Genomic DNA, 72,089 nt, shown 5'->3' with positions numbered 1-72,089 from the left:
ATCAAAACCCAGAGACGTCTGAGAAATGTCACAGCCCAGAGGAGACTGGGACAGAAAAAGGATGTTAGGGGAAAACTAGGGAAAGTCTAATAAAGTGTGGACTTTAGTTAATAACAATGTATCCATCTTGGTTCCTTAGTTGGATAAACATGTCGTACTAACGTACTAACGTGTTGGAAATAGGGGTACTGGGTCAGGGTCCACGGCACTCTGTACACTCTGTACAGATCTTTGCAACTTTTTTGTAACTCCAAGCTATTCTAAAATTAAGCGAGTACTGAACAGAGATAAGAATGTTATTTCCCTGATTTGAACATGCCTGAGTTTCTTTTCATGGTCACATTTTTGCTATCTGGATGTGTCTTGGAATCAGTAGCAAAGGAGAGTTGCCAGCCCCTGGGAAGATGTGGGTGGTTTGCAGGTGGCTTGCTCTGGAGCTGAAGACCACGCTGGGAAGTCTGCAGCTTCGGGCTGCACTTAGAACCATGGGAGGGGATGGGCCAGCTCAGTTAGGGATGGAACCTATAAATAAAACTTTTTTCTTTTCCATTATGGCTTATCACAGGATATTGAATATAGTTCCCTGTGCTAGACAGTAGGACGTTGTAGTTTATCCATCCTATATTTAATAGTTTGCATCTGCTAACCCCAAACTCCCAATCCAACCCTCCCTCACTGTTTCTCCCCCTTGGCAACCACAAGTCTGTTCTCTATGTCTGTGAGTCTGTTTTTGTTTCGTAGACGAGTTCATTTGTGTCGTATTTTAGATTTCACATAGAAGTGAGATCATATGATATTTGTCTTTCTCTTCTGACTTACTTCACTTAGTATGATAATCTCTAGGTCCATCCACGTTGCTGCAAATAGCATTATTTCATTCTTTTTATGGCTGAATAATATTCCATTGTATATATGTACCACATCTTCTTTATCCATTCATCCATCAGTGGACATTTAGGTAGCTTCCATGTCTTGACTATTGTAAATAGTGCTGCAATGAACATTGGGGTGCATGTATCTTTTCTTTCTTTCTTTCTTCTTTCTTTCTTTCTTTCTTCCTTTCTTTCTTTCTTTCTTTCTTTTTCTTTCTTTCTTTTTTTCTTTCTATCTTTCTTTCTTTCTTTCTTTCTTTCTTTCTTTCTTTCTTTCTTTCTTTCTTTCTTTCTTTCTTTCTTTCTTTCTTTCTTTCTTTCTTTCTCTCTTTCTCTCTCTCTTTCTCTCTCTCTCTCTTTCTCTCTTTCTCTCTTTCTCTCTTTCTCTCTTTCTTTCTTTCTTTTTTCTTTCTTTCTTCTTTTATTGTCACACGGCATGTGAGATCTTAGTTCCCTGACCAGAGATGGAACCCATGCCCCCTGCACTGGAAGTGCGGATTCTTAACCACTGGCCCACCAGGGAAATCCCAGGGGTGTATGTATAGTTTTGAATTAGAGTTTTCTCTGGATCTATGCCCAGGAGTGGAATTGCGGGACCCTATGGCAGCTGTATCTGTTCCTGCACATCTCACATCAACCACCTGCACTCCAATCCTTGCTCTCAACGTCATCTTCGGGGAACCCAACCTGCGACAGGGACCTTGACAAGAAGAAATGGCTCAGGGAAAAGCTACCTGCACAGGGAGGAGATAGAGACCATCGCCCCTGGGGTGCGGCGGGGAGAGTGGGCACAGAGATTTGTCATTTCACTCCCGATACTTATCTCAGCCCTCCTGGCTGCCCCACTCTAGGTCACCTCGGGATACAGAGGTGACCCGGTTAGAGTCCCTGCCTGTGCAGGAATCTGGGGGCACCAGCGGGTCTGAATAATATTAGTGCAGGGTCTCCCCCATGGCACTGGGGTTATTTGGGGCAGGTCATCCTCTGCTGAGGGCCCCTCCTGGGCACTGTGTGGGGTTTAGCAGCATCCCTGGCCGCACCCATTTGATTCCAGGGGCCCCTCCCCCCCAGTTGTGACAACCACAGATTTTCCCCACACATCACGGAAGAACTGGGTGAGGCGGGGGCAGGATGGCCCTGGGTGAGGACAGCTGTGTTGAAGCAACCAGCCTGGCCCAGGGCAAGGTCTGCCCCAATCCCGTCAGTGCCTGCATTTAGAACTGCCCCTTTCCTCTCCCACCTCCCCTGCCCTGCAGTGGTCTCCGAGACATCATCCCCATGTAATAAATCACACCTTCTCAGTTTACTGTTTGCTGCCCTCGCTAGAATGTGAGCTCTTTGAGGACAGGGATTCTGTTATGTCCCCAGCACCTAGAAGAGTGTCTGCTGTGTAGTAGATGCTTCATAAATACTTGCTGAATAAAGGAGTTTAATAAAGGGATGAGTGGATGAATGAATGAAGGTTACAATGGAAGGAGGGGGGAGATTCCCTTTCTGGCTCTCGGTGGTTGGGAGATCAAGTGAAAGATCCATCCTAAATAGGCTGACCAGCCTTCTGGTGTTCCCCGGGACTGAGGGTTTCCCCAGAGTTCCAGCGCTGAAACCTGAGCGGTCTTGGGCAAACTTGGGGTGGGTGTTGGTCACCCTATCTAAACACAGTAACAATTCCAGCTGCAATAGCAATGGCCAATGACCTCTACGGTCTTATTGACCATGCACAGTTCTTTACCTGGCGGGGAAGGGTGGGCCAGGATCGGAATTCTGGTGATCCAGGGCGGGTGAGGGCACACCCCGGGCTTGTGTAGGGGAGTCCAGGAAGGTTCTGGAGGAAGGTTCTGGAGGAAGTGACAGTGACACAGGAAGGAGGGAGGAGTCTAAGGAAGAACGTCCCACATGACAACGTGTGCCAATGGCCCTGGGCCCAAGGTCACACCTGACCAGGGCTTGCTTTTTTTTTTTCTAATTTACTTTTTCCCACATGGATATGCAATTGTCCTAATGCCATTTATTGAAAACTCCTTAATTTCCCCACTTTCTATCATATCAAGTTCTCATATATCTGTTTCTGGACCTTTATTCTATACCATAGAGCTATACGTCCCATCCTTGCACCACTAGGGCTGTTTCATCACTATAACTTTATTTTTTATTCATTTATTTTTTTTGGCCGTGCTGTGCGGCATGTGAGATCTTATTTCCCTGACCAGGGATCAAACCCGCGCCCCCTGCAGTGGAAGCTCGGAGTCTTAATCACTGGATCTCCAGGGAAGTCCCTAGGGCTTGCTTTGACATCCATCGAATGGTGGCAGGTGGGCACGGGGAGCAGCTGTCTGTGAGCCATCCTGTGTAGAAATGCATTGTGGAGGGGAGGACAGATGGAGCGGGAGGGGAAGAAGCGGAGGAGGGAGGGAGGGAGGGAGGGCGGGCGAGAGACAGGCAGAGAGTTTCCAGAGACAATAGCTCTGGCCGTGTGCTAGGGCATGAAAGCTGAAAATAGCTCCTAGTGCCGGGAGCCTTGGAGCCAGAGCCTGGGAGCCAGGGTGACTGGCTCTCCTCCCTGGTGTGTGTGTGTTGGTGGGGGGGGGGTGGCTCTGGGTTTCTCAGGCTGGGAATGGGGTGCACAGAGCAGGGACGGAGCAGGGACCCTTCTCTCGGGGACCTCGTGGGCCATCCTCAGCTCACAAAGCTGAGCCACTCCTGGCCCTACGAGTGGGGGTCTTATCCTCCCTGTCCCCTGGATCATACCCCCTCACACACAACTTCCCTGTGTGTGTTCCCAGCAACCAAGAGAATCTGTTTTTAAAAGATTTGGGGGAGGGGGTAAACATACAAACAAGAGCAGAATGGATACTTTTTCAGAATGTGAATGGCTCTGTGTAAGCCCACCCCCAGGGTAACCACAGTCCTGACCTCTAACACCCTTGACGAGTCAGCCTTGGTCTGGGCTTGCGGACCCACGAAAGCTTCCTCATCCGCTCCTTCAGATCCCATCTCTCCCTCGACGTCTTTGTGAGAAGCACGCGGGGAAGTGGGACTGCTAGGCTGTACTGCTGCTAGAACTCCACCTGGGTTCCACCAGGCTCCAGCCCCCCGCCCTGTGCACCTCTCTGATCCTGAGGCACCTCAACTGGTAGGAGCCACATCACCTTCCCTCCTGGGATTTGTGACACTTAAGGGAGACACCGAAAGGACAAGCCTTTGGCTCCCTGGCTGGCGAAGAGCAGGTACTCAATTGTCATAAGTGTCCGTATCAGTGAGGGTTCTCCAGACAAACAGAATCCATAGGGTGTGTGTGTGTATATACACACACACATACATATGTACACGCATAAAAAAATATACAGCTGTGTATATATGCAGTATGCATACACACATATACACATATAGTATATACAATACACACATACATATATACACACATATAAAATGCAGTTTGTATATATACAGTATGTATACACACATATACACATAATATATACAATACACACATACATATACACTATACATACACACATATAAAATGCATAGTTTGTATATATACAGTATGTACACATACGTATAACATATGCAATATACACACCTAGGTACATATATATCATACATATATACACACATACAAAGATATCTAGGTGTGTATTAGACAGTATACGTACATACACATATAATATATGCAATACATACACGTACATACATATAGACACACATATACACCTACATATAAAAGCATATAGCATAAAAATATATATGTACTGTATATATAGATTCATCGTATATATACATACATATATCATATATATAAGATATATACACATACATATATACAATGTATACACACACATACACACCTATATGTAAATATGCGCATGTACATACACATATAAATACATACGCAAGTGTGTATATAATAGTATATACATATATACATATAATACCTAGAAACATATACACATACAGGTATACAACATATATACACACCTATATATAAATATACACTGTATACATACATACAGTGTACATATACTGTATATATACAGACACCCATATATCAATATATGGGTGTCTGTATATATACAGCATGTTCACATTTATAATATGTATACTATATATATACACATACATACATGTATACAATATATACACACAAATATATAAGCTTGTATGTATACTGTATATAGTACTTACACATATACTACAAACGCACGCACATATAAACATGTGTATACATATATATAATACGTATACACACGTATACAAATTAATAGGCTTGTATATATTCAGTATTTTTACATATACAGTTTTGTTTTAAGGAGTTGACTCATGTGACCGTGAGGCAGGCAAGTCAGGGCAGGACTCTGGGCTGGAGACACAGGGAAGAGCTGATGTCCCAAGGCCATTGGAGGAACAGTTCCCTCTTTCTACGGAACCTCATTTTTCTCTCCAGTCCTTCAACTAATGGACGAGGCCCACCCACGCCGTGGCATTGACAATCTCCTTTACGCAAAGTGGACCAATTTCAGTGTTCATCTCTTCTGAAAAATACCTTCCTGGCCACATCTGGAATAATGTTGGTGGTTGCCGGGGCCCCACGCAGTGCACACATGAGATTAACCATCCCCGTGGCGATGATGACACTTTATTTTCTCCCTTGACCATTGTCACTACTATTCCAATTAAAATGGCAGCGCCATGAGGACAGGGCATTTCCTTTTTTGCCAGTACTGAGCGTCCAGGGTCTGGTGCCTAGCATAGGCTAAATACACAGCATTTTTGTGAACAGAAGCCGGGATTCCAGCTGTCATATTTAATGAGGAATTATAGTCTTATTATTCGGGGGGAGGTGTCATGGTACGTCAAGGGCGGGAGTCGAACCCGCCACCCCAGGCCCCGAGGGATCTCCCCGGGTCCCCACTTCGGGCCGGTGGGTGTGGCCGGGGGCAGCCGAACACGTGCTTGCGTGCGTGCGTACGTGCGTGCGTGAGAGGGGGCGTGTCCACGGGGCGGGCGGTGCTCGCCGCGAGTGAGTGGTTCAGTCCGGCCCTGGCCCATTGTGCTTGCTTCACGCCGGCCCCAGTTGGCAGCAGCGCTGGAGGCCCCGGGCCTGTGACCACAAAGAGGGAGCCGGGGGCCTGACGGGAGCGCGGCGGCGGCGGCTGAGGCCCAGGCCAGGCCCCCTCCCCTCAGCCTCCCGCCCGCCTGCCCCGCCCCCGCCGGCGGCGCCCCGCCCCTCCCCCAATCGCCAGACTAGCCTGGTGCGGGGGCCGCACGCGAAGACATGGGGGAGAAACTGAGGCTGCAGTCGCCCGTGGGGGCCGAGCCCGCCATCTACCCGTGGCTGCTGCCGGTCTACGTGAGTGCCGCCCGTCCCCTCTTCCCGGACCCCTGCCTCTCTTCCCCCACGGCGCGCGCTGAGCCCACCAAGAAACGGAGCGACTCGAGTCGCCAGACCCTCTTTGGAGACCCCTTTCCCACCCCGCTGTGGTTCTCCACGGCCGTTTCCAGCCCCCGCGCACAGGGTGGGCAGAGGGGAGCCGGGGCCGGCCGGGGGCGCAGACTCGGCCGCGGGGACCCCGCGCTTCCGAGGGGCACCTGAGCTGGTCTGCCGTTGGCTCTGTAGGTCTGAGGACCCCGGTCCCCCCCGGCCTGGACTGCTGGCAGGCTTGCCCTTCCGTACTTTATGATCTGACACGTCGGGTTTCTTTTTCCTGACCAGCTTTACCAGACTTTACCTGACCAGCTTTACCCACGTCCCCTGATAATGTGTTAGATATTCAAGTTTTAGGGCCCGGTCCCAGCCCTATGGAATCAGCAACTCTGGTGGGGCTCAGTGATCTCTGTTATAACAGGCCCTCCAGATGATTTTTATTCACCTTAAAGTTTGAAAATATCTGCATCGTCAGCTGGCCAAAGCGTCCACCAGCAGGTGAAGGGGAGTGGCGCCTGGAAAAGATAGGGACTAGCCAAGGCAAGTACAGCAGCATTTGCCATGGTAGTAATGGAGAATGCCTTTTCTCCACTGGTTGGCACAGACTAGTATCTGGGAGCAGTGGCAGGGTTATTTAGGATGCTTTACATTTCAATGTAGAGTGACCGCTGTCCTGGTTTGCCAGGGACTTCCCCTGTGTGAGCACTTAAAATCTCATCCTGGCAAACCCCTTAGCCCTGGGTTTGAAAAACTTAGGGAATAACATGAAATTTAGGGGAAACATGATCTAGGTTTTGGGCAAGTCACAAGTGCTAATTAAAGCTAAGCAAGTATGGACAACATCTAGCCTTCTTTACCCCCTTGCGGGGAGGTAAATCTGATTGGGTGAAAGGACTTATTGTTAAGAGATCTTTGTAGAAACATCCCCTTCTGCTTAGTCCGCTGGTTCTCAGTTCTGGCTAGACATTGGCATTGTCTGAGGAGATTTAAAATGATTTTATTGGTCTAGGATGACCAACTGTCGGTGTGAGGGTTTTTAAAAAGTGCTTCAGATGATTCTAATGTGCAACCAAATTTAGGTGTCACTGCTTAAGCTTTTGAACCGCTGCTACATATTTTCACCTCATCTTCCTATGAGAATATCCAACTGTAGTTGAGGTTTGTTTTTTTCTTTTTCTTTTTTTAACTGTCTTATTATAAGATTTATTGTCTTAAATAAGATTGAATGTACAGAAAATCCTGCTAGTCCATCTGGTATAGCTGGATACCCAGAATAATATCGTTAAGATATATACCATTTAAGTATTGTGACTGGCCTTTTAAAAATTAACATATGCATTAAATTAGTATTGATAGTATAGATCTCTCTCGAAGTTGTCATGTTGGGGAGCTATACCTCTAATCTGCTGCCATTGCTAAATATCTGGACACCTCTTATTAGGAATTGCTTTTAAAAATCTTTAGGGATTAAAACCAAGATTGCTGTATTATTTGTACTGGGACCACAAAAACCTCACAAAGTTCCCCCGCTGTACCTTCTACCTCCATCTCTAACCCTTGGCAACTTCTAATCTGTTCTCCATCTCCACAGTTTTGTTATTTTAAGAATAATATGTAAACATAATCATGAATTACTTAATCTTCGGAGATTGGCTTTTTAAAATTTTTCCCTCGGCATCATTCCCTTGAAGTTCATTTCAATTTTTGCATATATTAATAATTTGTTCCTTTTTGTTGCTCGGTAGTATTCTATCATAAGATTTTATCACAATTTGTTTCAACATTCACCCATTGAAAGACATTTGGGTAGTTGCCAGTTTTTGGCTATTATAAATAAAACTGCTATGAACATTTATGTGTAAGTTTCTGTGGGAACTTCGTTAAGTTTTTGTTTCTTTTGGATAAATGCTCAAGAGTACAATTACTGCATTGTAGGGTGAATCTACTTTTAGGATTAAAAGAGACTGTCAAGCTGTTTCTCAGAGTGGCTAAACCATTTTATTTTCCCACCAGTGATGTGATATAATTTTTCTACGTACTCGCCAGCATTTGATGTTGTCACTATACTTTAATTTTAGTTATTCTCTGATATCTCATTATGGTCTTAATTTGCATTTCCCTGATGGCTAACGATGTTGAACATCTTTTCATGTGCTTCTTTGCCATGTGTATATTCTCTTCCATGAAATGTCTGTTCCTGTCTTCTGCCTATTTTCTAGTTGGATTTTTTTAAGTTGTTTGGAGAGTTCTTTGTATATTATAGATACAAGTCATTTGTCTCATATGGGATTTTCAAATATGTTTTCCCATTGTGTAATTTGAGTTTTCATCCACTTAAAAGGATCTTCTATGAAGCATTTTTAACTCATTTTGATGAGATCCAATTTATCAGTTTTTGCTTTTATTGATCATACTTTCGGTGTCAAGTCTAAGAATTATTCACCTAGTTCTAGATGCCAAAGATTTTCTCCTATTTTTTTTTCTAAAAATGTCCTGCTTTTACATTTAAGATTATGATCCACTTTGATTTAATTTTTGTGTAAGGTGTGTAAGGTTTAGGTTAAGGTTCATTTTTTGTTTGTTTGTTTTTGTCGAGGGATGTCCAACTGTTTCAGTACCATTTTTTGAAAAGTCTATTCTTCCTTGATAGCTTTTGCACTGCTGTCAAAAACAAGTTAAATGTATTTATGTCAGTCTATTTCTGGGTTCTCTGTTCCATTCCATTGATCTATGTATCTACCCTCCATCATTACTGCAAAATCTTGAAATTGGGTGGATTAATTCCTCCCATTTTAATCTTCCTTTACAAATTGTTTTAGCTATTCTTCAGCCTCTTCTTACCATATAAATCTTAGAATAAGCTTGTCTATATCCACAAAAACCTTGAGGTCATTTTAAGAGTAATTGTGTTAAGCCTCTTAACTTGGGGAGAATTGACATCTTTATTATGTTGTGTTTTCTAATCCATGAACAAGGTATATCTCCCTATTTGTTTGGGACTTTTAAAATTTTCTTCATCAGCATTTTGTAATTTTCAGTATAGAGGTCCTATAAATGTCTTATTGGGCTTATATTTAAGTATTTATTTAAGTCAGTTGTAAATGGCATCACATATTTTTATTTAAGCTTCTACACATTTGTTATTAATATATAATTTGATAAAATTGTGTTGATCTTGTACTCTAAAACATTTACAAACTAGTATTATTTCTCAAGCTTTTTGTGGATTCCTTGGTATTTTCTCCATTTAGATTATCATCTCATCTTCAGATATAGACAGTTTTAGTTTTCCTTATTCAATATAATAGGATATATTACTATTCAACATTCAGTAGGATATATTCCTTCCTATTCAACATAGTAGGAATAGTCCTTTTATCTTTTAAATACATTTTTAAAAAATTTCACTTTTCAATTTATGTATTTATTTATTTTTGCTTTATTTTCTTACTAGAACCTCCAGTAATATATTTAATAAAAGTGGTGAGAGCAGATATCGGTGCCTTGTTTCTGATCTTACAGAGAAAGCATTCAGTCTTTCACAGTTAAATATAATGTCGGTATAGGTTGTTTGTAGATCATCTTTATGAGTTTCAGGATGTTCCTTTTCTATTCCTAGTTTGCTTGGAGTTTTTTTTCTTCTTTTTTTAAAATCATGAATGGGATTGGATTTTGTCAAATGCTTTCTCTGCATTAATGGATAGGATCACATGACTTTTCCCCCTTAATCTATTGGATATGGTGGATTACATTGTTTGATTTTCAAATATTTAACCAACTTTGCATAACTGGAATAAATACCACTTGGTCATGGTATATTATTCTTTTTATATATTTCTGGATTTAATTTGCTAATATTTGGCTGAGGATTTTTACAGCCAATTTCATAAAAAATATTGGTCTGTAGTTTTCTTCTTTCTATACTACCCCTGTCTGGTTTTGGTATCAAGGTAATACTGGCTTCATAAAATTAATTAGGAACTGTTCCCTCTACTTCTATTTCTTATCAAGTCATGTAAAATTGGTGTTAATTCTTTAAGTCTTGGGTGAAAGTGAAACATCTAAGCCTGAATATTTCTTTTGGGAGTTTTTAAATGAAAAATCAGTGTTTCTAATGGTTACAGGAAAATTGAGATTATCTATTTCATCTTGGCTGAGTTTTAGTAGTTTTGGGTGTAGAAGCATTGGTCCATTTCATCCACATTTTTGAATTTATAGTGTAGACTTGTTCATAATAGCTTGTCCCTTATTAACCTGCAGGATATGTCATGGTATCCCTGGTTGCATTTCTGATATCTGTGATTTGTGCCATCTCTCTTTTTATCTTTATCAGTCTTGCTACATCTTTATTGATTAGATTGTTTATTTCAAAGAACCAGCCTTTTGTTTCATTGATTTTTCCCCCCTATTTTCCTGTTTTCAGTTTCATGGATTTTTGTTTCATCCTTATTATTTCCTTCTTTCTGCTTGTTTAGTGTTTTTTCCTCTTCCATTTTTACTATTTTAATATAGAAAATTAGATTATTGCTTTGAAATATTTTCTTTCCCAATTTAGTCCTATAAACTTCCCTTTCAGCATTGCTTTCACTTCATTCCACAAACTTTGATCCGTTATATCTCCATTTTCTTTTATTCTATGCATTTAAAAATTTTTCCTTGACTTTTTACCCATGAGTTATTGGGAATTGTGATGTTTAGTTTTCATGTGATTGAAGATTTTCCTGTTGTCTTTCTGTTATTGATTTCTAGTCTGATTCCATTATGGCTAGAGAACATACTCTCTATGATTTTAATTCTTTTAAATCTGCTAATTTTTTTATCACCCAGTATATGGTATATGAGTGAATGGTCCATGGACACTTGAATATGTATTCTGCTTTTATTGAGTGTGTTCTTTAAATGTCAGTTATATCCTGTTGATTGATGATGTTTTCAGTTCTTCCATATCCTTGCTGATTTTTCTCTCTGGTAGTTCTATAAATTGCTGTGTTGAAGTCTCAAATAATAATTGTGGATTTAAAATTTTCTCCTTTTACCTTTTTCAGTGTTTGCTTCATGTGTTTTGAAGTTCTGTTGTTTGGTGCACACACATTTAGTATCACTAGGTCATCTAGGTGGATTATTCCTGTTATCTTTATGTAATGACCCTCTTTGCCCCTATTAATTTCCTTTGCTCTGAAATCTACTTTATCTGATATTAATATAGCTATTCCTGCTTTTTCTGATTAATGTTCATATGATATATCTTTTTCATCCTTTTACTTTGAACTACCTATATCATGATGTTTAAAGTAAGCTTCTTATAGACAGTATATAGTTGGATCATGCTTGTGATTTTTTCATCTACTCTTCCAATCTCTGTCTTTGACTTGGTTATTTAGATCATTTACAGTTAATATAATTATTGCTATGTTAAAGATTAGGTCTACCATTTTATTTTTTGTTTTGTCTTTTACCTTAGTTTCTCAATCCTGTGTTTCTCTTATTTTGCCTTCTTGTGCGTTACTTAAACATTTTTTAATAAGTGCATTTTAATCTAATTTATTTATAATCATTTGTGTATACTGTTTGTATAGTTTTCTTAGTGGTTGCTTTTGGCATTACACTATACATATGTAACTTATCATAGCCTACTGGAATCAGTGTTTTATTACTTCAAGTGAAGTTTCAAAATTTTACTTCCGGGCCTCCCTGGTGGCGCAGTGGTTGAGAGTCTGCCTGCCAATGCAGGGTACACGGGTTTGAGCCCTGGTCTGGGAAGATCCCACATACCGCGGAGCAACTGGGCCCGTGAGCCACAACTACTGAGCCTGCGCGTCTGGAGCCTGTGCTCCGCAACGGGACAGGCCGCGACAGTGAGAGGCCCGCGCACCGCGATGAAGAGTGGCCCCCGCTTGCCACAACTGGAGAAAGCCCTCGCACAGAAATGAAGACCCAACACAGCTAAAACAAATAAATAAATAAATTTATAAAAAAAAAAAAAAAAATTTTACTTCCATTTAGGTCTCTTAATATTCCCCAGTTTTAAAGTATGATTTTCTGTAGTATTTCCTTTATGTACATTGAGAACCACATCAGATGGTGTCATAATTTTTGCTTTGACCATCATATAGAATTTAAGAAACTCATGAGGCTAATGATAGTCTCTTATATTTACCCCATTTGTTTTCACCCATTCCATTGTTCCCCTTTTCTTTCTGAAGTTCCCAGTCTTCTGTTATTGTTTTTTTATGTTTTCATAACAGTAGGTGATATCTGGGCTTTCCAGTGCCATTGGATATGAGTTTCAGGAAACACTGAGCCTGGCTCACTTGATGCTACTGAGTTGGAGGGTTTGTATATGTTGGGCCTGTTGGCACAGCAGATGCTAGCAGATTAGACTAATGTTGATGGGACTAGTGCCACAGGAGAATGCATTCCCACTCAGGCTATGCTGCTGCTACAGTAGATCAAATCCCCCTCTACCCCAAGTGTGGGGCAGTGACCTGCTGCTGTCACTGTTTCTTTATTAGGCTGCTTTTGCCTCAAGTGTGTGGTGGGATCCCTTGGAAGCTGCTGCTGCTGTCAATCACAAGGTTAAATTCATTTTAGAAATACTTAAATATAAATATATAGCCTGGCTCTTGTAGGACCTCTGTATTTGTTTTTTATTGCTTTCATACGAATTACCACAAATTGAGTGACTCAAAACAACATAAATTTATTACCTTACAAGTCTGACATTGGTCTCAATTGAGTAAAGTAAAAGTGTTGGCAGGATCGACAGATGAATGGATAAAGATGTGGCACATATATACAATGGAATATTACTCAGCCATAAAAAGAAATGAAATTGAGTTATTTGTAGTGAGGTGGATTGACCTAGAGACTGTCATACAGAGTGAAGTAAGTCAGAAAGAGAAAAACAAATACCGTATGCTAACACATATATATGGAATCTAAAAAAAAAAGAAAAAATTGTTATGAAGAACCTAGGGGCAGGACAGGAATAAAGACTCAGCCATAGAGAATGGACTTGAGGACACAGGGAGGGGGAAGGGTAATCTGGGATGAAGTGAGAGAGTGGCATGGACATATATATACTACCAAATGTAAAATAGCTAGCTAGTGGGAAGCAACCACAAAGCACAGGGAGTGGAATCCTGCAGTGTTTGCTGATGGGTCATTTTGGAAGAGCTGACTTTCAGTCTGAAGCTCTGCCTGTTTGCATCTGAAGAATCTGCATTTAAGGAGAGGGTGTATGAGGAAGGGGGTGTAGGAGGGACAAAGGTGTCCGCGGTGCAGATGAGCCAGGACCTGACCAGCTGCCTTTTGGGTCCTTTGGTCCCATCTCTTGGTGTGTGCTTCATCTGCATCTTCACTGTCCCCGCTGGCACCCCTGGGGTGTTGTTGTCTGAGTGAGATTCCCCTGGTGCCCCTGCTCTCCTCCCCTCCTCCTGCTGGTTGGGGAGGGAACTGCTTGCTGTGTGTCTCTACTCCTGAGGCACGAAGGACCCTGTAGCATGGACCTGCAGAGTGTGGGGTGTGGTCCCAAGAGCATGGGGCCCACATAGGACACAACATTGGGGAGTGACAAGTATTAGGGCTGCCTCATCACTGACAGGGAATGTTGCCCAGATCCTGCTCGGGAGGGTGTGGTGGGTGGCCTGGGACCCTAGAGGCCCCATTCCTATCCTGGAGCTTGGAGAGTGCATCCCCATGGGCTCCAGATTCACCCCATATCTCAGCCATTTCCCTCTGTCCTGTCTTTGAACTCAGGAAAACGAGCTCTCTTGTCCACAACATAGGCCTGGTCCTGTTGGTATTAGGATTCTTTAAGTTAGGCGTCCTGGGATAGCTCTTTTTAGGCCTGAGAAGGAACAACTCAGGAGTGTACAACAATTTCAGATGAAACTAATATTCAATGACTATCTCCAACTACTCGGTTGTTGACTTCTATTAGTCATTATTCTCCTGGTTTTAGCTCTGATGTGGGAATTACAGAGGAGTCAACATTTAAATCTTCATAATCTGTGTATTTGTAGCTTCAGTATCATTACTGACCCATAGTTTTTATGGTTTGGGAAGAGTTATTGATTTCATGTATCATGTAAAGGATTCACAATGATGATAGGGCAATTAAGATTACAATAATGGCTAGTAAATTGTTCACATTTTCTCTACCTGTGCATCTATTGTATGCATATGAGTTAGTTTAGATGTCAATATTAGTGAAATGATATAGATGACTAGAGAACTTATTTTAAAAATCACTATTCATGTGTGATGATGAAAATGTAAACGTTCTTCCATTATCGGTGATGTTATATCTTGAGAGCGTAGATGAAATTGATATGCCTTAGTGATATACAGGATTTTAGCCTATGATTTAACTTTGACAAAGCTACATCACTTTTTACTTTTATCTCATTTATTGAGAAAGACATAATTGTTATGGTGTTGGCTTGAAACTGGTTGAGAAGGACTTGAGTCCTTCCTTATTTTACATTTACATAGGTAGGATCTTGAAACATAGGATATGGTGGAGGGCATTCGTGTAACCTTTCTAGGTTAGGAGTAGCAATTTCCACTGCTAAGACTTCTTGTTTAGACACAAATGCTTTTCAAAGTATGAAGATTATTAGCATTACTGCTGCTACTGAGATGAATGAGCCTAAAGACAAAATATTTCATGTGGTGTGTGCCTCAGGGTACTCAGACTAACGTAGTGACATCCCTGAGAGGCCAAGAAAGTGCTGCAGGAAGTCATATTTACTACTACAAATATACTTGTGAAGTGAATTTTTGCTCATGCTGAGTTAACTGTATAACCTGAGAATAGTGGGAATCAGTGTAGGAAGCCTCCTATAATAGTGAAGACTGCTCCCATGGACATTAGGTCATGGAAGTGTGCTACTACATAGTATGTATGCTGGAGGACAATGCCTGGGGGTGAGTTGGCTAAGATGATTCCTGTCAAACCACCTACTGTAAAAAGAAAAACTAAAGCCTAAAACTCATAGTATAGTGGGAAGTCATATAATATTACCTCCGTGAACAGTTGCTAACCAGGGACTTCCCTGGTGACGCAGTGGTTAAGAATTCGCCTGCCAATGCAGGGGACATGGGTTCGAGCCCTCGTCTGGGAAGATTCCACATGCCGTGGAGCAAAAAGCCCGTGCGCCACAACTACTGAGCTGCCCTCTAGAGCCCACAAGCCACAACTACTGAAGCCCACGCGCCTAGAGGCTGTGCTCTGCAACAAGAGAAGCCACTGCAATGAAAAGGCCGTGCACCACAACCAGAGAAAGCCCACGTGCAGCAACCAAGACCCAACGCAGCCAAAAAAAAAAAGAAAAGAGAAAAAAAATTAAATAAAGAGTTGTTAATCAGCTAGATACTTTTACTCCTGTAGGGATAGAAGTAATTATGGTAGCTGATGCAAAGTATGCTCCTGAGTCGACAGCTATCCCTATGGTAAACATATGATGGGCCCACGAGAGAAATCCTAAAAAGCCAGTGGACATGACTCATACTAGTCCCAAATAGCTGAAAGGCACTTTTTGTCCTAAATAGTATGTAATGATATGTGAGATTATAACAAATCCTGGTAGGCCATGAATACAGACTTCAGGGTGACCAAAGAGTCAAAATAGGTGTTGGTATAGGATTCGGTCTCCTCCTGCAGGGTCAAAGAAAGTAGTGTTTAGATTTCTGTCTCTTAACAGTATGGCAATTCTGGCTGCTCAGACTGAGAGTGGTAATGATAGTAATACGGCTATAGTTGGGAAAGATTAAACAAATACTGGTGTTTGGTATTGGGATATGACTGATGTTTTGTATTAAAGACTATAGTAATAAAAGTAATAGCACCAAGAATTGAAGAGACACCTGCTAAATGTAAGCAGAAAATGGTTAGGTCGACAGAGGCTCCTTCATGGGCCAGATTGCAGGCTAGAGCTGAATATACGGTTCCACTTGTACCAGAACCAGCTTCTACTATTGGTGATATGAGTAGGAGTAAGAATGATGGGGGAAGTAGTCAAAAGTTTATATGATTTATTTGGAGAAATGCTACTTTTGGTGTCCGAGTTATTAGTGGCCCAAGTCAGTTTTCAAAGCCTGCAATCATAATGGGTACAACTATAAAGAAAATTATTACAAGTGCAGGGACTGTTATGACTACCTTACAGATTTGGGCATCTCCAAGTAGCGCTCCAGGTTAGCATAGCTCAGCCAGGATTAATATACTTAAGGCGCTGCCTGCTACTCCAGCTCAAGCACCAAATAGTAAAGATAAAATGCCGATATCTTTGTGATTTGTTGAAAATAATCAGCAGTGTATGAACAGAGGTAAAATGACTGAGTTAGCATTAGACTCTAAATCTAAAGACAGAGATTGAGCCCTCTTTCTGGCAAACCCTGTGGTGAATCAACAAATTGAATTGTAACTGGAGAGAAGCAGCTTCAATTCTGCCGGTGATTTTCCTGCCTTTTTTTTTTCTTCTTTTTTCTTTCTCAAAGGCAGGAGAAGTAGATTGAAGCCAGTTGACTAGATGATTTGCCTGTTAACTAAAATTTCCTGGGGTTAAAACTCATCAATCTCGTAAGGATTTGGCTTAGTTACAATGTTTGCTTTGCATTCAGTTGATGTAGGATAAAGTCCTGCAGTCCTTATTTTTAGAAATTAAGTAAATTGTACTTTTTTAGGGTTTTGAAAGCTCTTGGTCTAAACTAACCTAAATTCCTAGTCCAGCACTGATAGGACGGGTGTTATGGGTAGTAATCGTGTGGCTATTATGATGAGTAATGATAGGAAAGTTATTTGTTTTGTATGTTCAAATTGTTGTACTTTTGTGTTGTTTAATGAAGGGAATATAGTTAGTGATGTGGATTATGTTAGCTTCAAGTAGAAATATATGCTGAGGACTGCTGTGATGGCTATTAGTGTTGGTAGAATGATGTTATCATTTTTGTTATCTCTTGGATAATTATTCATTTGGGTCAAAACCCTGATAATGGTGGGCGACCTCCTAATGACACTATAATGCTGAGGATAAGGATCCTGATGGGAGGTGTTTTATCTCATGTGTGTGATAATGATACTCTTGTAGTACATGATCTGGGTATAAATAGGAAGAAGATAGTGTTGTTATGATATAAATTAGTATGTTTAGGATTGTTATACTTGGAATATACATGATAATAGCTGTTATTCATCCTATATGGGCAATTGATGAGGAGGCTGTAATTTTTTCCAGGTGAGTATGGCTAAGTCTGCCTCAGCGTCCAACTATGGTTTATAATATCACTATGATTAACAGTATGTTTAGGTTGATGGATGGTGACATGTGGTATAAAACTGATAGGGGTGCAATTTTGTCATGTTGATAGCATCAGGCCTGCTGTTCATGGAATGCCTTGAGTTACTTTGGGCACTCAGAAGTGAAATGGGGAAAGTCCTACTTTAGTGACAAGGACGATTGTCATGATAGTGGATGCTGCTGGATTAAAGATTTTTGTAATTCATTGTGTTCTTTGACCAGAGTATATTAGATTAATGATAATAGCCATTATAAGTAGTATTGATGTGGTGGATTGTTTTAGAAAATATTTGTGGGATGCTTCTGTAGCTTATGGGTTCATGTTTTTTATTAGAATGGGGATACCATTAACCAGTGTGAGCTTGTTACTACAATTATATTTCCTGAAATAATGGTCAGTAGAATGATAGTAAAAACAATGAGAGTTTATTAGTACAGGAAGGATATACAACAATATTTTGGGGGTATGGGCCTTGAAGCTTTCTTAGAGAACCTTACTATATAGCATTGTGGTGTAATGTGGTAGCATGGAGAATGTAAAATTCTTAGAAATAAGTTCAATTCCAGGAATAAGCGCATTTAAACCTCTATCATTTACTTTATCAAAGTAACTCTTTAGTGAAACATATTTCTTAAGTTTGCTGTGGGTTGCCTGGTATGATGACAGGTAGTGAAAACTCTCATATACATAGGGCTAATGTTAGTAGTAAAAAAATTTTATGAGAGATGTATACGTTGATCATATCAAAATTGTGGGTAGGATGCTCGAATTCATAGAAAGGAGATTGTTAGATGTGTTTTAATGATGACTTGGGCTGTATATAATTCTGGCACGTAGGGATTGTTGAATGCTCCTAAAAATAGAATGTTGTGGAAATGTTTATTATAAGGAAATTGACATATTCTCTAGGAAGGACGGGGTGAATGGGCCTGCTACAGTTTCTACATTGAAGACATATACAGGTTTTGATTCTACTTCTGTTAAATCAAGTGGGGTTCATTGGATTTCTGCTACTGCGGAGATAATCAAATTCTGGGTAGGGGTCAGGAGAAAATTAGTCATAGGTGTTCTTGTGTAATAAATACTGTTGAAATTGTAAATGATCCATTTAGCAGTAGGACTGAGAATAGAATAACTGCTAACAAGACTTCATATGAGATTGTCTGTGCTACTGTCTGTAGAGCTCCAGTGAGTAAGTATTTTGAATCTGAAGCTCATCCAGATCAGAGGATGGAATAAATGGCTAGGCTTGATATGGCTAATATAAACAGTATGCCTACATTTATATTAATTAGTGGATAAGATATGGGAAGAGGAATTCATGTTGTGAGAGCCACGGTTAAGGCTAGCATTGAGGCAATAATATATAAATTGATGATGTTGATGGTCATGGTGGTTCTTTAATAAATAATTTGAATGTCTCAGTAATGGGTTGTAATAATCCATAGGGGCTGCTGACTTTTGGCCCTTTCTGGATTTGTATATAGCCTAGGATTCTCCATTTAGTTAATATGAGGAATGTTATGGTGAATTAAATTGGGTACTTTGTGAAAGCATGTTGATTATAAACATATTCTTAGGAAGAGAACTTGAACCACTGCAGATAAATGTTTCAGTCTTACTTAATTACCGGGCTCTGCCACCGTAACAAACCCTGTTCTACAGTAGGGTATGTATAAATTAATTGAATGTAGATTATATCATCATTTAGTTTGAAGACATTTTGTAAAGTAAGCCGTGTTGCTCTTGTCCTTTCATACTGGAAGAAATCTGCAATAGACAGAAACCAACCAGGATGACTCCAGTCTGAACTCAGATCACGTAAGACTTTAATCGTTGAACAAACAGACAATTCATAGCAGTTATACCATTGAAATGTCGTGATCCAGCATCAAGGTCATAAACCATATTGCCCATATGAACTCCAGAATACAATCACACTGTTATCCCTAGTAAAACTTGTTCCGTTGATCAGTGTTTTAGAAGAACAGGTGATAAAGCATTTTGACCAGCTGGTCTAAATTTTAATCACTCAGAGGCGGTTTTATTCTCCAAAAAATAAATGGCGCACGGGCTCAAGGCGCACCGGCTTCAGTAGTTGTGGTGCGCAGGCTCAGTAGTTGTGGCCCACTGGCTTAGTTGCTCCGTGGCACATGGGATCTTCCCGGACCAGGGATCGAACCCCTGTCCCCTGCATTGGCAGGTGAATTCCTAACCACTGCATCACCAGGGAAGTCCCAGAATCGCAGTCTCCCTTTTAATATACCTTAAGCCCAAAGAATCCATGGAATATTGTTACTGAAAATAAGACAATAAAATATTGTAAGGACTATAACAGAAGCATATAGTACACAGTTCATATAGACATATCCCAAGCAGTTACAAAGTATATTAAAAGGGAGGCTGCAATTTTAAAAGAATAAGATAAATTATACCCACAAACTCCCAATCTTTCCTGAAACGTTGCAATCTGAAACCCTATTGTAGGAAGCAGAAGATTCCAGGAGACATTCTACAAATGAAGGACTCTAAACCCTGTGGTTGGATAAGGAATTCTGGAAGGAAGGTATCCTCACCCAAGGAGAGCAGGTTCGTATACTTCTCTAACATCACATCCCTGTACAATTCCCATTGATCTTGGTCCAGTCATTCTCACTCCTCTTGAGAGAAATCTATGGCCACATCCTGGAATGTCAGCAGTCCCTGAAATTAAAAGTACACATGCCATGTGGCCACGGGAAGAGTTCATAATGTGACCCAAGAAGAAAACAGCAAGTTAAGAGAACTGGTTTTAATTTAGAAGACTGTCTTCAATTATCCACTAATATATATATATATATATATATTTACAAAGTAACTTTCTCTACCTTATTTCTAACTACAAGAAAAGAGTATGGCATGTGATCCACAAAACCAGTGTAGAGACTATACTTATCTGGAAAAGAAATGATAAAATGATGGTTTCAACACAGGCATATGCATTTTTGAGTGTTTTATTTATATCAAACTGGATAAAATGTGTGTATTTCTCAGACAGAAAAGACATGTCGAGGTAGAAATGTACCTTTCAACTATTCATGGGTACACAAGTACACTGGGGAGATTGTAAAAGTGCAGCTCGTGATTCAGTAGGTCTGGTGGGCCTGAGTTCTATTTTTTTCTCAAGCTCATTTTTAACTAGTGATGCCACAGTCCCTGATTCATTAACCACAGTTGGGAATAGCAGAGAGATAATTAGAAAGGTAAAAATTCATATTTAACTTTGAACTTAAAGTGTTTTATGGATTTTTCACCTTTAATAGAATAGTAAGCACAGCAGCAACAATCATTTGTGAATATTTACTATAGACTGTGTATCTTTCTTTTTCGTGTAGGATTCCAGGGAAAAGGCCTGGGCTGCGGCCACAGTGGGCGGGGCCCCCAGGCCAGGCCGCCCCTCCAGGACCCCCAGAAGGGCTCCTGGCCGCTCCAGGCGGCTCCTCCCCTGGCGCCGCCCTCCCTCCCGGAAGGCCTCGGGGCAGAGCGGTCCCACCTCCTCGCCCAGAATGGAGCCCGCGTTTCCGCAGAGCTGGAACTCCCGGCTCGGGGTCTCTTCCCTCCGCCGTCACTGAAGTGCCCCGGAGCCCGAGGGGAGGGCGTCCTCACTGAGGCTGCCAGCTCTGGAGGGGCCCCGGCGGCCGAAGCCTTGACAGTCCTGGGGACCGCGGGCCGGGTAAGTGGGTGCCGACCCTCCTCCTGGTCCGGTGCCCGGGCGTCAGTGCAAGACCAGCTTCTGAGGGGCAGGGGTTCGCTGCCACCCGCCGCTGCTGTGCAGAAAGAGTGGCCCCCAGCGTTCTGGTCCCGGGGAACTTCGGTCCCTCCTCTCGCCCCTGCCCTCGGCCTGGCTCGCGGGGCCTGGTGGGCGTGGGGAGTGGGTCGGCCTGAGCGTCCTGAGGGGAAACGGGGAAAGGGAGGTGCAGGGCCCGGTTGGAGCGTCAGCGCCCCTCCTCCTGACTGCGGGGAAAGCGGCTGAAAACGCATCCCCAGTCTCACAGCCCCCTTGTTCAGCCGATTCTCTCTGCGCTCCTTCCTCCCTGAGCTAAAGTACCGGGGGGAGGGGACAGGGGAGGGCAATGGCGCAGGTAATGGGGAACATCAAAAATGATTGTTAACTAAGGAAAACCAGCTCTCCCAAGGTGAGGAATGTAGCGTTTTTCTTTGTATGGGAAGATGCAAGAGTCTGGGCTCACTGAAATCATTCCTTTGATATGCACCTCAGCTCTCTGGGGCCAGCATTCTGTATTTGCATATCCTGAGTTCCTCAGGGCCCACGGGCTCACATTGGAGTTCTGCAAGTGCTGATGACTGTGACATCCTTTTTTTACTGATATGGCAAGAAATATTCCATTTCTCACAGGCTTGAGGGGCAGAGAGTGAAAAAGAGTAGGAGAATCTCACTCAGCATGTAATTTGGCATATATATATATATATATAATATTTATATTTAACTGTGCTAATGGAGGCGCTCAATTCCAATCAATTTGTACTACTGCCCTCTATGTATTAATTTCCTCAATATCATATCATGATATGATTGATATTTATCATGATAAATGCCTATAAAATTGACATAATCCATTTAAACAGGATAATGATTTTTAAAGGAAACATAATAGAAATATAACAACAAAACCCTTACCACCAAAGGCTGTGTGTGGAACAACCTAAATACATGTTCCATTGTTAAAATATTGAAAGGTGTATTCAGTAGAAATATCAACAAAATGAAAAATAATAAGGGCAGCGGAATGCTGAAATGTTGTATCTTTATCATTAAAGTGGCAGAAAATCATTTATTAGTAGGCACTGAGGGCAGAGGATGCCTGATTTTATATCTTTGTCACATTTGTGCAGTTGTTTCAGCAAGTAACTTAAAGACAAAATGGAAAAACAAGGAGGTTTGTGCCTGAGATCATGTTGATGTGAAACCAGGGATGGCCACCTTGTGCCAGGTGAGTGAAGTTTACCTGGCCAGGTAGACCGCAGAGCTCCTGAGAAGCCAGGGTTGGAATTCTTCTGCTGGGTGCCCCTTAGCTTCTGTGACTTGATTGATTGTGAGTCATGTTGGGGGAAAGACCTGATCACAGGAAATGGGTGGAAATAGAGTGATTTGGGGAGCAGCTAACGACATTCATCACAGCTCATGGCCTGATTGAATTTTAAAGAAACAGGAAAACAAATGCTTCTTATGGAATCAGAGAATGTGAGGGCTGGACAATCCCAGAAAATGAGAAACACCCATCCCATTTTCCAGATGAGAAAACAGAAGCCCAGCAAGGTGAAATCCCTCACCCAAGTTGCACCTGTCTCTCCTCCCCACTACATGGTTCATGAAAGCAGGACTCTTCCTGTCTTGATCACTGCTGAACTCCAAACAGGGCCAGGCATCTAACAGCTGATTCAAAAAATTTGGTTGACTGGATGAACAATGCTATTTCTTTCTTTCTCACTCTTATTCAGGACTGTGCCAAGAACTCCCCAGGTTGCAATGTAATTCGATAAATGTAAATATTAATTGAGTTTTGTTGTGATGAGGGCTTAGGCTTTGAAGGTAACAGACTTGGTTCAGATCCTGGTTCTGCCACTTGATAGCTGTTTGGCTTTGGGAAAATTACTAAACCTCTCTGAGCTTACTTCCTCCTTTGTAAAGTGGGGATAAAACTATCTGAGCCAGCAGAGCACCTGCATCAGGGATGTGCACTAAGTATTGGTCTTTCTCACTCTCCCACTCCTTCTCTCTGTTCTTCCCAGAGAAGATGTAAAGAAGGTATAGTAGTTTTTTTAAAAAAAATAATTAATTTAATTATTTTTGGCTGCGTTGGGTCTTCGTTGCTGCGTGTGGGCTTTCTCTAGTTGCAGTGAGCGGGGGTTACTCTTTGTTGCGGCTTCTCATTGCGGTGGATTCTCTTGTTGTGCTTGTTGTGGAGCACCGGCTTTAGGCGCGCGGGCTTCAGTAGTTGTGGCCTCCAGGCTCAGTAGTTGTGTCGCATGGGCTTAGCTGCTCCGTGGCATTTGGGATCTTCCCTGACCAGGACTCGAGCCCATGTCCTCTGCCTTGGCAGGCAGATTCTTAACCACTGCGCCACCAGGGAAGTCCGATATAGTACTTTTTAAAAAGGGGTTTTAATTTATTTCAGAAAATAGACATTTTTCTTGTAGAAAAGTTTATTCCCCTATAGAAACATAAACACGCAAACCACTCCAAATGCTGTATTCTATGGGTTAGATATTATCAGTCACATTTTATAAGTAATTGGGCAAATGACAAAGCACTAGCTACTGGGGAGTAAGAAAACTCAAATCCGGGGTGCCCCACACCCCAGTTTCAAGAGCAGGGTGTGTTTTTCAAATCCATGTTTCATCTGGTCTTTGTTTCTCATCCATCCTCTGTGTCTGCCTTTCTCAAGAAGGCTCAGATCCTCCGCTTTCACACCCTCCCGGCTGGCTGTGCCCCAGCTCCCGCCCTGGAGCCTCTGCATGCCTGGGTGTGCCTGCTCCCCCTGTGCATCACCAGCTTTGCCAGGGAGCTGCTGTATCGTGCACTGCTTGCTGTACCCAGAGTACCTGGACCCTTCTGGTACATGAAGTACACCCTCATCACCATGTGTGCACGCCCATCCCCTTACCTTATATCCTGCCTCTAAGCCAGGGTTGGGGGTGACTACAGTGTGCATTCAGCTGTGTGAGGTGCTGGGATCAAAGTGAAGTTCCCAACTTTTGAAGTTGCAGGCTTGAGGGGCATACAGTGATTTAAAGTCAGGTCACCTGACTTAGGGGAGACTGATTGATTTAAAGCCAAGGCAGCTGACTTAAAGCCTGCGTCCCTCAGCTGCAGGATGAGACCAGATTTGGTGGTGCACGGGTTCGCTCCAAGCCAGCATTGCTGTTCAGGAAGAGCTTCCAGTAGCGCCTTAGTGCAGGGGGACTTGGTCCGTTGTCTTCCCCCTGCCCTCAGAGGGGGGCCACCTGCTCTTCTGGAGAATCAGGGAGGGGGAAGTGCAGAGTCCCAGCTGGAGTTGCGGCACCCTTGTCTGATGGCAGGGAAAGGGGGGCAGGGCTGTGTGGTGTCCTAGGGCTGGACTCACCAGGTCGACTCAGCCTCTCAGCCTGCTAACCTCCCCCCACACACCCCACAAGAGTTTCCAATAATATGTAATTGTGCCTTAGGTTCTCGGTCTTCAAACTCATACCCAGGCTTCCAGGTCCCTTGATTCAGCCAATTCCTCTGTGCTCTTTCTTCTATTAGATACAGTCCCAGAGGGAGGGGCTGGGGGATGAGACTGGAGGGATCCCGGCAGCACTGGCCTCAGCTGACTAAAGAGATCCGGGGCCTGCGCTATCACACATGTGCGAGGACCCTTAAGGCGGGATCGAGGGGGCCAGCTAGAGGCAGCGTTTGCTGCCTCAAGTGAGTATGGATCACCGTCGGGTGGGGAGCAGCCTGACCCCTGAGAAGTACTGTTAGGAGGATGTGTTCCTCCCTCAGCTTCAAGGACGTGGGTGGGCTTCAGGGCTTCAGTTCCTCTCCAGGCCTCCAGGTCCGACTGCACCGCAGCGGCCTTGCAGACCTGCCTTCCTGTCCCAGAACTTGCCAGGCTCCAGGAAGAATCCAGACTGCAGAGATGGTGCCTGAGCACTCCAGCTTAAGAAGTGCTGTCCCCGGGGACCCAACAGTGGAGGGAGGAAGGGTGAAGGGAGTGGGGGTGTTGGGTACTGAGGGGTGGCTGCCCTGGGAGACGTTGAGAGAGAGATATCGCCCCCCACAGCCCCTGCCCCTGCAACTGACCCATTGATGTCATAGGATCTCAGGGCCTTTTAGTCAGAGATGCCTCTGCTTCTTTACTCCTGTGTTCAAAACTATGCAAAACCAACTCTTCATCCTCTTGCTGCCTTGCCAGGACTTTTAAAGCACTGTTCTTTTGAAGCACTCATTCCCTAAACTGCAGTTTGGAGCTGTCCCAGCTATTTAAAAGTGTCCTCCTTAAACTGAGACTAAATTCTACTCTTTTGGAAAAATGTCCTTCACTTCATTGGAGATCATCTTTTCTGCCCATTCCTTCCTTCTACTTCCCTCTTAAGAACCCCTGTGCTCAAAGAGCTTGGTGATTTATTTTTTGCTTGATGTCAAAAAGAAACCTTCCCCATGCACCCCAAAAAGCTTTCCTGGATCATAGGTGTTTCAAAACCATGACAGTGTTTTGCAGTTAGTATACACTGGGTAGACTGCCTAGCAATCCCTCCAAGAGCCAGAGGTGAGCAACACCTTTACTTACTTGATTGGATGCCCTTCAAGTTTAGGAAGGTCCCATTCTTATGACCCAGCAGAGAAGACAGAGCCCTGGATGGCTGTGGCTGTGATTAGATAACTTCTGATGATTTTATTTCCCTTACTGAGCTGCTGCTTCTAGGTTAAATTCATTTTATTACCTGTCCAGTTTTAAAGAAAGACTGACAAAGTCACTGGAATAGGTCAGGAGTCTGAGCTCAGGGTTGGTCAAAGGTATTCACAGGGAGGAAGGTGGATAAAAATAGGTGGGTAAAATAGGAGGGTTGGCAAGTACAGCCAGGACACCCGTGTTCATCGTGCATACTAATAAAGGCCAGAATCTCCTCATTTATCTCTGGTGGGAAGTTCTGATGGTTTCACAGGATCAAACTCAAATCATATACAAACTAAGGGATTTCCCTGAGCATAAAAGGAAGTATCCATCCCTAGCAGGAGTCACTAAAGAGGAATAAAGACGTAGATGTAGAGAATGGACTGGAGGACACAGGGAAGGGGAAGGGTAAGCTGGGATGAAGTGAGAGAGTGGCATGGACATATATACACTACCAAAGGTGAAATAGATAGCTAGTGGGAAGCAGCTGCATATATGATCACAGGGAGATCAGCTCAGTGCTTTGTGACCAGCTAGAGGGGTGGGATAGGGAAGGTGGGAGGGAGACACAAGAGGGAGAGGATATGGGAATATATGTATACGAATATTTGATTCACTTTGTTATACAGCAGAAGCTAACACAACAAGGTAAAGTAATTATACTCCAAGAAATATGTTAACAACAACAACAACAAAACCCCAAAATCTAAGTCAATCAAGCCAACGGAGACATTGTATGTGTTTACAGTTCAAGAAATCCACAAGAGAATCCTTTATTCTGTAGGCAATGAATGGTCCATTCGAAAAGAAAAAAACTTTCTAAAATGTTGTTTTTCCATTTATTGTTCAGAACATCCTTTTTATACCTCTGCATTTCTTACTATTCAAAGCCAAGTCACGTGAGCTACAGGGAAGCAGCTGATTGATTTAAAGTTGGGTCATGTGATTTAAAAACCAGTGGCAGTTGATTGATTTAAATCCCAGTTAAATGACATGAGGAAGGGGTGCTAGAAACTGCTTTTTCATCTCTGGCTCAGAATATCATATTTACCTTGGTTCTTCTTATGCTTTAGAAAACTTGGGCTGTATCTCCTTGGAATCATCAGGAGAAAAATACAGTATTTCAGGTTCATTCTTGATACCAACTTCTCACAGTTAAGGTGTATTGACTAAAAGATCTTCCTTCTTCAAGAGATTCCAAACCTCTGTAAGACACTTCATTGTAATTGGAGAAAAAAGAAGAATGAAATCAGGCCAGCAGCTGCAGGAGGCCAAGGCAGCCCCCAGGACTAGGGAAGGAGGAGGAGGAAGGGCTGAGAGTTGCCATTAGAGCAGACAACCTCCAGAGGGCGCTGAAGCACCGGCAGAGCCCACCTGCCACTCCCAGTTTGGCACTCCAGGGTCAGATTTGGGTTTGGAGATGGGGTTGCTGTAACCCCAAGGAGGTGAGCAGAGAGGAGGAGTTGATTACCTCTGATTATCCTCTGACTCTCTGATTTGATTACCCTCTGACTCTCTGGCCCAAATTGCCTGACGTCACAGGGGGGACAGAGTTTTGCTTTCAGCAACTGATGGGACACTTCCAGGCTGGTCGGGTTGCCCAGTGGCCCGACAGCCTGACAGGCTGACTGCGGTGTGATCGCCCTTCGTTTCTCCAGAATCTGTACATCAGGCGTTGCATGGGTGTGGGAGCCCATTCACCGCCACCCCCCACCCCCAGGGGGGATGGCACCTTCCCTGGCTGTATCCTATGATCACCAGGTGCTTGAAATGAATGCAAGATTTTTGACTTCAAGGAAAAGCTCATGTAACCACTTCTGCCTCATAATGTGTGGGATTTACTATAATGGAAGGACATTATAAAGAACAGGTAGAAAGCTCACCTGTTGATCTCCATGTAGGAGTTAATTTTGCATGAATCCCTCCTACATGAGTAGATAGCAGATGTTTATTTTTGTTCCCATGTGTGTAGTTGTGTCAGAGGATGTAGGTATGGTGATTTGAAGCCCTCAAAGAAATATTCTCAGAACTCTCAAGACTTCTCTTGATTGGAACCGAAAGAGACCTGGAAAAGGAGGAAAAGAAAAGGAGGAGGGAGAACGAATGACTGTTTCTCAGTAAATTCACCTTCCTGGTTGATTGTTCTGTCTTCTCATTTCTTTTAACTTCTATGAATGTCTAATGGAATAATGTAGAAAGGCTGATTTTTATGCTTTAAAAGATTTTACATCACAAAGAAACTAGAAGTGGCTAACAGAACTTATTCAAATCAATTTTACATAGAGACTTTGATATTAAATTTGTATACTAAAATGGGTTTATCCAAATTTTCTCTTTCTTTTTGAGTGAATATTTGTAACATATTTTGTAGATAATAATTTATCCTAGATATACAAAATTGTGAGAATGGGTACCATTTTTTACCACTTAAATGATTTCTTTTAAATGAATAGATTGTACACTTTAAATGCCAATGTTGTGTCTTACATGTTGTGTTTTAATTCCTTGATTTCCAAAACTTGTGTTTATTTAATTGATTTCAATCTAATAATCTGTGTCTCCCCTTTATTGTTTCTTACTTTATATTTTATTGATCTATAGTTAATTTACATTATTATATTAGTTTCAGAGGTACAACAGTGATTCATAAATGTTTAGGTTCTTCTCCATTTATAGTTATTATAAAAGAGTGGCTATATTCCCCATGCTATACAGTACACCACTGTAGATTATTGATTTTATACATAGTGGATTGTACCTCAAAATCTCCTACCACTATTTTGCTCCTCCACCCTATCTCTCCCTGCTGGTAACCACTAGTCTGTTTTTTAATCTGTGAGTCTGTTTTTTTGTTGTTGTTGTTGTATTCAATTTTTCAGATGCCACGTGTAAGTGATAACATACCATGCTTGTTTTCTCATAACATACCATGTTTGTTTTCTCTGCGGCTTATTTTACTAAGCATAATACCCTCCAAGTCCATCCATGTTCTTGCAAAAGGCAAAATTTCATTTTTTGCTGAAGTCATCATAAAAAAATCTTTTTTATCCACTAAGCTATTGATGAACACTTAGTTTGACTCTATATCTTGGCTATGGCAAATAACACTGTTATGAACATTGGGGTGCAGTTAGTTTTTTGAAATAGTGTTTTTGTTTTCTTCTGATATACCCAAGAGTGAAACTGCTGGATATTATGGTAGTTCTATTTTTAGTTTTTTGTGGAACCTCCATTCTGCTTTCCACAGTAGCTGCACTAATTCACATTCACATCAAGAGTGTGCAAGAGTTACCCTTTCTCCACATCCTCACTAACCTTTGTCATTTGTGATCTGTTTGATGACAGCCATTCTGACAAGACTGAGGTGGTATATCTCATAGTTTTGATTTGCATGTTACTGCCGATTAGCTATGTTTAGCATCTTTGTGAGTTCTGGCTGTCTATCTGTACTTTTTCCTTGGAAAAATGTCTATTTAGGTCTTCTCATTTAAAAAAAAAAAGATTTTGGGTGTTTTTTTGATATTGAGTTGTATGTGCTGTTTCTGTAGTTTAGATATGAACCCTTGATTAGTCATCTTTTTGGTGTTAACCTCTTATCATGTGCAAATATTGTCTCTCCTTCAGCAGGTTGTCTTTTCATTTTGTCTTTGGTTTCCTTTGCTGTGCAAAATCTTTTAAGTTTAGTGAAGTCCCATTTGTTTATTTTTGCTTTTGTTTCATTTGCCTTAGTAGACTGAACCTAAAACTGTTGCTATCATTTATGTTGAAGAATGTTGTATATTTTCCTCTAGGGGTTTTATGGTTTCTGGTCCTACATTTAGGTGTTTATTCAGTTTTGCATTTATTTTATATATGGTGTGCTAAAATAATCTAATTTTATTCTTTTCCATGGAGCTGACCAGTTTTCCTAGTACCACTTATTGAAGAGACAGTTTTTTCTCCATATTGCCTGCTTTGTCATAAGTCAATTAAATATAAGTGTGTGGGCTTATTTCTGGGATCTCTGTTCTCTTCCAGTGATCTTTGTGTCTGTTTTTGCTCTGGTACGATTCTCTCTGATTACTGTCACTTTGCAATATAGTCTGAAGTCAAGGTGCGTGATGCCTCCAGCTGTGTTCTTTCTCAAGATTGTTTGGCTATTTGGGGTCTTTGTGTTTCTATACAAATTTTAAAATTACTTTTTCAAGTTCTGTGCAAATGCTTTGGTATTCTGATAGGGATTGCATTAAATCTGTAGATTGTCTTTGGTAGTATGGTTATTTTAAGAGTATTAATTCTTCCAGTCTATGCACATGCTATGTTTTTCCATCTTTTTGTGTTGCCTTCAACTTCTTTCACCAATGGCTGATAGATTTCTGAGCACACGTCTTTTACCTGCTTAGGTGTGTTTATTCCTAGGTATCTTATTCTTTTTGATGTGATTGCATATGGTATAGTTTTCTTAATTTTTCTTTCTGACAGCTTTGGGTTTTGTTTTTTCTTCTTTACCTAATTCCTTCAGGTGTAATGTTAGGTTGTTTATTTGATATATTTCTTGTTTCCTAAGAATAAGCTTGTGTCACTATAACTTCCCCCGTGAACTGCGTTGGCCGTGTTCCATAGATTTTGGATCATTGTGTGTTCATTTTCATTTGTCTTGGGTATTTTTAGAATCCCTCTTTAATTTCTTCAGTCTTCCTTTCTTCCCCTTTTATTCCCTTCATCTGTGACATGAGGACTATCTTTAATATTATGTTTGGATTTCTTTCAATTTTGTGTGAGTGTGTATGTGTGTAATTATTTAAGTTGCTGAGCTCTTAATTTCACATGGACACTACCAACCCTGCATTGTTACTCTGCTCCCCCACAGTTACGGAATTTGACCTTATATTTTACATCTACTTGTTTTGTGTGTCCCTTAACTTCTTATTGTGAATATAGATGATTTTATTACTGTTTTCTTTCATCCTTCCTATTAGCTGTGTACATGGTTGATTTAGTACCTTTGTTGAATATTTGCCTTAACCAATGAGCTTTTTCCTTTAGTAAGTTTCCTTTCCTAATTTTTATGTTTCAGTCGTGGCCTTTTCTTTTTCACTTAGAAAAGCCCCTTTAAGATTTCTCATAAAGCTGGTTTGGCGATGCTGAGCTCGTTTAGTTTTGCTTCTCTGTAAAACTTTATATCTCTCCATCAAATCTGAAGGAGAGCCTTGCTGGGTAGAGTATTTTTGGTTATCGGCTTTTCCCTTTCATGACTTTAAATATACCATGCCACTCCCTTCTGGCATGCAGAGGTTATCCTGAAAAGTCAGCTGGTAACTTTATGCAAGTTCCCATGTTTGTAACTTGTTGCTTTTCCTTTGCTCCTTTTAATAGTGTCTTTTTATCTTTATTTTTTTTCCATTTTAATTACAATGAGTCTTGGTGTGGTCCTCTTTGGGTTGATCCTGTTTTGGCCTTACTGTGTTTACTGGACTTGGATGTCTGTTTTCTTTCCCAGGTTAGGGAAGTTTTCAGCTCGTATGTCTTCAGGTATGTTCTACACTGCTTTCTCTTCCCTTTTTGCTTCTGGGACCAGTATAATGCAAATATTAGTACACTTGATGTTGTTTCACAAGTCTGTTCAACTTTCCTCATGTCATTTTAATCTATTGTTTTACCGTTCATCTTCAGTGATTGCCAGTACTCTGTCCTTCAGTTTTCTGATTCATTCCTCTGTATCATTTAGTCTACAGTAGTTTCCTTTTAGTGAATTTTTCATTTCAGTTATTGCATTCCTCATCTCTGTTTTGTTGTTCTTTAATGGTCTAACTCTTTCTGAAAAACTTCTAACTTCTTGCTCTGGTCGTCCATTCTTCTCCTGAGTTCTTTGATCAATTTTACCGTCATTACCTTGAACTCTTTCTTGAGTAGATTGGCTATCTCCACTTCACTTAGATCTTCTTCTGAGTTCTTATCTTGTTCCTTCATTTGGATCGTGTTTCTGTGTCACCTCATTTTTCTTAACTTGCTGTTTTTATTGCTATGTATGCAGTAGGTTCGTTACATTTCCTGACCTTGGAGAAGTGGCCTTTTGTAGGAGAGGTCCTATGTGTCCCAGCAGCCCAGTGTCCCCTGGTCACTAGAACTATATGTTCTAGGTGTACCCCCTATGTGGGCTGCTTGGGCTCTTCTGTTGTGGTGGGCTGACTACTGTGGGTGGTCTGGTAGGCTTGGCTGCCCCGAGACTGCTTGTTTGCCAGGCTCTGCCTTGTATGGAGGCTGTCTGTGCTGCTTGGTGAGACTAAATCATAAGGCAGCTGGCTGCACAACTCTGGGGGACACCAAATCTAGTGCTGGTTCACTTATGGGTAGAACTGCAGTCCAGGTGATATCAGGGCTAGTGCCCAGTCACTGGTCCTGGGGCTATGCTGGCTACTGGGAGGAAGAGACAGGTCCTGAGTTCTGGCTGCAGGGCCCAGGAGTCGCAGAGTTAGTGTTGGATCACTGTTCCTGACACAGCTATCTGCAGGGTCTGGGGTATCCCTAATCTTGTGTTGACATTCTGATGGGCAGGGTCAGGACCCAGCTGAGTCCATGGCTGCTTCTGGCCTGCAAGTGAGTGTTCTGGTCACACAGGCTGCTGGGCTGTGGTATTCCTGGAGCTGGTGTGTGCCTGTTGGTGTATGAGGCTGATCCCAATGCTAGAGCAGGTTTGCTGTTGGGTAGGTCCAAGCTCCATCCAGTCCCTGTGCAGTTATCACCTGCCGATGGTGAGGCTGACTCCAAGGCCAGAGTAAGCTCACTTGTCAGAGGGGCCAGGGACTCTGGGGCTGGTGTCTGTCCACTGAGGTGTGGAGGCTGGTCCTGGGGCTTTTGGTGGCTGGGCCCATACCCAGGGGCAGCTGTGCATTGAGAGGGTCTGAAGGTAGCCTGTTTGCTGGTGGGTGGGGCTATGCCCCTGCTCAGTTAGTTGCTTGGCCTGCAGCATCCTAGTACTTGTGTCTCTAGTCTGGTGGAAATGGGTAGGGCTAGGTCCTGAGGCTAAAAAGATAGAGGGAGGATTCTGAAATTATGCTTGCTGGCACCAGTGTCCACGAGGTAGAAGGAGCTCCCCCGAATGGCTGCTGCCAGTGTCTCTGTCCCTGAGGCTGTGCTGTAGTTGCCTCTTGCCTCTCTGGGAGACTCTCCAAGATCAGGAGGTAGGTGTGACCCGGGATCCTTTCAAATGACTGCTTCTGTTCTGATTCTCGGATCATGTGGGATTTTGTGAGCATCTTTTAAGAGTGGAATCTCTATTTCCCACAACCCTCTGGCTCTCTGGAAAATAAGCACTACTGGTCTTCAAAGCCCAACTTTCTAGGAACTCTTCTTTCCAGAACAGGATCCCTGGGCTTGGGAGCCTGATGTTGGGTTCATACCCCTTGCTACCTGGGAGCACCTCTGAAATTGTAATTATTCTCCTATTTATGGGCCACCCACCTGGTGGTATGGGTCTTGACTCTATTGAGATTTTGCCCTTCCTTCCTGTCTTGTCGAGGTGCCTTCCTTATGTCTTTAGCTGTAAAACATCTTTTACGGTAGGTCCCGGACTTTTTCATCAATTGCTGTTCTGTAAACACTTGTGACTTTGGTGTGCCCATGAGAGGCATCAAGCTCTGGGTCTTTGAATGCTACCATCTTGGACAATCTGTACACTTCATTCTTAAATCATATTATTTAATTTTTCTTAGTATCTTATTTGATTAGCAACAGTTTGAAATTTATTATCACTCATGTTTACTTCGCCTGTTTAAAAAAATTGAATAGTGCATTCATTCATCTTGAAATGAAGATAGTGACCTGTGAATTTCCATACCTCAAAAATCAAGGATAGGACAAAAGCCTTTTCTACCTGTGTTACCCTCAAACTCTGCACCCCACCCCAGCCTAGGGATTAACCTCTTGTACCCATGTTCACTTTCTGTTTTTGGACCGTTAACCATCATTGCATCTGTATGTGTGTTGACAAAGTGAACTCTAGTCTTTCCAGTTTTTGAGTTTTGTTTTTTGGTTTAGGGAACAGTCCTACTATGAATGTACATTTACTGGTCTGCTGAAGTTCATATATAAACCTGTCAAGCACATTACCAGAATTGGAATTGCTTGTATGTACACTTTGATAAATTTTAGAGACAATGGTAGAACAGAAGTAAATTGTATTTCAAATCCCACAATATTTTCACACCATGAAAACCCTTCCCTGTTTACTATATTTGTGTGTAGTTTATCTTTATGCCCATACTATATTTCCCAGAGATGGGTAAGTGTTATGTTTCTTGCTAGCACATTTACCGTATTGTTCAAAGTCAGGCGTTTAGTGGTTTTAGCATGATCCTATTTTCATGAACTCGCAAATACAAGATCTTCTCTCACACTGTCTTTTACTCCCTGCTGTTTTATATTGCCCTCCTAATTCTCAGTCCTGGTCTTTCTTTATGTTCTTCATCAACCTGGATAGGTTATACTATTTTCTCCCTTATTCAAGACCAATAGAATAGAATAGAACACCCAGAAATAAACCCTGATATATGGCCAAATGATTTTTGACAAGTTGCCAAGACTTTTCAAAGTAGAAAGGATAGTATTTTCAACATTGGTGCTGGGAAGTCATGTTGTCAACATGCAAAAGTAGGAAGATGGACCCTTACCTAACATCATATGCAAAAATTAATGAAAACGTATCAAGAAACTAAATATAAGACCTAATAAAATAAAAAGTCTTAGAAGAAGACACAAGACAAGGGCTTCATGACATTGGATTTGGCAGTGTTTTCCTCCATATGAAACGAAGGAACAACAAAGGTACAGCTAACAAAAAAATTAACAATTTGCAGTACATAATTTAAAAAAAAATGTGTATCAAAGAAATGTAAACAGAATAAAATGGCAACCCACAAGATGGGAGAAAATATTTGAAAGTCATGTATCTGACACGAGATTTCTATTCAGAATATACAGAGAACTCCTACACCTCAACAAAAAGCAAACACCCTGATTCAAAAATGGATAAAAGACTTGAATAGATGGTTCTTCAAAAAGATGTACAAATGACTAAGCACTTGAATAGATGCTCCATATCACTAAATGCATGTTTATATACTTGTGTGCATGCATACACACACAAGCACACACACGCATACACAAGCAGAAAACAAGTATTGGTGAGGATGTGAGGGAGTTGGAACCATTGTGCTATGTCAGTGGGAATGTAGAATGATACAGCTGTTTTGCAAAAGAGTATGGCAATTTTTCAGATATTGAAAAATAGAATTACTACATGATCCAGGAATTTTACTATGAGGTATACCCAAAGGAATTGAAATCAGGGTCTTAGAGAAATATTTGTACTCCAGTGTTTAGAGCAGTAATAATCAGAGTAGCTAAAATATGAAAGCAACCTAAGTGTTCATCCACTAGTTGCTGGATAAGCAAAGTGTGGTATACCCATATAATACAATATTATTCAGCCTTAAGAAGGAAAAGATCTAGGAATATGCTACAACATGGATGAATCTTGAGGAAATTTAGCTACCAAAAATGCCATTTTTGTGACTTTTAGTGAGTCATAACAATACAACTACTTATTTCAATTATATGGGGTACTTAGTGTAGTCAAAACCATAGAAATTGGGAGGGTAATGATGCTTTTCAGGTGGTTATGGAACAAAAAGGAAAGTTATGTTTAAAGGATACAGAGTTACAGTTTTAAAACATAGAAAAGAATTAGAAAGATAAATGGTGATGTTGATCGCCCAATAATATGAATGTATTTAATATCACTGAACGGTGCACTTTATAATAATTAACATGTTATATTTTATGTTATTTGATTTTACCAACATACACAATTGGGAAAGAATGTAATATCAGGAAAGGGAGTGGACCTGGGATAGAGCAGAGAGTAATCAGAAGGGTGAGACACTGCATATGTTGAAGAAGAAGAGCTGAGAGTCTTCATTGGCCAGAAGAGTCTTTATTAAAAAAAAATTACTCTGAGGGTGTATTAAATAGATATCTATGGGTGCACTGCTATCTCCCATGGGTTATCTTAAAGAGTCTTTAATAAAGTCCATAAGGCTTGCTGAGGCTTTTTTAAAAACTGGATTCCCTAGGAGATAATTAGAGGGTGGTACTTAAGTCTATGTCTAGGTTGACAGATTTTGCAGGGAAGACGAACCTGAGAAGAGTGGAGGTCTTAAGAGTGTAAGTACATGGAAATTAGAAAAAAAATAATAAAGTGAATTAGGAAAACTTTGGACTTCGAAGGTCATGTATTATTACTGAATCAGACCTGATGTTCCTAAGGAGTTATATACACAGTTGCTATTTGGATTACTTGTTGATAAAGATAAATGGAAAAACTAGAGTCGTTTCCAAGTGTAGGTAAGATATAATGAGAGGATGGAGGTGGAAAGTAGGGAGGCCCAGAGAGAAGTGGGAAGGTCATATTGGGCCAAGATGGTGGTAATATCCAGCAGAACAGATGGTAGAGCAGACTATGGATTCATCTTTTTTATTTCGGCTCCCCACCACATCCTTAATCATTCTTTGGGAATATTTCATGGCTCTGTGATGCAGGTACAGAATTCGAGTGAGGAGACTACACCCTCAGTGTCCAGCTGTCTGAGTCCTCAGTGTGCTTCAAATGATGGAGAACTATTGCTTCTTTATGAGAAGAGTTAGTACCTCGTAGCTAAGCTTAAGCTGGAGCTTATGCAATATTGATTCCATTTTATATATACTGTTGGCATGGAGGTTCCTCCTCCTCTTTTCTTGACCATTATGAAATGAATCTATATTTCTCAACATTTGGGTATATCAGGCAAATACATTAAGTAAAGGAATCTTATACAGTGCTCCCTGCATAGTTTGCTCCTTCTTGTTTCTCTTTTATCTTTACTAAATTAGCACAGGGAGAGACCTTGAAATGTTCTAATCAGGAGAGATTAGAACATCATATTTCTAGAGAGGTTGGTTGGACAGAGCAGGGGTCCCAGTGAAAATCAAAGCTTCTGTTTCTACTTGGAAGTGTACCTGTATAGAGTAGAGGGCTCCAGGAAATATCCTAGAATATTCCAATGTCCCTGCAGGAGATCATTAAGAGAGGCAGGATCTGGTACCAGATCAGTGTACTATGCCATGTTTGTCAGTCATCTGATGTGAGATTCTCAGAGCCAATCCCATATGGTAGGGCTGAGTGCAGAGTGATGAAGAACCTGTGAAAGCCTTTGATTGCATGTTAAAGATGAAGCTCTGATTTCGGGGAGAATTTTCTTACCTGACTGAATGTCACCCTTCTGTGGGGATGAGATTCTGTGCTTTTCCTCCGTTGATGACCACTGACTGAAAATCATTAGAGAATCATGTCTAGAAAGCATTCTTTATTTAATTTCTTAAAGAAGAAAACATAGAAAACATTTTTATCCACTTTCAAATTGAGGATCAAGGGGAATGACATCAGTGAAAATGTCAGAGTAGGGAGCTCTGGCTTGTGTCCATCCCCAGAAACACTGACATACGTGGTAAAACCTGTCAAAATGATCTTATCCACACATGTAAGTTTTCTTTTCTTTTCGCCCTGTAGATTTATCTTTCATTGAAACTTTACTTACTACAGGATGTGAAGAATAAACAGGGAAGTAGAAACTGTATTTCCTGATGAGAGAATCACTACGTCACATTAGCTGTTCTGAGCTATGTCTTACTCACCGTGACTGTAATTAAAACAAACAAACAAACAAAACACTTTTTTTTTTAGTCAGTTCTGACATTTCCTCGTTAAAGACATGGTAACAGATACAGACTTAGATTTATCAGAATTGAGCAAAATTTTGATTGTACCTGTGTTGAATATATGAGCATGACCTGCTACAAAACTTTATTATACTTATTGCCACAACTGACAAATTCCCTTTTTCCACTCCTGATATGTTGCATGTAAGGAATGCATAGGTCACTAACCCCAGCTGGTCACAGGTAAACTCTGCCACATGGATTACTGCATGTTTTCCTGCTAGAAGACCATACATTCTCGAGTATCATGCCTGCAAAGTATCTGGGCTCTTCTTTTTTCTGGATAAAGTTTAGATAATCACCTAATTTTATGAGAAATATATAAATTGTATCTGCATATTCTTCAGGTTTTTATTTATCCATTCTCTTTCAAGTCCTAAGTGCAAATATTAAAGTGATTTCCAAGAGGGTGGTAAATAAGACAGCTATGTTTATGCTCCAAAATTAACAATAAATCATAATACAATTGTAAATGCATTAATGTGTGATTAATATGTAGATACTTATGTAAATGCAATTTTAGTAATGCTTTGTGGAGAGCTTCAGAATCTAGGTATTAAAAAAGAAGAAGAAGAAGGAGTTCTTGAAACTCTGAGGGAATTATAGAGAAGTCTTTGTGTCTATAAATATCACTCTGAAATAATGCATTTTCTCAGAAATAGACTAGGCATAAAATTGTAGGAAAAAACTTCATGAAATGAAAGAGCATGTGAGATGGCCATACAAGAAAAAGAAGATTCTCAGAGAATAATGAACAGTGTGGAGTTCAGCAGAAGGGTCATACAGATTCAGAGAGTAAAACTTTGTAGAGCCTACTTGTGAGTTCCTCATATTTCATCTTTGGAGACACGGTAGTCATTGGAAATATGATGTTATAAGATGACGTTAACATACTTAAACACTTTCATTTAGAAATGACCACTTAGAATCAGAATAAATGAAAGAGAAGACAAAATTATGTTTTTGTTGATTTTTAAAGACCTCAGGTGAGTGCTGATAATTTAAAAATACATGATGTCTTTCACTGCAAAGTAAAGGAGCAGTTACAGTGGAGGATTACTGGACTGAATGTCAATATCATGACATAGTATGAGTGTGTTTCGTGTTTGGTAATTGCAATCATTGTTGCTTTTGTTGTGGTCATCCATTTACAATGCTTGGTGTCAGTTGATTTATCTCTTGTAAAAATAAAATACAGTGTGTGTGTGTAAAAAAAATACATGATGTCTTGACTAAAGCTGTATGGACTTTGAGATCTGGAAAAAAAGCATTTCTTTTCTGTAATGCTAGGATGCTAATTGGACATTTTTGCAAGAAAGAGATTTCAGGATGCAAATCTCGTGCCTCTAAGGTGGGAAGTCAGTTCATGGCGGAACATTCTATTAAACTTGTGTGAGTGGAGAAATATTTCTTTGGAAGGAAGAGGTCGGTCACGAATCCCTTTTCAATAAAGTTAGTGGTTTATAGTATACCGAATGAGCAAAATGGCTATTTCTGAACTTTAGAAAGAATTAATATAGTTTTTCTGCATTTATATTATGAAGCTGATGTAAAGTATCAAAAATTCTTTATGTTGAAAAACAATGTAATCAATTTGACATAATTCATATATATTGAACCTGTGGTACACACACACAATAAAACTTACATTCCCAAATTTTTTTGCACTAAAGAAATATCTTCAAGTGTAGTTGATTTACAATGCTGTGGGTTTTTCAAATACATGTTTATTGGAGTATAATTGCTTTATAACATTGTATTAGTTTCTGCTTTACAACAAAGTGGATCAGCTATATGTATACATATATTCCCGATACCCCCCCCTCTTGAGCCTCCCTCCCACACTCCCTATCCCACCCCTCTGGGGGACATAAAGCACCGAGTTGATCTCCCTGTACTATGCGGCAGCTTACCACTAGCTATTTTACATTTGGTAGTGTATATATGTCAGTGCTACTCTCTCACTACGTCCCTGTCTCCCCTTCCCCCCTGTGTCCTTAAGTCCGTTCTCTACATCTGTGTCTTTATTCCTGCCCTGTCACTAGGTTCGTCAGTACCATTTTTCTAGATGCCATATATATGTGTTAGCGTACGGTATTTGTTTTTCTCTTTCTGACATACTTCACTCTGTATGACAGACTCTAGGTCCAGCCACCTCACTACAAATAACTCAATTTTGTTCGTTTTTATGGCTGAGTAGTACTCCATTGTGTATATGTGCCACGTCTTCTTTATATATTCATCTGTCGATGGACATTTAGGTTGCGTCTATGTCCTGGCTATTGTAAATAGTGCTACAGTGAACATTGTGGTACATGTATCTTTTTGAATTATAGTTTTCTCTGGGTATATGCCCAGTAGTGGAATTGCTGGGTCATATGATAGTTCTATTTTTAGCTTTTAAGGAACCTCCATACTGTTCTCCATAATGGCTGTATCCGTTTACATTCCCACCAACAGTGCAGGAGGGTTTCCTTTTCTCCACACCCTATCCAGCCTTTATGCATTGTTTTATTAATTTCTTTTTTTTAAACTTTTTTTAAAATTTTTATATTTATTTTTGGCTGTGTTGGGTCTTCGTTTCTGTGCGAGGGCTTTCTCTAGATGCGGCAAGTGGGGGCCACTCTTCATCGCGGTGCGCGGGCCTCTTCACTATCGTGGCCTCTCTTGTTGCGGAGCACAGGCTCCAGACGCGCAGGCTCAGTAGTTGTGGCTCACGGGCCTAGCTGCTCCGCGGCATGTGGGATCTTCCCAGACCAGGGCTTGAACCTGTGTCCCCTGCATTGGCAGGCAGATTCTCAACCACTGCGCCACTAGGGAAGCCCTCCTTCATTTTTTTTTCATTTATTTCTGATTTCATCTTTATGATTTCTTTCCTTCTGCTAACTTTGGGTTTTTTTTATTATTCTTTCTTTAATTGCTTTAGGTGTAAGTTTAGGTCGTTTATTTGAGATTTTTCTTTTTTCTTGAGGTAGGATTGTATTGCTATAAACTTCCCTCTTAGAACTGCTTTTGCTGCATCCCTTAGATTTTGGGTCATTGTGTTTTCATTGTCAGTTGTTTCTAGGTAATTTTTTATTTCCTCTTTGATTTCTTCAGTGATCTCTTGGTTATTAAGTAGTGTATTGTTTAGCGTCCATGTGTTTGTATTTTTTTTACAAATTTTTTCCTGTAATTCATATCTAGTCTGATAGTGTTGTGGTCGGAAAAGATACATGATACAATTTCAATTTTCTTAAATTTACCAAGGCTTGATTTGTGACCCAAGATAAAATCTATCCTGGAGGATGTTCCATGAGCACTTGAGAAGAAAGTGTATTCTGTTGTTTTTGGATGGAATGTCGTATAAATATCAATTAAGTCCATCTTGTTTAATGTATCATTTAAAGATTGTGTTTCCTTATTTATTTTCCTTTTGGATGAATTGTCCATTGGTGAAAGGGGGTGTTAAAGTCCCCCACTATGATTGTGTTACTGTCAATTTCCGCTTTTGTGGCTGTTAGCATTTGCCTTATGTATTGAGGTGCTCCTATGTTGGGTGCATAAATATTTACAATTGTTATATCTTCTTTTGTAGATTGATCCCTTCATCATTATGTAGTGTTCTTCTTTGTTTCTTGTAATAGTCTTTGTTTTAAAGTCTATTTTGTCTGATATGAAAATTGCTACTCCAACTCTCTTTTGATTTCCATTTGCATGGAATATGTTTTTCCATCAACACACTTTCAGTCTGTATGTGTCCCTAGGTCTGAAGTGGGTCTCTTGTAGACAGCATATATACGGGTCTTGTTTTTGTGTCCAGTCAGCCAGTCTATGTCTTTTGGTTGGAGCATTTAATCCATTTCATTTAAGGTAATTATCGATATGTATTTTCCTATTCCCATTTTCTTAAATGTTTTGGGTTTGTTATTGTAGGTGTTTTCCTTCTCTTGTGTTTCTTGCCTAGAGAAGTTCCTTTAGCGTTTGTTGTAAAGCTGGTTTGGTGGTGCTGAACTCTCTCAGCTTTTGCTTGTCTGTAAAGGTTTTAATTTCTCCGTCAAATCTGAATGAGATCCTTGCTGGGTAGAGTAATCTTGGTTGTAGGCTTTTTCCCTTTCATCACTTTAAATATGCACAAAGATGCACAAAGTGTATGCTCAGCAGTCCCTCAGAGTCGACAGCCTTTCTATTGTGATCTATTTATGATTTATTTCTTAAATGACTAATGAGGCTTAGTCAGATTTTTCTGACAGCTTTGGGTCTTCAACTTTCTGCTTTCATCATTTGTCCTTAATAGCAAAATCTAGATTTAAAGTGTTTTAGTTTTCTATTCACTTATACACAGTTATATAGATAAAAGATGTCAACATCCCATACAAATGCACCCTTCCCTACTTCTACCTCTCAATATTTTGTAGAGACTTCTGTCTTTATGCAGAGAGTGTATTTGGAGGGGGTGGGGGGGAGGGGGTTCCCATGTTTAAAGAAAATTGCATTTAATATAAACCCAAATCAATATACCATTAGTACCACCAATATGCCACTCAGGCTGTCCTAAAAGCATCCCAAAAGCAGTTCCTGTGGGAAACAGAAAACAGGCTGTTTGCAGTTCATGAAGAACACCCCAATACTATTCCATTGTATTTTATGTCAAAAAAAAGCATGATCTCTATCAATTTGAGACATCATGTTTTAGAAAATTTGGATATAAGATGCACTTTTTCCCTTTCCTAGCTAACCTAAATTAATAGCAAAAGTAATCATTTATTGAGCACCTACTGTGTTACACAAATTATTTATAATCTTTATAACACACCTACAATGTAGGCATTATAATTGCCATTTTTAAAATACGGAAATTGAAACTCAGAAATACAATATAATCTGAGCAGAGTTACACAGCTATTGAATGGCAGAGCTAGTATTTAAACCTGTCTCGTCATGTTCCAAAGTCTATGTCTGTATTAAGATAGGAAGACTATAACTTTCTGATACTCAATACACCTAAAAAAGTGAAATTTAGAGAATGTGAAAATTCCCCCCATATCAGAAAACTAGTGTAATTTTTAAAAGAAGTATCATGAGCAGAATCAGGCAATTAAGTAAAAGTACTATTCAAGTACACAAATCACTGTGATCATTGGAGAACATGTTACTGTCACATGAAAGGCAATGAGAGAAGAATAGTATTTACAGCAGTGGGAGAAAATTTCTATGTCTTTATGCTTCTTTGCCTTTTAAAATGTTAATCTCATAATGATAAAACTAAAGGAACAATAGGTTTTGTTTCCAAAAGCTGCTGCTAATAATGATATGTTCACTATACCATAGGCTGTCTAGGCCAGTGTGTTTGTGCATTACTTGTTTATTTATGTATATACTTAATTTTTAAAATAAGTCTTTTATTATAAATATGATATACCTTCGTTGCTACATATTCAAGCCATAGAGAAAGGCATAGAATCGTTTTTCGTTATATTCTTCCAGATTTTATTATTTTTTCACTTCCTTTTCCTTTCCTCCCTTTATTTGAGGTTGTTATTTATGGAAATGCTGGCCCAAAACTTGAAGTTTCTAATGACTCTATTAAGCTTCTACCATCCCACTTCCTGCTTCCAAGTGGCAACCACTTTGAATTTTTCAACTTGATCTTTTGGTGTTTACCTCTGTATCTCCATGTAACATGTTTATACATGTTTCTACTTCCTGTATTTTCTCATTGAAATTACCTTTTGACTTCCCATTTTTGGAAGATGAGGATTTATATCTTTTTACAATCCCTTCTCAACCCCCACTACACACACACACACACACACACACACACACACACACACACACACACCCCTTCAACTTGGTAAGAGTGAAATTTTGGTTTTGTTTTTTAGGACTGAATCCAGTATACTATGATCACTTTTTCTTGTACATTTTGTTTAACTTTGAGCTAATATTTTCTCTCTTTCATATTCTATCAAGTTTATATGTACTCTTCACTAATTCAACTCCAAAGCCTCCTTCTGTTGTATAATAAACTTCTTATTATATCCAAACACATTAGGTCTTCTCCGAATTTTCTCTTCTTACTAAAAAATAACTTTCCTGGAAACTTCTAAGCTGCTACAACCTGGACTCGTTCCTCTCTGTGCCCACCTTTGGTCCTGGACACATTTCACTATCACTTTAATTCCCTTCACCTGTCTCTTTTGTAGGATCTCCTATTTCCTGGGTTCCATCTCCTGTTGGGGAAGAAGGGAGTGTTTGTTTGTTTGTTTACTTCCTGTTTGGGTGGAGTATATCTTCCAGCATATTCCTAATAAAGAGATGCATGGGAAACATTTTTTGAGAATTTACATATGTGAATATTCCCTTATTCTGTCATCTTTCTACTTAATAGTTTGGCAAGGTATAGAACACTAGATTGGAAAGTGGCGTCTCACAAAATTTTGAAGGTATTTCTCCACTGTCTTCTAGGCCCAAATGTGACTGAAATCATTCAAATTATTTTCTTTGAAACCTGGTTGTCTCTCTCTCTCTTTCTCTCTCACCTTGTCAATATTCCTCTATTTTGCAGGTAGATACTTTGATGGGCTCTGTTTCCTTCCATTATGTTAGGCACTCTGTGTGTAAATCCCTTTTGAGTGCAAACTTATATTCTCCAGATCTGCTAATCTTTTGAAAATTATTTTATTCATGACTTTATCCTTTCTATGGACTTTTTTCTCTTTTTGGAAATTTCTATCAGATCTCTTGGACTGTTTCCTTTCTTTTTCCCCCTCACTGTTTCCTATTTATTTGCTTCTTTACCCTAGTTTATGCGAGAATTGTTGACTTCATATTCTAAATCTTGTGAATTTTTCTTTTCTGCTCTAATAGTTTCAATTTTCAAAATATCTCTACTAGTTCTTTGAATGTTACTTTTTCAAAGCATCCATTTAATTTATGAATGCAATATCTTATGGCTCTGAGGATACTTACGCTATTTTAATAATGTTTTTCTTCTCTCCACTTAATTCATATTTTCTTTTTCTTTTTTTTCTACCTGTTTTGTTGCTTGCCTGTTTGCTCATAGTTAAGAGTGGTACATTAGAAACCCAAACGGAAACTCTGAGAGCAGATGAATTTCTTAAACTGTGGTCTTTATGTAGAGTGATCTGGCGGGGACATTTCCTTGTGGAAATCCTGATGTTGGCGTATTTAGAGCTTTCCTCTGGGGCTGCTCAAATTCCCAAGCAAAGTCTTCCTCTGTCCTGCTTGGAGGGAATCCTCCTGGTTGCTACTTCGGGAATTTGTTTTTTCCCCAGCTTGCTAACACACATCCAATTTTGTGATTTATTATTAAAATTACATTCTCTTGGGACTTCCCTGGTGGTCCAGTGGCTAAGACTCTGTGCTCTCAATGCAGGGGGCCCAGGTTTGATCCCTAGTCAGGGAATTAGATACCACATGCCAAAACTAAGAGTTCACATGCCGCAACTAAAAGATCCCTCATGCCACAACTAAGACCTGCCACAGCCCAATAAATAAATAAATATTTTTAAAAATAATAAATAAAATTACATTTTCTCACTTGAACACAATTTATGTGAAGGAACTAGGATGACTAGGAGGCAGAGGTGTCATGCACTTAAAAATTATCTCAACGGAATTTTTCTTTTCAGTGATGTCCTTAATACTTTACTGTTTGTGAGGGCCTGTTACAAAAGTAAAATCTTGGAGTTAACAGAACTGTGTATAAGGTATGGGATTATGAAGTTGAGGTCAGCTGATAGAGAAAATTGAACCAGGTGGCATTAGCACCACAATTCAGGGTTATATTTTTTTCTGTAAACTACAGCACCAAAAACTTAATTGGCTAAATCAAGTTGTCCTTCCTCATAGTGTTCACAGTCTATAATGTTGAAAGCTATTTTGGTGAGTGTTATGTTGCAATTTACAATAAAAAGTATATATTCAGTGTTCAAACCCTGCTCCTGCCACAAATCTCCTAAAAGTCTTGGAATTTCCTAAGTGATAAGGACAACAAAGGTGTGTTTTTTCGTGAATGAGGTGACTTTTGGAAAGAACCTAAGGATGGGGGCTGGTTGCTAGCTGAGTCAAAGATTTGATTAGAATGTTGGAACTTTCACTTTCCTCCCCACCCCTGAACTTCCAGCCTCAGGGGAGGGGACAGGGCTGGAGACTGAGTTCAGCCAGCAGTGTTGTAATCAGTCATGCCTTTCAGGAAGCCTCCATAAAAACTCAAAAGGAGGGGTTCCAAGAGCTTCCGAGTTGGTGAACACGTGGAGATTTGGGGAGTCACACCCAAAGAGGGCAAGGAAGCTCCATGCCCTTTCTCATACCTTACCCTAGGCATCTCTTTTATCTGGCTACTTCTGAGTCATATTCTTTTATAATAAACCAGCAATCAGTTAAGTAAATGTTTCTCTGAGCTCTGTGAGCCACTCAAGCAAATTAACCCCAAACCAAGGAGGGTCGCTGGAATTGCTGATCTACAGTCAATCAGTCAGAAGCACAGGTGATAACCTGGACTTGAGAGTCACGTCTGAAGTGTGTGTGTGTGTGTGTGTGTGTGTGTGTTTGTGTGTGTGTTTGTAAGGAGGTGGGTGGCAGTGGAGGGCCATGTGGTCTGGTAGGACTGAGCCCATAACCTGTGGAATCTGATGCTGTTTCCAAGTATATAGTGTTAGAATTGAGTTGAACTGTAGGACACCCAGTTGGCGTCCAGAAAACTTCTTGGTGGTGGGAAACACCCTCCCTCCACACATTAGAAATGGGGTGTTCAGAGGACCAAAGAGTGAGTTTCCAAAATAATTGAGATCGGTTCAAAAGTGACACTGAGATGCGTGTGCACAGACACACACAAATCCTTCACTGTGTTCATGAAATTCACTTTTATTTAATAGAGTAGGAAGTTTGTCAGTGTGTGGGGGGAAGAAAAAAAATACAAACCTCATTAAGTAGAAGTAAATAAACTCATATTGAACATTTTTGCCATTTTAGAATCAGACAACAATCTGTGACTTCAGATATTGAATAAAAATGTAGCACGTGTGCTGGTAAATTTAAGAGGCCCCCTACAGATGACTTTAAAATTATAAAATTACCTAATTTTATTTCCAAGTCAAAATCTAGAATAACTTTATGAATATCACCAACTAATTCATGGCTTCTTGGGATAGATCCTCAACCACATGACAGCTTCTGATAACTGGAATATTACTTTTATGTATTAGTTCAAATACCTGGGAAAGTGGATCGGTTTGGTCTAGCTAATCTTAATGAGCCTGTCCACCGAGTTCACTGGTTACCTGCCACCTTTGGATCTGCTGCCCATTAGTCACATGCCCACACCTGAGCAATGAACTCTGGAGGAAGGACAACTGGAGATGGGCTGCACGTCATGGTCACTAGGCAAGAAGGAATTGTCTGAAGGAAAACTTTTACCTGGAAGGGAAATATCATCATTTCCTCCCCAGTTTTAAGATTCAATGTTTTTCCATTGCTTTTTTAAAAAAAAAATTTTATTAGAGTATACTTGATTTGCAATGTTGTGTCAGTCTCTGCTGTACAACAAAGTGAATCATGTGTGTATATATATATATATATATATATCTGCTCTTTTTTAGATCCTTTTCCCATATAGGTCATTACATAGTACTGAGTAGTTTCCTGTGCTATACAGTAGGTCCTTATTAGCTATCTATTTTATATATATAGTGTGTATATGTCAATCCCAATCTCCCAATTTATCCCTCCCTCCCATCCTCCCTGGTAACCATAAGATTGTTTTCTACATCTGTGACTCTCTTTCTGTTTTGTACCATGATTTTAGATTCCACATATAAGCAATATCATATAATATTTGTCTTTCTCTGACTTACTTCACTCAGTATGACAATCTCTAGGTCCATCATGTTGCAAATGTTACTATTTTTTGTCATTCTTTTTTATGCCTGAGTAATATTCCATCATATATATATGTATACACACACACACATCATGTCTTTTTTATCCATTCATCTGTTGACGGACATTTAGGTTGCTTCCATTTCCTGGCTATGGTAAATAGTGCTGCAATGAACATTCGGGTGCGTGTATCTTTTTCAAATTATGGTCTTCTCTGGATATATGCCCGGGAGTAGGATTGCTAGAACTTATGGTAGCTCTAAAAACAATTAATGCTGGAGAGGGTGTGGAGAAAAGGGAACCCTTGTACACTGTTGGTGGGCATGTAAGTTGGTACAGCCACTATGGAGAACAATATGGAGGTTCCTTAAAAACAAACAAAACCTGCGGGGCGGTGGTGGTGGTGGTGTGATGAATTGGGCGATTGGGATTGACATGTATACACTGATGTGTATAAAATTGATGACTCATTAAAACAACAACAACAACAAAAACTACTAAAAATAGAGCTTCCATTGCTTAGGATCGATCCTACAAAGGCTGATGTGACTGGGCCCCTGCCTCGCCTCTTCTCTCATTACTCTCTGCTCTTTCTCTCTGCTGCAGCCATGCTGACTTTGCAGTTTCTCAAATCACCCTTGTTTCCATGTTGCCCCACAACATTTGCCTAGGCTTTTCCCTTTGCCCACCTAATAATCACCCTTTAGATCTCATTTCAAATTACATTCTCAGTGTCTTTGAAGAAGTCTACAGAACAACTTACTTCTGGAACTTAGAGCTGCCAATTAAATTCCATTTTGTTATGAAACTAATTGTGTGAATCTGTTGATCGGGGTTCAGGACACACTAACCCAAAATATGACACCGTGGCATACTGAATATTTTCAGCTGAAGGAATTTGAGAAAGAGCATATGTAGAAAGGACTCTCTGACCTTCCCCTGCAGGAGATCGTAAGACCCTTATGTGAGGGGTGCCTTTTCTATACCCAGAGAAAATGTTCATCCTCATCTCCAAGACGTCAAGAGGAATTAGACTGAAAAGGCTTTGCTATTTCCCCTAATTTACCGCATTAAACTCATACCCCTTTTTGTCCTATCATATTTTCCATGACTTTCTACTCTTCTTCCAACCAAACAGAAACACTCTCAGGTTTAACCACTTCTTCAGGTCTTCCTTTTCTAATGAAGTTTCCGGTGTTACGTGAAACTTACAATAAACGAATTTGTATGCTTTTCTCTTGTCAATCTGTCTTTTGTTAGAGGGGTCTCTGTCAAGAACTTAGAAGGGTAGAGGAAACAGCTCTTTTTCTTCCCTTCTTCAGTAACCAGGTAAGAGGCTGTCAAGGTAGTCAAAAAAGAGGAATTTTCTAGACGGTGAGAAGGGTCACACTGTGTTGAGTAGTGATTAGCAAGGAGAGAAGAGTTAGTAGCAGGGGAGTAGTACTACTCTCAGAAGTCACCTCTCTCATCTCTGAAGTCTCCTCAGATTTGCTACTTAGGCAGTGAATTGTTCCCATAGTATTTTTTTTTCTTCTCCTTATCTGAGATGCTCATTGAAGACCACATTTATAAGGTACAACTTGATCACTGTATGTGGATGGCTTGGTGCATTATATTTGGAAAGTTTTAAATTATTATTGAGTAATAAGTAAGCTTTGTTGAAGCCTTGTCTTTCTTTTTTTTTAGTGTTTGTAATATACTTTGATTTGATTGGATTTTTTACTGAAGTATAGTTAATTAACAATGTTGTGCTAGTTTCAGGTATACAGGAGAGTGATTCATTTTTATATATACATATATTAAGATTAATTTTTATATATATTATATAATATATATATATTCTTTTTCAGATTCTTTTCCATTATAGGTTATTACAAGATATTGAGTATAGTTCCCTGTGCTATACAGTAGTTGCTTTTTCATGTTCTTATTAAGTTTCATCTTCCTGCATTTTACTTTTTAAGATGCTTTTTTTTTTAAACGGGAAACTTTTTTCTGATTATGTTAGTCTATGGACTATCATGGGTCTCTAAATTCAGAAATATATATTAGTAAATGTTCCCTTCCTCATCCCTACATTCATGGGTAATCTCCTGCTAATTATTAGCATGGTGAAGTAAATTAAGGAAGCTATTATTGGGTGTATATGTTAATAGAGTGATAATTGGATACCAGTGGGTAAGAATTAAGTAGGAAATGTCAAGGTGAGTTCAGAGACGTTTCATTAAAGAAAAAAATAGGAAAATGCTGAGGAGCTTACAATCAATTGCTTATTTTACACCAAATGGCTTTTTAAAATTATGGTCACAAAAAGTGGATAAGCAGTAAAATGTACATTTGAGCTGATACAAATTGTCAGAAGAGAAATAAATATCGACACGTTTCACATTTGAGGTAGATTAGATAAATGTTTGATTTTTGAACATTCATTTCAAACAACAAAATTGAAATAACCTAAAATTTTCATGAAAGCTGTGCTGACATTCTAAATCAGTTATGCCATCATTTTGAAAATGGTCAAGATGGGAAGGGGAGGTAGGAAGATGGGATTCCACGTAAAATTCATCCAAAATATTTTTCTAAGAGGATTTGAACAACACACTTAGGATTTCAGGGATGCCCATTCTGTGTATAACGTATCTATCTGCAAACGTGTTATGGCAAGCATCACTTGGCTGACACACCTGCCCACTGTCCTACCTACAGTGAGCTGTCTGAGATGTCGTGGGAGTTGCCTGTAACCAGGACCTGATACCCAATGCCCTGACAACGCTGCCTTTTCAAAGCTTGAACTGCGACTCTTCACTTGGCTCCGCAGGCCCAGGGCAACTTGAACACCTGGCAAGACAGTAAGTTGGCAGATTCCTGCCTCTGAAAGATATGCAATTTTCAAGTGAGAGTTGCATTTCTCAGTTTTACTTTTCTGTTTAGGGATTAGTTTGCTAATTTGTTCACTTATTCATTCACACATTTACATTTATTGACCAATATTTGTACAATTACGTTTTGTTTCCTCACTTGAATAAATAATTTTTTTCTCCGCGATGACTAAGGAACAAGCTGGTAAATGGTTGTTTGCTCTACGGTCATTTTGCCACAAGGTGGTGGTATAACTCTTTGAAGTTAAAAAAAAAACTTGCAAAAAGTGTAATTTCAAGATTTATAAAAACAAATATAACTCATGAGAACGGCTTATTTTTGTTTCATAGTTTAATTTCTCTACAGCTTTAATAACTGTAGAAATTAGATTTCTATTGCAAATGAATTTTTCTTAAATGATATATAAATTATAAGAATTGAAATCACTCTGATAATGATGATGATATGCAGTTATCACAGCTAACATTATCTAAGGCCTTATTTTGTGCCAGGCACTGTGCGAGGTGTTTTATGTACAGCGAGTCAGTGCTCGCTGTCCTATCATTACTTAAATACAATCACTGCTACCCTCTTTGCAGATAAGAAGACCAACACTTATATTAACAGGGATTCTTATTTATCTGGTCTTTTAATACTGTGTCTTATGTTAGGCTTTATAGTTGAATTAGAGCTATGTTTCCTGAGTTAGCAGGACAGTAATCTCCAGGGGGTACATTTTTCCATAAGTAATTTTTGCAGAGTCCTAACCTGAAGATTCTAATTCCGAGTGTCTGGAATTGGGACCTAGTAAACTGTACTTTGAACAAATGTCCCTTATGATTCTTACTGTTAAACAAGTTTAAAAACTATTGATTGATAGTTGTCTTTGAGTTTCACTGCTCTGCTTAAAAGATGCTTAAAATCACCTATTCCCAGCACTGCATCCTTTACCTCAAGATTTTAAAATCAAGATTATAAAATTACAATAATGTTTCATTCAGGCTCTTCAATACTATTTTCACCCTGATTTTGAGGATTTGGGCAAGTGATGTATTATAAAGAGGTGAATGCTTTTGTATTTTATTGTAAAAAAAAAAGTGATATGTAAAGAAAGTATTTTGTGCTCTGTTACAGAAATATCCCAGTGAAATTCATACTACACAATGTAGTAAAAACAGATATAAAATGCTTTATCAGTTTAAAAGTACTGAAAATTCTAATTTGTATTTTAGGGATGCATATAAACTATTAACAATTCAAATATGATATGGCAATATTGAGTTAGTAAAATCTCTTATAACATAACTGATCCCAACTTTTTTAAAAGCATGTAATATTTTGCCTCACCAGCTTTACACTGCTGAAGTTTAAAAATGAACAAAGTACTGAAATCCAGTGACAACAGCTAGCAGAACATTTTCCTTTAAATCTAAAGTATTTATAGTGCTCTGTGTATTTAGATCTCTCTTCTCCTAGATATTAGGTATCCATATTAGGTATGAGTATTTTCATTTTTGCATTTTTTCAGAACAATTTAATTGTTTGCTCTACAGTCATTTTACCACAAGGTGGTGGTATAACCTTCTGTCTTAGATTCCTTGACACACCCAAAACCTTCTAACTGGATTAAAATTGCTTAGAGAAAAATATCCCATTACCTTTGTAACTATTTTAACAAACTTTAAGAGGTTTAATTAATTATTATGTGTTGCCAATGCACCTATAATTTATACCAATTTGACAAGTGATATTTTCTTAAAATGATAAAGAAAACCTAATGTTTTAAAATTCTTGTGTGCTGTACCAAGAGATGACACTAATCACCAGAAAAACTTCATCTAATTCTGGAACTAGCCAACATTAATGGAGATACTAAAATGGGAGTAGTAGGATGAGGTCTCTGAATGTTTTTCATTGCCTTGAACTTTACTTTTAGAACTTGGTAGTTTATCTATTTCATGTTTATTCTAAAACTGGATTTTTCAAAATTAATTTTTTCTTTTTTTTTTTTTGTATTACTGGTAGCAGCCTTAATCCTAAGTGCCCCGTACTGAAACATTTATATAAGTTACTGTGGTAGATATTTGAGTGTACCTTTCAGATGTGGTCTGCAGACAGCCTCTAGCTATCAGCTCCTTCTGTCTCAGCTGCAGAGAACCACCTATGTGGAGGTTAGGCCCTTCCCAGGGCAGCCCACTTCTACTGACTGAGCAAAGTGGCAGTATAAAGACCTGGCCATTTGGGCTCTATGCAGAATTTTTTTTTTTTATTGAGATATAAATGACATATAACATTGTATTAGTTTTAGTCATACAGTATAATTATCTGATACATGTTTATATTGCAAAATGATTACCATGAGTTTAGTTAACATCCATTACAGCACATAATAACAATTTTTTTCCTTGTGACGAGAACTTTTAAGATCTACTCTCTTAGCAACTTTTAAATATACAACACTGTATTGTTAACTGTACTCACCATGCTGTATATTACATTCCCAGGACTTATTTATCTTACAACTGGAAGTTTGTACCTTTGCACCACCTTGACTCATTTCTCCCATTTTCCCACACACCCCCCTACCCCACACACACACCTGCTTCTGGTAATCACAAATCTATTCTCTGTATCCATGAGTTTGTTTTTTTAAATTTTAACTTAGTTTTTAAGATTCCACATATAAGTGACATTATAAGTATTTGTCTTTCTCTGACTGTCTTATTTCACTTACCCTCCATATCCATCCATGTTGCCACAGATGGCAGGATTTCCTTCATTTTTATGGCTGAATAATATCTCATTGTGTATATACACTATATTTTCTTTATCCATTCATTCATCCATGGACACTTAGTTTGTTTCCATGTCTTGGCTATTGGAAATAATGCTGCAATCTATATGGGGATGCAGGTATCTTTTGGAGACAGTGATTCTGTTTCTGTTAGATAAGTACCCAGAAATGGAATTGCTAGACCATATGGCAGTTCTAATTTTTATTTTTTGAGGAGCCTCCATACTGTTTTCCACAGTGGCTGCACCAATTTACATTCCCACCAACAGTGTACAAGGTTTCCCTTTTCTCTACAGCCTTGCCAACACTTGTTATTTCTTGTCTTTTTGATAATAGCCATTCTAACATGCATGAAGCGATACCTAATTATGGTTTTGATTTGCATTTCCCTGATGATTAGTGATGTTGAGCATCTTTTCATGTGCCTGTTGGCTTTCCGTATGTCTTCTTTGGAAAAATCTCTATTCAGATATTCTGCCCATTTTTAAACTAGATTGTTTCTTGCTTCCTTATTCTGCTGATTTGTATGAGTTTAAATACTTTTTAGATATTTAACCCTTATCGGATACATAATTTGCAAATATTGTCTCCCATTCCATAGGTTGCCTTTTCATTTTGTTGATGGTTTCCTTTGCTGCGCAGAAGTCTTTTAGTTTGATATAGTCCTACTTGTTTATTTTTGCTTTTTTGCCTTTCTGTTTAGTGTCAAATCCAAAAAGTCATTGCCACAACTGATGTCAAGGAGCTTACCTCCTATGTTTTCTTTTAGGAGTTTTAAGGTTTCAGGTCTTCTGTTCAAGTCTTTAATCTATTTTGGGTTAATTTTTGTGTTAATTTTTGTGTATGGTGTAAGATAGGGCTTCATTCTCTTGCATGTGGCTGTCTAGTTTTACCAACACAATTTATTGAAGAGATTATCCATTCTCCATTGTATATTCTTGTCTCCTTTGTTGTAAATTAATTGACCATACATAGGAGAGTTTACTTTTGGGCTTTTGATTCTGTTCCATTGACCTATGTTTCCATTTTTGTGCCAGTACCATACTGTTTCAATTACTGTAGCTTTGTAATACGGTTTGAAAACAAGAAGCATGTTGCCTCCAGCTTTGTTCTTCTTTCTTAAGATTGCTTTGGCTATTCCAGGTCTTTTGTGGTTTTATATAAATTTTAGGATTATTTATTCTAGTTCTGTGAAAAATGCCATTGGTATTTTGATAGGAATTGCCTTGAATCTGTAAATTGATTTGGATAGTATGGACATTTTAATATCAATTCTTCCAATCCATGAACCTAGAATATTTTTCCATTTGTTTGTGTCTTCTATTTCTTTCATCAGTGTTTTATAGGTTTCAGTGTACAGATCTTTCACCTCATTGGTTAAGTTTATTCCTAGCTATTTTATTCATTTTGATGTAATTGTCAATGGATTGTTTTCTTAATTTCTCTTCATAATAACTTGTTATTAGCGTATAAAAATGCAACTGATTTTTATGTATTGATTTGGTATCCTGCAACTTACTGAATTCATTGATTAGTTCTAACTTTTTTTGGTGGAATCTTTAAGGTTTTCTATATATAATGTCATGTCATCTGCAAATAGAACCAGTTTTACTTCTTCTTTCCTTCCTTCCAAGCCTATACTGAATAAATGTGACAAGAGTGGGCATCCTTGTCTTATTCCTGATCTTAGAGAAAAAACTTTATGTTTTTCGCTGTTGAATATGAGATTAGCTGCAGGCTTGTCACATATGGCCTTTATTACATTAACGCATGTTCCCTCTATACCCACCTTTTTGAGAGTTTTTTCATAAATAAATGTTGAATTTTGTCAAATATTTTTCTGCGTCTATTAAAATGATCATATGATTCTTATCCTTCATTTTGTTAATGTGGTTTATAACATTGATTTGCAGATAGTGAACCATCCTTGAATCCCTGGAATAAATCCCACTTGATCATGGTGTATGGTCTTTTTAATGTATTGTTGACTTAGTTTGCTAATATTTTGTTCAGAATTTTTGCATCCATCTTCATCAGGGATATTGGCCTGTAAATTTCTTTCCTTGTAGTGTCCTTGTCTGGTTTTGGTATCAGGGTAATGGTGGTATCATAGAATGAGTTTGGAAGTGTTGCCTCCTGTTCTCTTTTTTGGAAGAGTTTGAGAAAGATTGGTATTAATTTTTCTTTAAATGTTTGGTAGAATTCACCAGTGAAGCCACCTGGGTGAGGACTTCTGTTTGTTGGTAGGTTTGATTATTATTTTTTTTTAATGTTGTGGCTGACTTGGTTTTTTCCCTACATGTTTTTTGGTTTTTGTTTTTCTTTGTTTTAATTTATTTATTTTTAAATTTTGGCTGTGTTGGGTCTTCGTTTCTGTGCGAGGGCTTTCTCCAGTTGTGGCAAGCAGGGGCCACTCTTCATCGCGGTGCGCGGGCCTTTCACTGTCGCGGCCTCTCTTGTTGCGGGGCACAGGCTCCAGACGCACAGGCTCAGTAGTTGTGGCTCACGGGCTTAGTTGCTCCGCGGCATGTGGGATCTTCCCAGACCAGGGCTCGAACCCGTGTCCCCTGCATTGGCAGGCAGATTCTCAACCACTGCGCCACCAGGGAAGCCCAGGTTTGATTATTGATTCAATCTCCTTACTAATAATTGGTCTGTTCAGATTTTCTGTTAATTCATGATTCAGTCTTGGTACGTTCTATGTTTCTAGGAATTTATCCATTTCTTGTAGATAGTCCAATTTGTTAGCATATAATTTTCATAGTAGTCTCTTATGATCCTTTGTATTTCTGAGGTATCAATTGTAACGTCTCCTCTTTCATTTCTGATTTTATTTATTTGAGTCCTCTCTCTTCTTTTCTTAATGAATCTGGCTAATGATCTATTTTGTTTATCTTATCAAAGAACCAGCTCTCAGTTTCACTGATCTTTTCTGTTGTCTTTTTAGTCTCGATTTCATTTATTTCTACTCTGACCTTCGTTACTTTCTTCCTTCTACTAACTTTTGTCTTAGTTTCTCCTTTTTCTAGTTCCTTGAGATACAAAGGTAGGTTGTTTGATATTTTCTTTTTTCTTCATGTAGGGGTTTATCCTTATGAATTTCCCTCTTAAAACTGCTACTACTGTATCCAATAAGTTTTGGTATATTGTATTTCCATTTTCATTTGTCTCAAGATATTTTTTTTAATTTCTTTTCAACCCACTGGTTGTTCAGTAGCATGCTATTTAATCTCCACATATTTGTGAATTTTCCAGTTTTCTTCTTGTAATTGATTTCTAGTTTCACACCACTGTTGTTGGAAAAGATACTTGATATGATTTCAATCGTCTTAAACCTAAGATGTGTTTTGTGGTCGAATACATGATCTATACTGGAGAATGTTCCATGTGTAAATGAGAAGTATGTGTATTCTATTGCTTTTGAATGGAATGTTGTGTAAACGTATGTTAAGTCCATCTGGTCTAACATATTATTTAAGTCTAATGTTTCCTTGTTGATTTTCTGTTTGATATTCTATATCTATCCATTGACGAAAGTGGGGTGTTTAAGTCCCTTACTATTACTGTTATTGCTGTCTTTTTTTCCCTTTTGTGTCATTAATATTATATATTTAGGTGCTCCTTTTTGGGGTGCATAAATATTTACAAATGTTACATTCTCTTGTTGGATTGACTGCTTTATAATTATATAATGACCTTCTTTGTCTCTTATTACAATCTTTGTCTTAAAGTCTATCTTGTATTATATATTACCTCAGCTTTCTTTTGGTTTCCGTTTGCATGGAATGCCTTTTTCCATCCCTTCACTTTCAGTCTGTGTGTGTCCTTAAAACTGAAGTGACTCTCTCACTTAAGGCAGAATATATAAATTGGGTCCTGTCCATAGACCTTTTATAACTCTCAATGAGGTCCATTTATCATGGAATAATATACTTTATAATATAAATGCAATTCACCATTAGCATTATTATGAAGAATAAGAAATATCAAAACAATTCCTATATTTATTTGGCTATTGTTATTGAAGGAAGTGATTTTTTAAAAAGAAAAGTCTGATCAAATAACTTATTGTTAAACTCTAGAAGGAAACAAGTGAAGAAGTCACTTCTCCATTCACTGTTCTCTCCTTTGCTCACTGTGCTCCAGCCGGACTGCCTTTCTTGCAAGCTTTCTAACACGCTGGAGACACTATCCTTGAACCTTTGTTCTGGAGGTTTCTTCTGTGGGTCTAGATGTGGTCAATCCAGGTTGCATCACAGCCCCTGAATGAATTTTGTAAGAATTTCTATCCCTCTCACTGTCTTTGTATCTCTTTTTTATTTTCTAATTTATTTTTATAATGGGGTTTGGCTGATTTTCAATGCTGTGTTTCTTCCTCCTGTACATCCACTTGATTCACTTACAGAGAGACATCAATCAGTTCCTTTTCAGATTCTTACCAGTCTTCTATATTCTCCTCCGGTGACGAGAGTGTGCTGACTAAAGTGCTTTGAGCTATAGAGTAGGTCTTGTCAATTACCTATTTGGTCTATGGAACGGTATCTATGCTAATTTCAACCTCCTGGTTTATGCCTCACACCACCCCAGCTTTCCCCTTTAGCAGCCATAAGTGTGTTTTCTAAATGTGTGACGCTGTTTCTGTTTTGTCATTTAGTTCATGTGTAGCCATTTTTAGATTTCACCTATAAGTGATATCTTATGATAAGTCTCTTTTACTGTCTGACTTATGTCACTGAGAATGATCATACTTAAGTCCACCCGAGTTGCTGCAACTGGCCTTCTTTCATTCATGTCATGGCTGAGTAATATTCCATTTTACCTAAGTACCAAATCTTCTTAATCCATTTTTTCCTTCCAAGGTCATTTACATTGTATGCCAGTCGAGGCTCTTGTAAACAGAGCAGCCCTTAACTTTGGGGTGCCTGTGTCTTGTTGATTTGTAGTTTTCCCAATTTATACGCCCATGAGTGGAAGTGCCCTATGCTCTCTAGCTGTGTTTTTTAGATATTTTGGGAAACACCATACACTTCTCCAAAGTGGCCGTTGGCAATTTCCATCCCGCCCATCAGCGTAACAAGGCTCCCACTTCTCCCTGGCCTGTCCTGCATTTCTGGTTTTTACACTTTTTTAGGATGGCCCTTTTGACCGCTGGGAGGTGAGACTTCTTTGTAGTGCTGATTTGCATTTCCGGCTTGCTTGGTTGGCCAAAAAGGGCGTATGCGTTTTTTCCTGAATATATTCAGGAAAAAACGCATACGCCCTTTTTGGCCAAGTGCATCATTGTCGACGTTTGGCCGCTTTTCATGTGCTTTAAAGGCGAGTCAAATCTACCTCCTGAAATCTGTTTCCTGCAATTCTGCCTTGCTTTCCAATCCTCTTCGTTGCCTTCCCTCAATATATTTGTGGACGAGAGTTATCATATATAACTCTGCAGGTTAGTGAATTGCAGTGCCCCTGAGCTCCATTTGTCAACTCTCTTGTTTGGGAGCTGGCCGCAAAAGCGCAGGATTGCTTCAGGCCCTATTCTGGTTCCGGGGGGGCAGGCTGAGCCTGTGGTTAATTCTTCTTCCTGATGGGAAATTAGACTGACCTGTGCTTGTCCCAACACCTAGAGCTAGTCTCTCATTGTTTCCCCCTCTTCCCGTTCATCCTCAGGACAAATTGCAACCTGTACGAAAGAGGAGGTTAAAGGTGCTGATTCTCCAAGTGGTGAGATTGTTACTAAAGCGGCTGGAATGGCGAACCCGAGCACCAGGAGATGAGAAATGAGGTGCGTTTTAGAAACCTTTCCCGATCACACGATGTACCATCCTCTGGGTTTCCCATGCATGTTTTCGCTGTAGGAAGATTCCCTTGAACCTGGAGATTTGGGACCCATGGAATGGGTACCACGTAGTACTATTTTAAAGGGTCTGCATTTGCTCCCCCAACCTCACCAATCCTCTCAGCCCCTAGAGTGTCCACCCTTATGTCACATCCAGCTGTGGGTCTAGATATTGTCAGTCCAGGTTGCATCACAGCCCCTGAACGAATTTTGTAAGAATTTCTCTCTCTTTCACTATCTTTGTTTTTTTTTTTTGTAATTTATTTTTATGAAGGAGTTTAGCTGATTTCCACTACTGTGTTTATGCTGCTTTACGCCCACTTGATTCACTTACAGGGAGATATCAATACATAGGTTTTAAGATTCTTACTTGTCAGATATATTCTTGTGCCGTAAATAGGGGGTGTTGAGTCTAGTTCACTGAGCAAGGAGTAGGTCTTGTCTGTTACATATTTGGTTTATGGAACGGTATCTGAGCTAATTTCAAACCCTTGTTTTATGCATCACCTCACCTCACCTTTCCCGTTAAGCAGCCATAGTGTGTTTTCTACGTGTGTGACTCTGTTCTGTTTTTTAATTCAGTTCATGTGTAGCGATTTTTACATTCCGTCTATAAGTGATATCTTATGATAAGTGTCTTTTTCTGTGTGACTCATTTCACTTAGAATCATCGTACCTAAATCCACTCATCCTGCTGCTACTAGCCTTATGACATTGATTTCATGGCTGAGTGATATTCCATTGTGCATAAGTACCACAACTTCTTTATCCATTTTTCTCTTTCCTGGGATATTTAAGGTGTACCAAAATGGAGATTCTTGTAAACAGAGGAGCCCTACACTTTGGGGTGCCTGTGTCTTGTTGATTTGTAGTTTTCCCAATTTATATGCCCGTGAGTGGTAGTGTCCTATGCTCTCTAGCTGTGTTTTTTAGATGTTTTGGGAAACACCATACACTTCTCCAGAGTAGCCGTTGGCAATTTACATCCCGCCCATCAGCGTAACAAGGTTCCCTTTTCTCCCTGGCCTGTACTGCATTTCTGGTTTTTACAGTTTTTTAGGATGGCCCTTTTGACCGATGGGAAGTGAGAATTCTTAGTAGTGCTGATTTGCATTTCCCACTTCTGCAGCATGTGGGATGTTCCCGAACCAGGGATCGAACCTGTGTCCCCCGCATTGGCAGGCAGATTCTTAACCACAGTGCCACCAGGCAAGCCCCCGTGTAAATTATTACAGAATGTTCCGTAGACCTCCCTTGTTATATGGTTGGTCTTTTTGACACATGTGTTTAATATGTATTTGTATACGTATGGTAACCCTAATCTTAATGTATCCATTCCTCCCACCTTTCCTTTTAGATAACCGTGGTTTGTTTTCTAAGTCTGTGAGAGTCTTTCTCTGTGGAAATATGTTCATATGTGTCAGTTGTTAGGTAACACCTAGAAGTGATATCACAGGATATTTGTCATCTGCTTTCCGACTTACCTCATGTTCTGTGATTATCTCTAGGCTCATCTAAGGTGTTGCAAACAGCAGTGTTTCATCCTTTTCCATGGCGAATATTCCACTGTGTCCATGGACCACTTCTTCTTTTTACATTCACCTGTTAATGGGCATTTTGGTTACTTCTAAGTCTTGGCTATGCTAAATATTGATGCAGTGCAAGGTTGCCAGCCTGTGTCTTTTGGATTCTGGTCTTCTCAGGGGTTCGGCCCAGCAGTGGGCCTACTACATCATATGGTAGTTCAATTTTTACCTTTCAACGCACCTCCATTCTCTTCTCACTACTGGCTGTTACCAGTTTATATCCACCAGCAACTAGAGGGTATACAGATCTCTAAAACCCCTTCAGCATTTATTGTTTGTAGACTTTTTAATGATGGCATTTTGAGTGTTGGGTGGTGATACCTTTTTGTAGTTTCGATTTGTATGCGTCTAATAATTCCCAATGTTGAGCTTTTATCTACGTCCGTTTTCTTTTTTTTTTCTTTTATGTGAAACACAGAAACTTACCTCTTCAAATTGTTTCCTTGAAAAATGTGCCATGTTCTGAATTCCTGTGGCCATTACCTGCACCAGGACATTTTTTGAGGGCAGGTGTCATTTACAGCCCAGTAGTAATTGTGAATATTACATGACCATTAGCTCTGGATTTAAAGCTGCTGTTGCAGGAAACGGCCACAAGGAGGCAGCATTTCTATATTCCCAACTCTGGTTACTAGAGCAACATAGCCTTCCTGGAAGTCCTGTTTGTAGGTTGTAAAGTAGAGTGGAATGTGCCAGGACAAACCCCCAAAAACTATGTCTACTTATTTGTTGTTGGTATTCTTAGTTTAATTTTCATTTTTCTCAGAGCAAATTTGATTGCAATGTTGTGTTTATTCTAGGTGTACAGAATCTCTTTCATTGATACATATATCTTTTCATGTTTGGATCCTGTTCCATATAGGTTATTACAGAATGTTGTGTAGACCTCTCTCGGTATTAGGTATGTCTTTGATGATTATATATTTTATAAGTATTAGCATATGTCTATTGAATCCAATATCCTCCGTTATACATTCCTCAAACCTTTCCATTTGGTTAACCACAAGCTTGTTCTCTGAACACGTGAGTGTCCTTCTCTGTGGAAATAGGTTCATTCCTATCAATTTTTAGATAACACCTATACGTGATAACATAGGATATGTGTCTCTCGCTTTCTGACTTATTTCAAGTTGTGTGATTATCTGTAGACTCATCTATGGTGCTGCAAATGGCCTTGTTTCATTATTTTCTGTGTCTAATATTGCATTGTGTACATGGACCAATTTTTCATCCATTCATCTGATGATGGACATTTTTGTTGCTTCCATGTCTTGGCTATTGTAAATACTGCTGCAATACACGATTTTCCATCCAGTGTCTTTCTGATTCTGGCGTTCACAGGTGACAGGCCCAATAGTGGGCCTTCCGGATCATATGGTGACTCAATTTTTACCTTTAAACGCACTGCCATTCTGTTCCTATTATTGGCTGTTACCAGTTTACATCCCACTTAGACCGAGAGGTTGCGCTATTCTCCACAACTTTTCAACATCTATTGTTTGTTGACTTTTTGCTGATGGTCATTGTGACTGGTGTTAGGTGATACCTTTGTGTAGATTGGATTTGCCAGCGTCTAGTAATTCCTGATGTTTTGCGTTTATCAATGTCCTTTTCATGTTTTTTTAAGATTGAGCTAAACACACAACTTCAAATTGGCTTCTTGAAAAATTTGCCCCGTTTGGATTTTATGGCCATTCCCTACCCCAGGATATTTTTTGAGGGCATGAGTCATTTACAGCCCTGCAGTCCTTGTGAATATTATTGACCATTAGCAGTAGATTTAAAGCTGTTGTTTGAGGAAACCGCCTTAGGGTGGCAGCATTTCTACGTTGCCAACTCTGCTTGCTAGGGAAACAGAACCTTGCTGCAAGTTGTGCTTTGAGGTTGCAGATTAGAGTGGAATGTGCCAGGACAAAGCCGCATAAGTTTTAGCCTCCTTAATTCTTGTTTGTGTCCTCAAGTTGCAGTTTTTATCAAGCAAATTTGATTGAAAAATGTCTTTTGTTCTAGGTGTACAGAACCTTGTTCATTTACACATATACATACATCTATTGATCTTTGGGTCCTTTTCCATGTCGGTGATTACAGAGTGCTGAGTTGACCACAGTTGCTATTCCATAGGTCTTTGGGGATTATATATTTTATATGTATTAGTATATGTGTGTTAACCCCAGTATCCTAATTTATCCATTCCTCACACCTTTTCTTTGGCTTAATCATAAGTTTGTCTTCTCAATCTGAGATTGTCTTTCTCTATGGAAATATGTTCATTTTTATGAATTTTCAGATAACATAACTGATATCATAGGACATTTGTCTTTTTCATTCTGACTTACTTCACGTTGTGTGATTATCTCTAGGCTCATCTGTGGTGCTGCATATGCCATTCTTTTATTTTTTTCGGGACTGATATTCCATTCTGTCCATATACCACTTCTTCTTTGTCCATTCATCTGTTTATGGACCTTATTTTTGCTTCCATGTCTTGGCTATTTCAATATTGCTGCAGTGCACATTTGCCTGCCTCTGTCTTTCCTATTCTGGTGGTCTTAGGTTATAGGCCCAAAAGGTGCCCTGTCGCATCATACAGTAGCTCAATTTTTACCTTTTAAAGCAGCTCCATTCAGTTTTCATTAGTGCTGTTACCAATTACATCCCACCAGCAGCTAGAAGGTACAGAGTTCTCTAAAACCACTTCAGCATTTATAGTTTGTAGACTTTTTGCTGATGGTCATTTCACTGGTGTAAGCTGAAATCTTTTTGCAGGTTGGATTTGCATGTGGCTAATAATTCCTTATACTGAGCTTTAGGCATGCCCTTTTTTTTTCTTCTCCTTTTTTTTTAAAGATTGAGTACAACTTCCCTCTTCATATTGCCTTCTTCAAAAATTTGTCATGTGTTGAATTTCCTTGCCTATTCCCTACCTCAGGGCATTTTTTGTGGGCAGGGGTCATTTACAGCCCTGCAGTCCTTGTGACTATTAAGCAACCATTAGCACTGGGTTTAAAGCTGCTGTTGTGGGAAACAGCTACAAGGCAGCAGCATTATTACGTTCTCACCTCTTGTTACTAGGGTAACAGAATCTTCCTGGAGGTAGTGTTCCGAGGTTGTAAATTAGAGGGGAATGTGCTGGAACAAGCCCCCAGAAGTTTATGTCTCCTTAGTAATGTTTGTATTTTTAAATTTAATTTATATTTCTTATTGGAGTAATTTTGATTAGAGTGTTGTGATTGTCTGGCTGTACAGAATGTGCTCAATGATTCATACATATGTCTGTTCATCTTCGGATCCTGTTACGATGTATGTTATTCAGAATGTTGAGTAAACCTCCCTCGGTATTTGGTAGGTGTTTTCTCATTATATATTTTATATGTATTCGTGATTATATAATTCATAGAGTTTATATATTATATGTTTATATACATTTAACATACATTAGTATATGTATGTTAGTCCCATAATCCTAATTTATCCATCCTCCCACCTTTCATTTTGGTTAACCATTAGTTTGTTGTATAAGTGTGTGTTGTCTTTTTTTGTGGAAATGTGTTCATTGGTAGCAGTCTTAGGATAACATGTATAAATGATATCATAGGATATTTGTCATTCCCTTTTGACTTACTTAAACTTATATGATTATTTCTAGGCTCATCTGGATTCCTCAAAATGGCATAGTTCATTTTTTTACAGAGGTTACTATTCCATTCTGTCCGTATACCACTTTTTCTTTGTCCATTCATTTGTTTTTGGACCCTTTTTTTGCTTCAATATCTTGGCTATTTCAGTATTGCTGCACTGCACATTTGCCTGCCTCTGTCTTTCCGATTATGTCTTTCCGAACTAAGGAGGCTAAAACTTACGGGGGTTTGTCCTGGCACATTCCACTCTAGCCTGCAACCTCAAAGCACAACTTGCAGCAAGGTTCTGTTTCCCTAGCAAGCAGAGTTGGCAACGTAGAAATGCTGCCACCCTAAGGCCATTTCCTCAAACAACAGCTTTAAATCTACTGCTACTGGTCAATAATATTCACAAGGACTGCAGGGCTGTAAATGACTCATGCCCTCAAAAAATATGCTGGGGTAGGGAATGGCCATAAAAATCCAAACGGGGCAAATTTTTCAAGAAGCCAATTTGAAGTTGTGAGTTTAGCTCAATCTTAAAAAAAATGAAAAGGACATTGATAAACACAAAACATCAGGAATTACTAGACGCTGGCAAATCCAATCTACACAAAGGTATCACCTCACACCAATCAGAATGACCATCAGCAAAAAGTCAACAAACAATAGATGTTGAAAAGTTGTGGAGAATAGCGCAACCTCTCGGTCTAAGTGGGATGTAAACTGGTAACAGCCAATAATAGGAACAGAATGGCAGTGCGTTTAAAGGTAAAAATTGAGTCACCATATGATCCGGAAGGCCCACTATTGGTCCTGTCACCTGTAAAAGCCAGAATCAAAACGACACAGGATGGAGAATCGTGTACTGCAGCACTATTTACAATAGCCAAAACATGGAAGCAAACAAAATGTCCATCAACACATAAATGGACAAAGAAGAAGTGGTATACGTACCGAATGGAATACTAGCCTCAGAAAAAAATGAACAGTGCCGTTTTCAGGACTACAGATGAGCCTAGAAATAATCATATTAGGTTAAGTCAAAAGGGAATGCAAAATATCCTATGATATCATTTATACATGTTATCCTAAGATTGCTACCAATGAACATATTTCCACAGAAAAAGACACTCACAGACTTATAAAACAAACGAATGGTTCGCCAAAATGAAAGGTGGGAGGATGGATAAATTAGGACTATGGGGCTAACATACATATACTGATGTACGTTAAATGTATATAAACATAAAACATATAAACTATATGAATTATAGAATCACCAATACATATAAAATATATAAAGACAAAACACCTACCAAATACCAAGGGAGGTCTACTCAACATTCTGTAAAACATACATGGTAACAGGATCCGAAGATGAACAGACATATGTAGGAATTATTGAGCAGATTCTGGACAGCCAGACAATCACAACACTCTAATCAAATTTACTCCAATAAGAAATAGAAATTAAATTTAAAAAACAAACAAAAGTAAGGAGACATAAACTTTTGGGGGCTTGTCCCAGCACATTCCCATCTAATTTACAACCTCGGAATACTACGTCCAGGAAGACTTTGTGGCCCAAAAAACAAGAGTTGAGAAGGTAATAATGCTGCGCCTTGTGGCTGTCTCCCAAAACAGGAGCTTTAAACCCAGTGCTAATGGTTGCTTAATAGTCACAAGGATTGCAGGGCTGAAAATGACACCTGCCCTCAAAAAATGCCCTGGTGGAGGGAATAGGCAAGAAAATTCAACACATGACAAATTTTTGAAGAAGGCAATATGAAGAGGGAAGTTGTACTCACTCTTTAAAAACAAGGAAAAGAAAAAAATGGACATGCCTAAAGCTCAGTATAAGGAATTATTAGCCAAATGCAAACCCAACCTCCAAAAACGTTTCAGCTCACACCAGTCAAATGACCATCAGCAGAAAGTCTACAGACTATACATGCTGAAGGGGATTGGAGAACTGTGTACCATCTAGCTGCTGGTGGGATGTAATTGGTAACAGCACTAACGAAAACTGAATGGAGCTACTTTAAAAGGTAAAAATTGAGCTACCATAGGATGCGGCAGGGTACCTTTTGGGCCTATAACCTAAGACCAGCAGAATCAGAAAGACAGAGGCAGGCAAATGTGCACTGCAGCAATATTGAAATAGCCAAGATATGGAAGCAAAAAAAGGGTCCAAAAACAAATGAATGGAGAAAGAAAAAGTGGTATACGGACAGAATGGAATGGTAACCTCTGTAAAAAAATGAACTATGCCATTTTGAGGAATCCAGATGAGCCTAGAAATAATCATATTAGGTTAAGTAAGTCAAAAGGGAATGACAAATACCCTATGATATCATTGATACATGTTATGCTAAGACTGCTACCAATCAACATATTTCCACAAAAAAAGACAACACACACTTATACAACAAACTAATGGTTAACCAAAATGAAAGGTGGGAGGATGGATAAATTAGGATTATGGGGCTAACATACATATACTAATGTATGTTAAATGTATATAAACATATAATACATAAACTCTATGAATTATATAATCACCAATACATATAAAATATATAATGAGAAAACACCTACCAAATACCGAGGGAGGTCTACTCAACATTCTGAATAACATACATCGTAACAGGATCCGAAGATGAACAGACATATGTATGAATCATTGAGCACATTCTGTACAGCCAGACAATCACAACACTCTAATCAAAATTACTCCGATAAGAAATATAAATTAAATTTAAAAATACAAACATTACTAAGGAGACATAAACTTCTGGGGGCTTGTCCCAGCACATTCCCCTCTAATTTACAACCTCGGAACACTACCTCCAGGAAGACTCTGTTACCCTAGTAACAAGAGGTGAGAACGTAATAATGCTGCCGCCTTGTAGCTGTTTCCCACAACAGCAGCTTTAAACCCAGTGCTAATGGTTGCTTAATAGTCACAAGGACTGCAGGGCTGTAAATGACAGCTGCCCACAAAAAATGCCCTGAGGTAGGGAATAGGCAAGGAAATTCAACACATGACAAATTTTTGAAGAAGGCAATATGAAGAGGGAAGTTGTCCTCAATCTTTAAAAAAAAGGAGAAGAAAAAAAAAGGGCATGCCTAAAGCTCAGTATAAGGAATTATTAGCCACATGCAAATGCAACCTCCAAAAAGATTTCAGCTCACACCAGTGAAATGACCATCAGCAAAAAGTCTACAAACTATAAATGCTGAAGTGGTTTTAGAGAACTCTGTACCTTCTAGCTGCTGGTGGGATGTAATTGGTAACAGCACTAATGAAAACTGAATGGAGCTGCTTTAAAAGGTAAAAATTGAGCTACCGTATGATGCGGCAGGGCACCTTTTGGGCCTATAACCTAAGACCACCAGAATAGGAAAGACAGAGGCAGGCAAATGTGCACTGCAGCAATATTGAAATAGCCAAGACATGGAAGCAAAAATAAGGTCCATAACCAGATGAATGAACAAAGAAGAAGTGGTATATGGACAGAATGGAATATCAGTCACGAAAAAAATAAAAGAATGGCATATGCAGCACCACAGATGAGCCTAGAGATAATCACACAACGTGAAGTAAGTCAGAATGCAAAAGACAAATGTCCTATGATATCACTTATGTTATCTGAAAATTCATAAAAATGAACATATTTCCATAGAGAAAGACAATCTCAGATTGAGAAGACAAACTTATGGTTAAGCCAAAGAAAAGGTGTGAGGCATGGATAAATTAGGATACTGGGGTTAACACACATATACTAATACATATAAAATATATAATCCCCAACGACCTATGGAATAGCAAGTGTGGTCTACTCAACACTCTGTAATAACCGACATGGAAAAGGACCCAAAGATCAATAGATGTATGTATATGTGTAAATGAACAAGGTTCTGTACATCTAGAACAAAAGACATTTTTCAATCAAATTTGCTTGATAAAAACTACAACTTAAAGACACAAACAAGAATTAAGGAGGCTAAAACTTATGGGGGTTTGTCCTGGCACATTCCACTCTAATCTGCAACCTCAAAGCACAACTTGCAGCAAGGTTCTGTTTCCCTAGCAAGCAGAGTTGGCAACGTAGAAATGCTACCACCCTAAGGCCGTTTCCTCAAACAACAGCTTTAAATCTACTGCTAATGGTCAATAATATTCACAAGGACTGCAGGGCTGTAAATGACTAATGCCCTCTAAAAATATCCTGGGGTAGGGAATGGCCATAAAAATTCAAACGGGGCAAATTTTTCAAGAAGCCAATTTGAAGTTGTGAGTTTAGCTCAATCTTAAAAAAACATGAAAAGGACATTGATAAATGCAAAACATTAGGAATTACTAGACGCAGGCAAATCTAATCTACACAAAGGTATCACCTCACACCAGTCAGAATGACCATCAGCAAAAAGTCAACAAACAATAGATGTTGAAAAGTTGTGGAGAATAGCGCAACCTCTCGGTCTAAGTGGGATGTAAACTGGTAACAGCCAATAATAGGAACAGAATGGCAGTGCGTTTAAAGGTAAAAATTGAGTCACCATATGATCCGGAAGGCCCACTCTTGGGCCTGTCACCTGTGAAAGCCAGAATCAAAGACACTGGATGGAAAATCGTGCACTGCAGCAGTATTTACAATAGCCAAGACCTGGAAGCAACAAAAATGTCCATCATCAGATGAATGGATGAAAAATTGGTCCATGTACACAATGCAATATTAGACACAGAAAATAATGAAACAAGGCCATTTGCAGCACCATAGATGAGTCTACAGATAATCACACAACTTGAAATAAGTCAGAAAGCGAGAGACACATATCCTATGTTATCACGTATAGGTGTTATCTAAAAATTGATAGGAATGAACCTATTTCCACAGAGAAGGACACTCACGTGTTCAGAGAACAAGCTTGTGGTTAACCAAATGGAAAGGTGTGAGGAATGTATAACGGAGGATATTGGGTTTAATAGACATATGCTAATACTTATAAAATATATAATCATCAAAGACATACCTAATACCGAGAGAGGTCTACACAACATTCTGTAATAACCTATATGGAACAGGATCCAAACATGAAAAGATATATGTATCAATGAAAGAGATTCTGTACACCTAGAATAAACACAACATTGCAATCAAATTTGCTCTGAGAAAAATGAAAATTAAACTAAGAATACCAACAACAAATAAGTAGACATAGTTTTTTGGGGTTTGTCCTGGCACATTCCACTCTACTTTACAACCTACAAACAGGACTTCCAGGAAGGCTATGTTGCTCTAGTAACCAGAGTTGGGAATATAGAAATGCTGCCTCCTTGTGGCCGTTTCCTGCAACAGCAGCTTTAAATCCAGAGCTAATGGTCATGTAATATTCACAATTACTACTGGGCTGTAAATGACACCTGCCCTCAAAAAATGTCCTGGTGCAGGTAATGGCCACAGGAATTCAGAACATGGCACATTTTTCAAGGAAACAATTTGAAGAGGTAAGTTTCTGTGTTTCACATAAAAGAAAAAAAAAAGAAAACGGACGTAGATAAAAGCTCAACATTGGGAATTATTAGACGCATACAAATCGAAACTACAAAAAGGTATCACCACCCAACACTCAAAATGCCATCATTAAAAAGTCTACAAACAATAAATGCTGAAGGGGTTTTAGAGATCTGTATACCCTCTAGTTGCTGGTGGATATAAACTGGTAACAGCCAGTAGTGAGAAGAGAATGGAGGTGCGTTGAAAGGTAAAAATTGAACTACCATATGATGTAGTAGGCCCACTGCTGGGCCGAACCCCTGAGAAGACCAGAATCCAAAAGACACAGGCTGGCAACCTTGCACTGCATCAATATTTAGCATAGCCAAGACTTAGAAGTAACCAAAATGCCCATTAACAGGTGAATGTAAAAAGAAGAAGTGGTCCATGGACACAGTGGAATATTCGCCATGGAAAAGGATGAAACACTGCTGTTTGCAACACCTTAGATGAGCCTAGAGATAATCACAGAACATGAGGTAAGTCGGAAAGCAGATGACAAATATCCTGTGATATCACTTCTAGGTGTTACCTAACAACTGACACATATGAACATATTTCCACAGAGAAAGACTCTCACAGACTTAGAAAACAAACCACGGTTATCTAAAAGGAAAGGTGGGAGGAATGGATACATTAAGATTAGGGTTACCATACGTATACAAATACATATTAAACACATGTGTCAAAAAGACCAACCATATAACAAGGGAGGTCTACGGAACATTCTGTAATAATTTACACGGGGGCTTGCCTGGTGGCACTGTGGTTAAGAATCTGCCTGCCAATGCGGGGGATACAGGTTCGATCCCTGGTTCGGGAACATCCCACATGCTGCAGAAGTGGGAAATGCAAATCAGCACTACTAAGAATTCTCACTTCCCATCGGTCAAAAGGGCCATCCTAAAAAACTGTAAAAACCAGAAATGCAGTACAGGCCAGGGAGAAAAGGGAACCTTGTTACGCTGATGGGCGGGATGTAAATTGCCAACGGCTACTCTGGAGAAGTGTATGGTGTTTCCCAAAACATCTAAAAAACACAGCTAGAGAGCATAGGACACTACCACTCACGGGCATATAAATTGGGAAAACTACAAATCAACAAGACACAGGCACCCCAAAGTGTAGGGCTGCTCTGTTTACAAGAATCTCCATTTTGGTACACCTTAAATATCCCAGGAAAGAGAAAAATGGATAAAGAAGTTGTGGTACTTATGTACAATGGAATATCACTCAGCCATGAAATCAATGTCATAAGGCTAGTAGCAGCAGGATGAGTGGATTTAGGTACGATGATTCTAAGTGAAATGAGTCACACAGAAAAAGACACTTATCATAAGATATCACTTATAGACGGAATGTAAAAATCGCTACACATGAACTGAATTAAAAAACAGAACAGAGTCACACACGTAGAAAACACACTATGGCTGCTTAACGGGAAAGGTGAGGTGAGGTGATGCATAAAACAAGGGTTTGAAATTAGCTCAGATACCGTTCCATAAACCAAATATGTAACAGACAAGACCTACTCCTTGCTCAGTGAACTAGACTCAACACCCCCTATTTACGGCACAAGAATATATCTGACAAGTAAGAATCTTAAAACCTATGTATTGATATCTCCCTGTAAGTGAATCAAGTGGGCGTAAAGCAGCATAAACACAGTAGTGGAAATCAGCTAAACTCCTTCATAAAAATAAATTACAAAAAAAAAAAACAAAGATAGTGAAAGAGAGAGAAATTCTTACAAAATTCGTTCAGGGGCTGTGATGCAACCTGGACTGACAATATCTAGACCCACAGCTGGATGTGACATAAGGGTGGACACTCTAGGGGCTGAGAGGATTGGTGAGGTTGGGGGAGCAAATGCAGACCCTTTAAAATAGTACTACGTGGTACCCATTCCATGGGTCCCAAATCTCCAGGTTCAAGGGAATCTTCCTACAGCGAAAACATGCATGGGAAACCCAGAGGATGGTACATCGTGTGATCGGGAAAGGTTTCTAAAACGCACCTCATTTCTCATCTCCTGGTGCTCGGGTTCGCCATTCCAGCCGCTTTAGTAACAATCTCACCACTTGGAGAATCAGCACCTTTAACCTCCTCTTTCGTACAGGTTGCAATTTGTCCTGAGGATGAACGGGAAGAGGGG

The sequence above is a fragment of the Eubalaena glacialis genome, chromosome 2 (genome assembly GCF_028564815.1).
Source record: "Eubalaena glacialis isolate mEubGla1 chromosome 2, mEubGla1.1.hap2.+ XY, whole genome shotgun sequence".
In the NCBI taxonomy this organism is placed as follows: Eukaryota; Metazoa; Chordata; class Mammalia; order Artiodactyla; family Balaenidae; genus Eubalaena; species Eubalaena glacialis.
Note: the sequence above shows the minus strand (reverse complement) of the source record.